Here is a 72089-nt window from a genome sequence, read left to right on the forward strand (position 1 = left end):
TTTTAGAAGTCACATCATCACCATTATGGAGATTTGTGACATTTCATTCAGACACAAAATTGGCAATGATGTTGTCAAGCTTCAAGGGGAAAACAAACTCAAGGATGATTCTTACATGGTAAGTGTTGGCTTATTGGGGCCTGACCCAGGTTCAAAAGTGTTTTAGCCAAACAAATCCCGCACTACCGGCCCTTTTGGTAACAGTCCGCAGAGTGCGGACTGAGGTCTCACCCGAGGTAGTATGGGAGGGTGCTGGAACCAGGTTTCCGCACCCTAGGGATGTCTTGATGAGGTCTGGAAAGGTCATGAATGGATCCTGTGTGCTCACACTGCTCCACGCAGTTGTCTGACCTTTGCGCAACTCTTGTACCGAGTGCAAAGTGGTGCGGTCTAGATCCTTTACCCTTACTATGTTATTATTATAGATCTGACTTAATTTAGGAGTCTTACTCAATCATTCAATATTTATAACCTGTGCATGCAAACATAATACTGTAAAGAGATGCAAAGATATAACAAAAGCATAAGCACACAGATTAGATGCACGATATTCCAGAATCAACTTATCTTTTATTAACCTTCTATTCAAATACAATCCAATTCCACCCTGTGCAATTAGCTGCAAGGGTCCGTGCACACAGCTGCGGACTCTACTAGGCCTCTGCGCACACAGTTGTAGAGCCTGTTTCTACCACTATGACCCAAGAATTAGACTTATAGACTCGGAGCAAATATCACATTTAAAAACCCATATCACTTACGATCAGAACCAAAAGCTGCCTTCTACACTTAGAGCCTCGCTCTATTTATACATTCCCATGGTCCGCAGAGCATGGGTAGGCCAATACCTTCTATATTAAATTAAAATATTTTAGGGTGGACTATCCTAGACTCTTGCGCTCCGTGCCTGCATTTTGCGGGGTATTTACATTACATTGTCCCACAGCTTGGTCTTTAAGCCCCAAAAACCCGCTATTGGGGGATTCGTTGCCCAACAGGCCCCCGACACAATCATCATGACTCGTCCTGAGTCACTCGGCTAGTGTGTTGATCTTTGTGCAAAGGCCATCTAGCAACCTCTACGCTTCACTTACGTCCGCAACACATTCTTCCACTGTCCATTGTACCCGTTGTGCACGTACCTTCGATGCTTCATCACCAGGTACAATTCCTTGCCTGAGTTTGTATACACCCTGCATCTGTGCCAGCTTTCCCTTGATCTTGGCTGTGGTCGTGAATGCTTCCTCGAGCCAAGGTTGGATGCATTCTTTAAGCACTACTTCTTTCTGACACACGGCATCCACCTGCGCCTTGAGAGCCTGGGCCTCCCTCATCTTGCCTAGTCACTGAGTAAGGGTGAGCGCCTGCGCAGTCCCTCGAACATTTTCGTAGGACTTCTACAATTCTCGTGCTTCTGTCTCTAGCCGTTGTAGCATGGGATCTTCCTGTAGTGAAGTGAGGGTGTAGAGTGACTGATCTAACAAGTCTGTGCAGGCCTGTATGGCGCACTCAATTGCTTCCAACCCTGAGTTAATGTCGTGGTTTCATTACTCTCTAACTTCCGGCAGTGTAGCAGGCCACACTTTCAGCCTCAGCTCTGCGATCTGCAGGTTGAGGTCCATCTGGATCTTTGTTGCTTCCTCTTGTGCCTGGCGAAATCCACTGGCTAGTTTGTGGATCCGGATAGCCATTGGTAAGTCTGCTACAATCTCTAGCTCGTGGACACGGCGACATGCTTCCTCGACGATTTTCTCCAATTGCTGAGCCTGTGCTATCGCTTCATCACATTGAAGGCCTAGCTGCTCGATGTTGATTCGCTGTTCACTAAGCACCTGGACTATGCGTCATTCCCTAGCACAAAGCTCTGTCATCGCTCCATCCTGTAGTTGGTATAATATTTCTCATAGCAGGGTATCCAATTTTAAACCAAGTACCTTGAGTCAGCTTATCGTAGCTCTGTCCTCCGTATTAGCCGCTGCTAGTGCTCCTTCCAGCAGTGTAACAATATTTTCCATTTTGGCCCGCAACAATTACTTGGTTGCTGATGTATCCATATCTGCAATTACCATTACTTGTTGCGGGGCCTGCACCTAAAGTCCGTAGAGTTGTGCCCTGAGCTCCCCCAACACATTCTGTTGCTCAGTCATTACCTCTTGGAGCGCGTCCCTGGTGACTTCACAAACTGTGTCGCCGATGTCGTATAGGTCACCCTTGGTCAATGTAATAGGCTCCCCATATAACTTGGAAGCCTTGGTCTTCTTTCGTGGCCCTGTTCATTCTATTCCATGCGGTCCTTTCAATTACGTTGAGGTGGTGCTTGGGTCTGTGCTTTCCATTGTCGCATCTATCCCTTGTCCTGTGGTTATGATCGGGTCTCTTTCGTCTTGTGTCAGAGCGGCCCCTCCTGCTACTGCCTTTTCTGCGGCAGCCTTCGCTACCTCCCAGGATGCCCGTACTTCTTCAGCTAGTTGTTCGTTTCACTTTTGTTATGCTAGAAGCTTGGCGGCAGCCTTCTATCTTTGAATCTCAGTTTCATCACGTGCCACCAAATCAAGTGCATACCATTCCAGTGGCCATGTGTCGAGCACCGTGAAAAAAACATCATCTATGATGATGAAGGGGAGTGTGGTCCACTTCTGTTCTAGATCCCTTCGCCCCCTAATATACACATTGTGCATATCTGCTTTAAAGTCTACAAATTTCTTCAGACTATCATATACCGAGGCAGATAGGTGCAGCCGTTTGTTGATCGATAGTCATATTCTCACCTCCATCAGTACCTAGAAGATCTTGGTTTCTCGGATTTGCATAGCATCCTTCGTCGCCCATAGCGACGCGTATTTTACTGCCTCTGTCCAGTCCTGGTCAAGGGGAGGAAACTGACTATCCTCTGGTAATTTGCCTGTAACCAACAGGATGGATAAGAGAAACCACGCATAGTGGAAGGTCTTACCCTGCTATTAGGCCTCCCTGAAGTTTGTCAGGAACTCATCGCAGAGGAACTACGCTTAGTTGAACTGTACCCCTTCTGCACATTGCTCGGCCAGTGCGATGACCGTTGCTGGTACCTCGTTGCCTCGACATTTTCTCATCACCTTTCCTGCCAACAACTGGGTAGCGACGCAGACCGCTTTGTTCTGGATGCTAGTAATAACGTACCCCCTCTGCCTTTTCTCTAACTTATATTTATTTTTCATAGCCTCCACAATTGCCAAGTCCCCACTTGTGCTAACTATTTTGGTAGGGTACCTTCCTGAACAGGGAAGCCGAGAAAGCAGTTGCTTGATGACAAATATCATGATTGGGGCCCGATGAAAGTGTGGGATTGATAGGAAGTGGAGTAGCTGAGCCTCCTCCACCCCATGGAGCCATGTCTATGGCTGCAGTCTTGTAACTGCCCCCTCTGTGCTCTGTTCCATCAGCTAGCTAGTTTCCAAATGAGGGAACTTCTCGCTATCTGTGAGGTCCCAGTCTTCAAACTTCATAGAGGGTACGCGACCCACAGCTAAAATTTCAATTAGAACTCCCATGGGGAGGAATGGGGTGTTGAGTGTGCTTTTAACGACATCCAAATCTTTAGGTACCATTACCCTCCCTTTTCGCGGAGGGACATTCTTGGGCAGCTTTGTTGTGGCGCATATTGGCTGGGTGTCTTCTTCCATCTCTTCCTCTGGTTCCATCTCGTTATAGACATTTTTGTGCCTTGTAGCTCCAAGCATGAAATGTCCATAAACCAAGGGATCCTAAGTCCCTAAAAGTGTTGTTCCGACCCCTAAAGGAACAAGGTCAACAAATTACAGCTTCTCCCAGAAGTTCTCCACCAGAAACTGCTCAGAATCAGTCAAATCAGGATCATTTCAGCTGCTCCATTGGCTAGCTGCGTTGCATAGCACCCAAATACACTAGCTAGGTGCGTTGCAATGCACCTAAATGTTGTTGGGAAAAGTATCCAATACGGAATGACCCTATCCCACTCTAAGGAGTGATAGTACCTCAGCAACAAACAAGACAAAACTATCTAAGTGTTATTCTTTATGAAATGTAAAGAGAGGAGAAGGAGTTAACTAACCGATGTCTTCCGCTAGTTTGTTGATCCAATATCACTCCTTGCTGCTTGCCCCCAGCTCCTTGCTCCTTCATTGGCCCAGCTACACCAAGTTCCTGCAAAATGGCAAGAGAGGGAAACTATAAGAAGCATACATTCATAACTAGTTTAAGGATTAGAATAAACTAAATATGCAAATACAACAAAACATCATTGAGATACATGCATATAGAAGAAACTCAAATGGCTTTATTGATGAAGAAGTAAAGTTCAGGAAGTGATACAACCATAAGAGGCCCAATCCAGCATCACCTTCCCAGCAGAAAGGAATCTCCTCTTCACCTCCTTCAAAGCAAATCACCCAATAGCTCTAAACTCAAACCAACAGCAATTCTTTGCATTCACAAAATTCCAGCCTCCAGATCTCATGGGGGAGAGATCCATATATAGATGTTTGGAGAGAGGATGAGTCAGCCTGAGATGTGACTAGTGTCCTCTCCCTCTTTCAGTTCTTGATTCCACTTGGAGGTTCTTGCTTCCACTTGGAGATTTGGAACCTCTTACTCATCACCAGTCGAATTCCTTGAGGCAAGTGTCATTTTGGAAGCTTCCTGGGCTCTGACACCTTGAGAAATGAGCTTGCCACTTGTCCCTTCTCGCTCAACGTAGGTAGCCAGTGTTGTAGTTGACATTCAGCGCAGGTAGCCAGTGTTGGTTTTGACATTCAGCGCAGACAGCTAGTGTAGCCACTGAAATGATCCTGAATTGACTTGGTTTTGATCAGTTTTTGGTGGAGAACTTCTCTGAATTGCTGTGGTTTATTGGCCTTTTTCCTCTAGGGGTAGGAACAACATGTTTAGGGACTTTGGATCCCTTAGATTATGGACATTTCATGCTCAATGCTGTAAGGCACAAAAATGTCTATAACAGTTGCCCCCTAAAGTATGAGGCCGTTTATCGGGTGAAATGCTTTATCAGGAGGATCCGAAGTTCATCCAATGCTGGGAGGAGACCTGTAATAAGATACAATACAATACATTATTTTTCATACTGCTTTCATGATCTAGCTGAGGCAGGCATTCCCATGCTCAGCTTTATAAATTCATTTTTCTGTACATAGAACAGACAATCGTCTGATGGTAGACTGATAATTTTGATGAAATTATCATCCTTTGAGTAGGATGATCATCTGCTGCACATGTCAATGTCTTTATTTCCTGAATATATATCACAGCCCGGATGGATGAAACTAGATCCGGGGTCTTCAATCTCGTCCGATCTTCACTCTAAGTACAAGTCTATCCACGTGAGAATTTTTTGAAGTCGAACGTGGAAAGACATCGCTTGATTACCAGTCAATGATGTAAACTGTTAACAAGCGCGAGAGGAATCACCGATAATGATGATGACCCTCAAGGTACTGCAATACAATTCACGTGGTGTGAATAAAGGACTTGGTGTCGAACACCACGCAATATCTTTCGGTCGAAGGTCATTGATGTATACCTGTCGCCGGAAGTGAGAAACTTTCCATTGTGGCATGCAAGCTTCAAAGTACTGAGGGGGGTGTTCCTAGATCAACTTCTTGGATAATGAGCTGATGTCGACAAGAAGTGATCCGTCAAAGGAGGGCCTTAATGAATCCCACATCAGTGACACGGAACGGAGCTAATGATTGTGATGGAGGTGAAAACGATCTGTGACATATGATTCAGGGTGGCGGTCATGAAAGGATGAAAGATGATGTATGGTAGTGGATGGGACACGGTTGACTCTTTCTGAACAACATCTCTTGAACATATGGCGACACTGATGCAATGGATCGGTAGCATTACCCCAAATATGGATGGTATGGCGAAACCATGGTGATGTGACCGGTGAATGAAACAACCCAACCTGATTGTGGTACGGAGGAAAAGTGTCATGTTCAAGAGCGACTTGCTACCATCAAAGTTTTGAGTTTCTCCCAATTTTTCCCCAGTCATTGCTGACCAGTACCTCTTTATTTTTGTCAAGCTTGAGGAGGATAACATATGCTTTTTCTATAACCTGCCCTTCGGGCAAGCCCATCGCTATGTTTTAACGAGCCTAGCGATAGGGAAACTCGTTCTCGTCTAAAGACAAGTTTGTCGCTATTTAATGTATTTAACGAGTCTAGCAACAAAGACAACTCTGTCCTTTTCATTTTTAGAGAGTCTGAAAAGGTACGTAAAGTTAACTCCAAAGGTCCTTTTTCGTCATCTAATCCCTTAAGTCCGAAAAAGTATAAAACAATACAGAAGGGATGAATCTTCGATAGTTTTAATGAGCCGAACTAAACAAGTGCTCGATCTTTTTGTGCAATAATCCCTCAGGTCCAAAAAGATTAAAATCTAGAGGAGGGATAGCTCTTCCGGTCGCTTTAACGAGCTGGAAGGCCAAAACTCGGCAAACCTTTCATATTTTACAAGTCAGATGAAAAGAGCTCAAAGAAGACTCGTATTTTGAGGAACAAGTGATAAATAGGGATAACAGCAGATTCCAGGTACAGGTTGGAATTTTCCAATCACGGCAGTGTCACAAGGATGGCTAGGTGAAATCACTCTTCGCAGCTATTCCTCAAAATAGGTAAACAATCAAATGGAGGTGAACGATTGACCAAATGAAAGGTGGAGGTGACAGTGCAAACACGACCAAGGCTTTTATGGTTGATGAATTTACGATCACAATGGTTATTTACCGGTTCATTTTTTCTGGATGAGCTTGAACTCTAGGGGAAAGCTTGCTCACAATTGCTTTTCTATTTTTTAACGAGCATAAATTCCGTGTTAAAATTGCTCGGATCTTGGGTTTATTTTTTAACGAGCATGAACTTTGCTAAAACTGCTCGATTATACCAGTCATAAGATAAGAATGTCTCCTTAAGATTCTATTTTTTACTGGAGCTTCATCTTTAAAGCTTTGCTCCATATCCTTTCTTTATGCAAGTTCGGCTACGACTAATCCTACGAGTTTAAAGGGTTAGACCTACAGGTTTAAAGGGAGGACTTAAAAATTTAAAAAATAAATAGCCGCCCTTGCTTGCACTCCAAAAGGTTTGCATGCCCCCAGGTATAAAATACAATTTCAAGGTTACCTCTCCGGCTTCTCACATTTGTTTTACTGAGGGAGGCTTACCTCTTTCAGGTTACCCAAAGATTGTCTCGTTCGCGGCTACGAATAAAACATTTCTTCGGCGATGTCTACCGAAATAGACAAAGGTGAATGACCCTGTTCCGTCAAACACATAACTTTGACAAAAGAATCTTGTTCCAGAACAACCCCTCTTCCTTTTCGGACGGGGTATGGACTAGTCATATTCTCCCGCGGAAACCTACCTTATACCCAAGGTTTTCTCTGCCCGAAGCAGACCAGGATGCATGCCCCCTGGGTTCCAGTCACATCTTTCCAAATCACTCGCACTCATCGGGAAGAAGGACTGGGGGTGGAGACATTTCTTGATTGAACAGACCATTTAGGGTTGGTATATGACTATTTGCGATGCGTGATCCCGGAAATGAAAGTTGGTCTACGAGCTTGACCATTCTTCCTTCGTGTGGAAAACACATTACTCTAAAGAGTGAGGAGACGATGGCTCCCATGCAATATATATAGTCTCGTCCAAGGAGTAGGTTATAATCCAAGGGTCCTTGAACGACCATCACGTTCATTTGAACGGCCTTCCCTTTCAATGTTATGGGCACATTGGGGAGGATCCCTAAAGGTCGACTGGTTCCTTTATCAAAGCCTGATAGATTTCTTATCTCAGGCAAAAGCGCTGGGGAACCCAGTGCTTTCCAAGCAATAGAGGAAAGGATACTCACAGATGCCCCTTCATCAATGATAGTGCCAGCCATTACCATTCTATATATTTGGACTATAATTCTGAATGGTATACTGGCTGGCAACCGGGGTCTGCCTAGTTGGTTCCAGTCAAAGGACACAACCAGGTTGCTTGGTGGTGGGACCGAATACACGGCCGGATATGACCCTGACGAAGTTCCTTCCTGCGATAAAGGAATGGGCACATTGCCCCCATGCTCGTCAGAGTCTGTGTTGATGAAAAGAATCTGGATGGTGTCATCCTTATTCTCTTCAGTGACGGTGTCATTTGAAGATGAATCCTCTGAAGGCAAAACCGGGTCAACTGCCGTTTCGACCTTTGGACTTTCGTCAGGTCTGGATTCAGTAGGTTCATTTTCAATGACTGACGCTTCAGCTGACCACTTGAGCGGGCCAACTGTGTTCTCAACTAATGAAGGACTTGGCACGAGTTTATTATATCCAGGAGGAAGTCGTAACGGTGAAACCGGACGATCTTCCAAAACTCTCTTTGCCTCGTCTAAGAAGGGACAACGGTGGATGGTGTGATCGCCTTCACACAGTCTGCAGGGGGATCTTTCTCCCCCTCTTTGTCTTGGACCTTCACTTTCCCTGGTTGACGGTAAGCATTCAACATGGCTATCAGAGGTTGATGCTCCCGAATTGTGCAAACGAGGAGACCAGTCCCTTAGTATCCGGGGAATACAGGGACAATCTCTATGGAAGTGGTCTCCTCTACATATGACACATGGCGATTTAGGCCCGGTCAGTGCTGTGTGTGGATTTTTGTCAGATGTCTTTTGCTTGCCCCCAGTCGCCTTTGGCTCCTTCTTCTTCTTCTCTCTCTTCTTCTTCTCCTTCTTCTCTTTGGGAGCTTGGCTTTTGCCGGCTCTACCTTGCGAGGAGGAAGGAGGAGAGGAAGAGTTATAGGAAGTAGAAGGCTGGTGGGCAGCTCTAGACTGATCTAACTGTTGACTCGACTGTTCAGGAACCGTGGTGTTCTGAACTACATTGGTTGAGAAGAGCCAGACTGGCAGGCCAATTGTCAGTCCTGGAAGTGACAATGTGGCCATGTGGGGCGCACCAACATCTCCCCAAGAGGAGAAGGGACTAGGATTTCCATCATGGGGAATTCCTTGGTTGGTGTGTTCCATTTTCTCAACCTAAAGATCAACGCAGGAATAGGAGGTGATTTTGTTCCGTTTAAAATAAATTTTTAACGACGCTTTAGACACAACTTGCTTTTTCACTTTTAAAGAGTCGAGAAAAAGCTAAAGATGACTCTAGTCTCCTTCGATGTTTTAACGAGCCCGAAGTGACAAATGCTCGGATGGACTTTTTCTGTTATAGAGTCTGAAAAAGGCCAAAAGGAACTGCTCTGGAGTTCTAGGTAGAAGGTGTGCCAAACTTTTCGCAAAACCGCAGAATACTTTTTAGGGTACGGGCGGTCGATCTTCCTGAATGCTGTGTTCAGTGCATTGCGATCAGTAGGGCGGCCGACACGGCTTCCTATGGATAAAGGCTTTATTCCTATAGGGGTCTCCCAATATATACGCGACGGTACGTGGGAGCACAAGTCCGTATTGATACTTATCGCTTCACCGTGGAGGAATCACCCAACCACTCAACGGTAAGATATCAGGTTTAACGACGCCGGAACACGTCTCTAGCCTAGACCTCTATGTGTGCGTTATGTTTCAAAGCGTTGTTATGTTCATTCAATTTATTTTAGGTTGATCTTGTTTAGAAGTTTGCCTTTATGGATCACCACGAGATGTATGGTACAACTCCTAAATGCAGTCTAAAGATGATAAGCAAGCTTTTTCTATCTTTTCAACATATGAAAATCCTAACTACTGAGGGAAAAGAAAGACATCATCTTTTCACACAGAGCATAGAGCACACAGTAATGCACTTTTTCCTAAATCAACATGCAAGCTGTCAAAATGCAAATGCACAAATGCAGGTATTTCTTTACTCTTCCTTAATATTGATGTTTATATAAAGAAAGCTATTGTATAACTTTGAATTCGATTTCAAGTGAAAACACAAACAAGTTCTTTGTCCAAAGTCACAAGACACCTTATGATTTACTTGTTTCGACACTAGAAATGCATAAATTCAAACCATATGACGAAAGTAAAAGCTAAATCAACTATGAACAACAAACAAACTTACTCCTAAGACCAAAATGACACTTATGACAGGTCTAGATCAAAGGGGCCACAGTAAGACTAGATTACTTTCGTAATGGGAAACTGCAAATGATGTAAGAAATACACAAAGAAAAAATACAGTTTCTTTATACAACTGAGGCGGAATAGAGGCAAAGAAAGGTGGTTTAAGATAGGTACATTGACTGATAACAGGCTGCAAAAACAGGGATAAAAACTGAGCAAAAGACATAGGGAACCAAAGCTGCACAAGGCAAGGACTGTTTCAGCACATGTCTAACACAGAGGTTTTGAAATTCAGCGTAGGTAGCCTTCACGGGACCTGCGTTGAAATGCAGAACCTCTTCACTGGGTCTGCGCTGAAGCAGAAACGAGAATTGTTTCTGGGTTTTGAGCTACGGTTTGCAGTTAAAATCACAGTTTTTGGCCAAATCAAAGCTAGCAATCAAGTACAACCTAAGGGATGATTCAAAGGAGGATGAAGATCTATCACTAAGAGCTGTTAGAGCACTTGTGGATCAGCTCTTTAGATCATAAACAGGCCCAGTGATTGGACTAGAGTAGCTGCCCTCTACTTTGCATTTGAAAGATCCAAATGCAGTTCGATTCGGTACTCTTTGAGTTTATGAATTGAATAGCAAAAACACAAACAAACCAACAAGATACGATCCCCAGTGGAGTCGCCAATTTGTTGTTGGGAAAAGTATCCAATACGGAATGACCCTATCCCACTCTAAGGAGTGATAGTACCTCAGCAACAAACAAGACAAAACTATCTAAGTGTTCTTCTTTATGAAATGTAAAGAGAGGAGAAGGAGTTAACTAACCGATGTCTTCCGCTAGTTTGTTGATCCAATCTCACTCCTTGCTACTTGCCCCCAGCTCCTTGCTCCTTCACTGGCCCAGCTACACCAAGTTCCTGCAAAATGGCAAGAGAGGGAAACTACAAGAAGCATACATTCATAACTAGTTTAAGGATTAGAATAAACTAAATATGCAAATACAACAAAACATCATTGAGATACATGCATATAGAAGAAACTCAAATGGCTTTATTGATGAAGAAGTAAAGTTCAGGAAGTGATACAACCATAAGAGGCCCAATCCAGCATCACCTTCCTAGCAGAAAGGAATCTCCTCTTCACCTCCTTTAAAGCAAATCACCCAATAGCTCTAAACTCAAACCAACAACAATTCTTTGCATTCACAAAATTCCAGCCTCCAGATCTCATGGGGGAGAGATCCATATATAGATGTTTGGAGAGAGGATAAGTCAGCCTGAGATGTGACTAGTGTCCTCTCCCTCTTTCAGTTCTTGATTCCACTTGGAGGTTCTTGCTTCCACTTGGAGATTTGGAACCTCTTACTCATCACCAGTCGAATTCCCTGAGGCAAGTGTCATTTTGGAAGCTTCCTGGGCTCTGACACCTTGAGAAATGAACTTGCCACTTGTCCCTTCTCGCTCAGCGTAGGTAGCCAGTGTTGTAGTTGACATTCAGCGCAGGTAGCCAGTGTTGGCTTTGACATTCAGCGCAGACAGCTAGTGTAGCCACTGAAATGATCCTGAATTGACTTGGTTTTGATCAGTTTTTGGTGGAGAACTTCTCTGAATTGCTGTGGTTTATTGGCCTTGTTCCTCTAGGGGTAGGAACAACATGTTTAGGGACTTTGGATCCCTTAGATTATGGACATTTCATGCTCAATTTTGTAAGGCACAAAAATGTCTATAACACTAAATGCACTATCAGGGTGCATTGAGCCGGAAATGACAAATGGCAGTGCCATTCCGCGAGGTGGAAAGACAATGGAAGCTTCCAAAATCTTCTCCAATGACACTTGCCTCACTGAGTTCGACCAAGGATGAGTAAGAGGCTCTCAGTCTCCAAGTGGAAGCAAGAACTGACAGAGAGAAGACACTAGTCAAATCATAAGCTGACTCATCTTCCTTGCATACATCTATATATGCATCCCTCATCCCAGAGATCCAGGGGCTGGAATTTCGTACATTGCAAAGAATTGTTGTTGGTTTTGAGATAGATATAAGAGTATTGGGTGATTTATGCTTTGTTGGAGGTGAAGAGGGGCTTCTTTGCTGGGAGGTTGATGCTGGATCATGAATCATCGGTTGTAACTCCTCCTGGATCTTCTTGTTATATCAATAAAACTATTTGAGTTTCTCCTACATGCTTGTGTATCATTGATGTTTGTTACATTTGTATGTTTAGCTTAAATCTGATCCTAAGCTATTTATGAATATAAATCCATGTCTTTGTGTAGTTTTCTTCTTTTGTGATCTTACAGGAACTTGGTGAAGCTAGACAAGTAAGGGAGCAGGTAGCTGGAAGCTGTCAAAGAGAAGAGAGATTGGATCAAAGGACTAGCGCAAGACACAGGTTGGTTCATCTTATTCCTCTTCGTTTATAGTTCATAAAGAAGAATACAAAAGTAGTTTTCTCTGTTTGTTTCTAAGGTCACTGTCACGCCTTAGTGGGATAGGGTCGTTCTGAATAGACACTTTTCCCATTAACAAAATGGCGACTCCGCTGGGGACCATTTCTAGTTAGTTTGTTTGTGTTTCTCTTGTTTTTTATTTCATAAACTTAGCAGTAGTAAATCGAACTGCATTTGCCATTAACAAATGCAAAGTAGACATCTGCTACTTCAATCCATTCACTGGATCTGTTTATGATTCGAACAGCTAATTCACAAATGATCTGATTGCCTTTTGTGACAGCCCTTAGACCTTCTTTAAATCTACCCTCTGATTGTACATTACTGATTGCTTTTACTCGGCCAAATACCAAAGACTAAACTGTAAACCGTGACCCAGAACCCGGATAGAATTCTCGTTTCTGCCCCAGTGCAGGTACTGTGAAGAGTTCCTGCATTTCAGCGCAGTTCCCGAGAGGGAAACCTGCGGTGCAATCCAGTTTCTCTGTGTAACAGGTGCGCTGATCAGCCTAGCCCTGTGCAGCTAAGGTTCTTTGCTTCATTTTTTAGTTTTATCTCTGATTTTTGTAGCCTGTGATCAGTGTATGTGTCTGTTTAAAAACCCTCTTTTCTTTGCCGTAATTCCGCCTCCTTTGTACAAAAAGATTGTAGATGTTTTTGTGTGTTTGTTACATCATTTACAATTTTCCATTGCAAAAGTAGAATAGTCATACTGTCGTCCTTTGATTTAGATCTGTCGCAAGTGTCGATTTTGATCTTAGGAGGAAGTTTATTTGCTGTTGACAGTCGATTATGCTTTTACTTTTGCCTTTGGTTTGAATTTGTGACTTTCTAGTGTCGAAACGAGTTTTTATTTCAAAGTCATAAGGTGTCGTAATCATCTCTACTTTTTGATTTCGAAAAGAAGCTTGTTTGTGTTTGTCACTTGAAAGAAAATTCAGATTTGTACATCAACTTTCTTTTTAGGCATCAATATTAAGAAAGTGAAAAACAAATACATACACATGTGCATTTGCATATTGACAGTCTGTTTGGCTTGATTTAGGAAAGTGCATTTATAGTGTGCTCTTTGCTCTTTGTGAAAAGATTGTGTCTTTCTTTTCCCCTTGTAGCTAGGATTTTCATTGCTGAAAAGAGATAAAAGTTTGTTTATCATCTTTAGATTGCATTTTAGGAATTACATCTACATCTCGTGGTGAACCCAAAAGGCAAACTTCATAAGAAATATCAACTTAAAATAAATTCAATGAATCTAACAACGCTTTGGAACTTAACGCACAAAATTTAGAGGTCTAGGCTAGAGACGTATTCCGGCATCGTAAAGCCTGGTAATTGTTGTCCTCACTGATGGTTGGGTGATTCCTCCACTTTGAGACAATAGGTGCCAGTACGGACTTGTGCTCCCACGTACCGTCGAGTATATATTGGGAGACCCCTATAGGCTTAAATCCTTTTATCCATAGGAAGCCGTGTCGGCAGCCCTACTGATCGCAATGCACCGAACACAGCATTCGGGAAGATTGACTGCCGTACCGTAAAAGGTATTCTGCAGTTTTGCAATTGGTTTGGTACTCCCTCTACCTAGATCTCCAGAGCAGTCCCTTTCGTTCCTTTTCAGACTCCTTAATGGAAAAGGTCCATCTGAGCACTTGTCACTTCAGGCTCATTAAAAATCGAAGGAGACTAGAGTCATCTTTTGTTTTTTCTCGACTCTTAAAAATTGAAAAAACAAGTTGTGTCAAAGCGTATAAAAAATTTATTTTAAACGGAATATTCATTACCCCCTTCCTACGTTGATCTTAGTTTGAGAAAATGGAGTCCACCAACCAAGGAATTCCCCTTGGTGGAAATCCTAGTCCCTTCTCCTCTTGGGGAGATGTTGGTGCACCCCATATGGCCACATTGACACTTCCAGGACTGACAATCGGCTTGCCAGTATGGCTCTTCTCAACCAATGTCGTTCAGAACACCACTATTCCTGAACAATCGAATCAGCAGTTAGACGAGTCCAGAGTTACCCACCAACCTTCTACTTCCTCTAATTCTTTGTCTCCTCCTTCCTCTTTGCTTGATGGGGCTGGCAAAGCCAAAAGTCAAGTTCCTAAGGAGAAGAAAGAAAAGAAGAAGAAAGAGAAGAAGAAGAAGGAGCCAAAGGCGAATGGGGGAAAACGAGTGTCGTCTAACGAAAATCCACACACTGCACCGACCAGGCCTAAATCACCATGTGTCATTTGCAAAGGAGACCACCTTCACAGAGATTGTCCTTGCATCCCCCAGATACTAAGGGACTGGTCTCCTCGTTTGCACAATCTGGTGTCATCAACCTCTGATGATCTTGTTGAAAGCACACCGTCAACTAGTGAAAGTGAAGCCCCAGGACAAAAAGGGAAAGCTAGATTTCCTTGTAAAGTGTGCGAAGGCAATCATGCCATCCACCGTTGTCCCTTCTTAGACGAAGCTAAAATAGTTTTGGATGATCGTCCGGTTTCACCGTTACGACTTCCTCCTGGATATAAAAAACTCTTGCCGAGTCCGTCGCTAGTTGAGAATCCAGCTGGCCCACACAGGTGGTCGGCTGAAGCACCTATCATTGAAGATAAACCATTTGGATCCATACCAGACGAAAGTCAAAAGGTCGAGGCGGTAGTTGACCCGGTCTTGCCTTCAGAGGTTTTATCTTCGGATGATACAGTCACTGAAGAGAACAAGGATGACACCGTCCAAATTCTCTTCATCAACACAGGCTCCGACGAACATGGGGGCAATCTACCCATTCCTTTACCGCAGGAAGGAAGTTCGTCAGAGCCATACCCGGCCGTCTACTCGGTCCCACCTCCAAGCAACCTAGTTGTCTCCTTCGACTGAAATCAACTAGACAGACCCCGCCTACCAGCAAGCATACCATTCCGAATTATCGTTCAAATAATAGAATGGTCATGGCTGGTACCATCATAGATGAAGGGGCTTCTGTGAGTATCCTTTCCTCTACTACTTGGAAAGCGCTTGGTTCGCCATCGCTTTTGCCTGAGATGAGAAATATGACAAGCTTTGATAAAGGAACCAGTCGACCTTTAGGGATCCTTCCCGATGTGCCCATAACATTGAGAGGGAAGACAGTTCGCATGAACGTAATGGTAGTTCAAGGACCCTTGGATTATAACCTACTCCTTGGACGAGACTATATTTATTGCATGAGATCCATCATCTCCTCACTCTTTAGAGTAATGTGTTTTCCGCACGAAGGAAGAGTGGTCAAGCTCGTGGACCAGCTTTCATTTCTCGGATCACGCATAGAAAATAGTCATATACCGTCCCTAAATGGTCTTTTCACGCAAGAAATGTCTCAATCCCCAGTCCGTCCTCCCGATGAGCGCGAGTAATTCGGAGGGATATGACTGAAACCCAGGGGGCATGCATCCTGGTCTACTTCAGCAGGAAAACTTCGGGTATAGGGTAGTTTTTTGCGAGAGAATATGACTAGTCTGTACCCCGTCCGTCGGTGGAAGAGGGGTTATTCTAGAATAAGATTCTCTTGTCAAAGTTATGTGAGTTGGCGGGCAGCGTCGCTCACCTTTGTTTATCTTGGTAGACATCGCTGAAGAAATGTTTCATTCGCAATGCGAATAAGACAATCTTTGGTAACCTGTAAGAGGTAGGCCTCTCCTGATAAAACAAATGTTTTGCCTGCAAATTGAGGGGTAACCTTGAAACCATATTTTATACCTGGGGGCATGCAAACCTTTTGGAGTGCAAGCGAGGGGCAGCTATTTATTTTTCAAATTTTTAGGACCTCTAACCCTTTAAACTCGTAGGATTAGTTGTCACCTAACTTACATAAAGAAAGGATGCGGGGAAAAAATCTAAAAATTGCCATTTTTATATGAGACATTCTTATCATATGACTGGATTAATCGAGCAGTTTTAGCACATAGTTCAAGCTTGTTAAAAAATAAACATAAGACATGAGCAAATGTTTCCACCCGCGTTTAAGCTCGTTAAAAAATGAACTATTCCCCGGTAAATAACCACCGTGAGTGTAGCTTTTCAGCCATTAAAGCCTTGGTCGTGTTTGCACCGTCACCTCCACTTGATTGTTTACCCATTTTGAGGAACAGCTGCAAAGAGTGATTTCACTAGCCATCCTTGTGACACTGCCGTGATTGGAAAATTCCAAACCTTACCTGGAATCAACTGCTACCCATTTTATCACTCGTTCCTCAAAAGACGAGTGTCCTTTAAGCTCTTTTCAACTGACTTGTAAAATATGAAAAGATTACCGAATTTTGGCCTTCCAGCTCGTTAAAGCGACGGGAAGTGCTATCCCTCTAGATTTTAATCTTTTTGGACCTGAGGGATTATTGCACAAAAAGATCGAGCGCTTGTTTTTTTCGGCTCGTTAAAACTATCGAAAATTCATCCCTTCTGTATTGTTTTATCATTTTTCGGACTTAAGGGATTAGATGACGAAAAAGGAATTTTGGAGTTACCTTTACGTACCTTTTCAGACTCTCTAAAAATGAAAAGGACCGAGTTATCTTTGTCGTTAAACTCGTTAAAAAGATTAATAGCGACAAACTTGTCTTTAGACGAGAACGAGTTTCACTATCGGTAGGCTCGTTAAAACATAGCGATGGGTTTGCTCGAAGGGAAAATTATAGAACAAGCATATGTTATCCTCCTCAAGCTTGCCAAAAATAAAGAGGTAGTGGTCAGCAATGACTGGGGAAAATTTGGGAAGAAAACTGAAAGAATCTTTATTGGTAGCAAGTCGCTCTTGAACATGACACTTCCACTCCGTGTCCGAATCGAGTTGGGTTGTTTCATTCACCGGTCACATCCCCATGGTCACGTCATACCATCCACATTTGGGGTAAATGCTACCAATCCATCACATAAGTGTCGCCGACATGTTCAAGAGAAGTCATCCAGGGAAGTCACCTGTGTCCCATCCACTACCATACATTATACTTCATTCTTTCATGACCGCCATCCTGAACCGTATATCATCAGATTGTTTTCACCTCCATCAAAATCATTTGCTCCGTTTCGTTTCATTGATGTGGGATTCATTAAGGCCCTCCTTTGACGGATACCTTCTTGTCGACATCAGCTCATTATCCAAGAAGTTGATCTAGGAACACCCCATTCAGTACTTTGAAGCTTGCATGCCTCAATGGCAAGTTTCTCACTTCCAGTGACAGGTATACATCAATGACCTTCGACCGAAAGATTTTGCGTGGTGTTCGACACCAAGTCCTTTATTCACACCACGTGAATTGTACTGCAGTACCTTGAGGGTCATCATCATTATCGGTGATTCCTCTCGCGCTTGTTAACAGTTTACATCATTGACTGGTAATCAAGCGATGTCTTTCCATGTTCGACTTCAAAACATTTCTCACATGGATCGACTTGTACCTCGAGTGAAGATCGGACGAAATTGAAGACCCCGGATCTAGTTTCATCCATCCGGGCTGCGATATATATTCAGGAAAATAAAGACATTGAAATGTACAGCATTGTAGCACAGATAATCATCCTACCAAAAGGATGATGGCTCTATTAGAATCATCAGTCTACCATCAGACGATTGTCTGTCCTATGTACATGAAAATGAATTTATAAAGCTGAGCATGGGAATGCCCGCCTCAGCTAGATCATGAAAAATAGTATGAAGATAATGTATTGTACTGTATCTTATTACAGGTCTCCTCCCAGCATTGAAAGAACTTTGGATCCTCCTAATAAAGCATTTCACCCGATAAACGGCCTCATACTTTAGGGGGCAACTGTTATAGACATTTTTGTGCCTTGCAGCTCCAAGCATGAAATGTCCATAAACCAAGGGATCAGAAGTCCCTAAAAGTGTTGTTCCGACCCCTAGAGGAACAAGGTCAACAAATTACAGCTTCTCCCAGAAGTTCTCCACCAGAAACTGCTCAGAATCAGTCAAATCAGGATCATTTCAGCTGCTCTACTGGCTAGCTGCGTTGCATAGCACCCAGATACACTAGCTAGGTGCGTTGCAACGCACCTAAATGAACTATCAGGGTGCGTTGAGCGGGAAATTACAAATGGCAGTGCCATTCCGCGAGGTGGAAAGACAATGGAAGCTTCCAGAATCTTCTCCAATGACACTTGCCTCACTGAGTTCGACCAAGGATGAGTAAGAGGCTCCCAGTCTCCAAGTGGAAGCAAGAACTGACAGAGAGAAGACACTAGTCAAACCATAAGCTGACTCATCTTCCTTGCATACATCTATATATGGATCCCTCATCCCAGAGATCCAGGGGCTAGAATTTCGTACATTGCAAAGAATTGCTGTTGGTTTTGAGATAGATATCAGAGTATTGGGTGATTTATGCTTTGTTGGAGGTGAAGAGGGGCTTCTTTCCTGGTAGGTTGATGCTGGATCAGGAATCATCGGTTGTAACTCCTTCTGGATCTTTTTGTTATATCAATAAAACTATTTGAGTTTCTCCTACATTCTTGTGTATCATTGATGTTTGTTACATTTGTATGTTTAGCTTAAATCTGATCCTAAGCTATTTATGAATATAAATCCATGTCTTTGTGTAGTTTTCTTCTTCTATGATCTTACAGGAACTTGGTGAAGCTGGACAAGTAAGGGAGCAGGTAGCTGTCAAAGAGAAGAGAGATTGGATCAAAGGACTAGCACAAGACACAGGTTGGTTCATCCTATTCCTCTTCGTTTATAGTTCATAAAGAAGAATACCAAAGTAGTTTTCTCTGTTTGTTTCTAAGGTCACTGTCACACCTTAGTGGGATAGGGTCGTTCTGAATAGACACTTTTCCCATTAACACATCTCTTCGACAAAGGTCGAAGGATCCTCTTCCTCATCATCGCTCTCAATATTAACTGTTTTGGCCTTCTCTTCCATCGACAGTTTTCCGAACCACAGATTTCACGGAGACATATGGATTGTTCTTGCTACCTATGGATCCTTTTTGGCCCTTAGTGTCCGGGGTGATTTTGGAATTTCCGGCACATCCTGCACTGGTGACATAGGGCTTGGTGTGGCGTTCTTGGCAGTCAACATTTCTCTTCTAAGGAGGTCCTGTGTCTCTTTCGGTAATGCTTCAAATACTGAACTCGCTGTCAAAGCCTCTAAAGCCATAAAGTCCATGCACAATAAATGACTTCTCAAGATGCTAAGGGTTGTTTGGCGGATGACCATCTAGGATTTATAGGCCTGCTGGAATTCAAATTTGAGCATTCCTGCCTTTCTTGGCTCATTAATGCAATATTGGTGGCAGATCCTTTCAAATCTAGTTCTGACCCCGTGTCTTAATTGTCTACCATCCGCTCCTCGTTGCCTTAAATTGGACATCTTGTCATGAACAGTGTTACCAATAGTCACTTTCCATCCCATCTGCGCGGTAGCACAATCCCCTATGCGCAACCATGATATGTGTGCCGTACTAATCTTATGCACAACGTCCGAGCCGTGCTGCTCCCATATAGACTCTTTTATAGTCTCGCGCTCTCTTCCAACTGCTTGGAGCACTGAGACTGTGCTTCTACGGATAGTCAGGTGGTGACGCTAATGGTGCGAGCCTTCTAGTCCCTACCCAATTTAGTCTATAGGCCTTCCTTAGTTACCCATGAGTCAATCAGCGCCTCGCGTTCTCCCTTATGGAGAGCGCTTCCTTGGTTGCTTCACCTGATAAGGTGCGGTCGCAACCATGGTAGTATAGCCAACAACTCCCAGCAACAATCTTCTAGTGCGGTGGTGGGGTTGCTCATGCGTGGCCCCGTCCTACTGTCGGCATGTAATGCTTGCAATATTTTCGTCTCTAGTTCTCTGATATCCTCGTCCATTAATATGCTTTTCTGATTTAGTTGCACCCGATCTTCTTCGAGTTCGCAAAGCTCAATATTCCCTTGCTAAATGGCTTCTTGAATCTGCGTATGTTCATCCAGCTGCATAATCTCTTCGCTCTGGTCCTTGCATGCTGTGGCAATTATAGGGGTGATTATGTGAGGATTCTTTCTCAAAACTATGGCCTTGACTCCGGTCGTCATCTTTGGAACCATTTCCGCGCCTCGGTTCCCGCACATGGCCCTATATTGGACCGCTGGCATGCGCAAGTACCAATCAGTTCATTCTGTTTAGTAAACTTTGTTCATGATGCCATGTAGCTTTGTGAAGGCGCTGACATGAAATTTTTGTGGCATGTGTCGCATTCCTTGATTTCTGACCCCTAGTCTGGGAGGTGCTTGCGCAACACACATCTGTGCCCATAGACACAAGTGGGCACACAACCCGCTACGTTCTAGCTGCCCGACTCATGTTCATTGAAAGGGACTTCTAAGTTGTAAGCGCATCCGTCTTCTACCTTCACACCAGTTCCTCATAGTCTTCTGATGTATATTCCCACATTGTGTGGGTGTCACGTGCAACGTCCGTTCTAGCGCACCGCACTGCTTCTGTTCCGGTACTACACTTTCACATTTGTCTAAGAATTCACCTTCTCGGAATTCCCTTTCATATGTTGGCAGTTCCCTTGCTTTGGTCATCACTCGCCATAGTGATCTAATCATCATGTTTCAATTTAGCGTTGTTACTTCGTGCAACTAATTCTGCCAGTGCTCTACTTCTTCATCTGAATCCGAAGTACGGGAATTTTCGCGCTCCCATGAGATTCTCCCATCTGCTGTCGGGTTCACCCTATCTTGGTCTTGTGCCATTATCTGGTAAATGCAATCTAGCTCATCGTCACTATCAGCGTCGTGCACAGGTTCAGTGTAACGCGCTCCTTCGGTTGGATCTAGTAGAACTACCACGGGTAGGGACTTTTTCTCAAAAATCATCTTCTTCTTCTTCAAGTTGATGACTCCATTCATATCCATGGCCCAACCTATTCCTACCAACGCGGGGTAAGGGTTGTTTTCATCAAAAATATCTATTACCTCAAAGTCCGTCTACGTGCTCGCACCTTCGATATCTAATGTTACCCCTTATAACCTTCCCATGGGCAAGATCTTTTGTCGGTTCACCATCCGTAATTGAATCGGGGACCACTGTAACACGGGCCTGCCCATGCATTCCCATGTCTATTTAGGTAACATATTCGCATTCGAACCTAGGTCCAGGATTACCTGATCCATTTCATATTCTCCAATCTGCACTGTCAATCACATTTCCCTCCCGGTGTGCAACACATGCTTCCCCAGTTTCTGAACTACGTGCGGTTCACCTGACCCTGCACACCTAGTGATCAGCTCTTGTAGTCCTTTAACTACCTTATTGTCACGCAACAGCTTCATGCATGTCTCTAAAAAGGTAGTTAGCATAGAAGGATCCATCCATGTCTCTGGTTGATCCTTACTACCTGAAGTAGAGGCCTCCGCAAAGCTCTTCTTAGCTTCCATAAACGTCTCCTTTTCCTGTTCCAAGTCAAATTCAGGTTCCTTTGTAGGAGCCTTGTGAACCCATGTATTTTCCTCGGGCTGCTTCCCCTTATCTTCTCCTGTGGTTGCACCACTTTTGAGCATCATGTTCACATTAGGGTCTTCGTTGCACAGTTCAACCCTCATAATTTGGATATTTTGAGTTAGAGTAGGCTGTAGTACCCCTTTCTCGTGCATCTGTGCGATCAACATAGGACAATCTACCATTTTATGATCAAACTGCTCATAGTACGAACAAGATATTCTCGTTGGGTTGGTACAATCATGAGCGTAGTGCCCTGGTCCTCCATAATTGTAACAGATTAGCTGTCTACGGCCCCTTCCTGGCCCCATTCCTCCTCGTCCTCGACCTCACCCTTGAAAACCCCCGCACAACATCGCTGCAGCTGGGTGAAGGCCTCACATTTCCATCTGCATTCTATATGCTGGGGTCCGCTCCATCATTAACTCGTAGCTTCGACAAGTACGCTCATCGTGGCACACCGATCTACAAAAATTGAAAAACGACTGCTAGGGGGTCTGTGTATATTTCTAAAACAGATGACAGTTGTCCGTCGTGTGATTTCCCCCCACCTAACAGATCGCGCACCAGAGCGTGGGTGATACACTTGGCCCTGCCTGTGCCTCTGGTCTTAACAACATTGGTCCCCCTCCTGCCAAATAGTTCACGAATACTGGGAAGTGATCCTTATTGTGGCCCTGGCCTTTACATTTTATGCACCACACTTCTTCGCGCTCTTCTGGCCTCGGCACCCTATCCTGCTTCAAACTATGCATATCCAAGCATAGGTTTTGTAGTTGTGCATGGATCTGTTGGACTCCCGACCTAGAATCCTGTATCGGAGTTTCATGCAACCTCATCACCATTTCCAATGCTTCTACTTGCATTGAAAGCTTCTGCTGTGACAGCACCATCCTCAGGTGTGGTGTCAAAGGCTCCAAAAACCACGCATGATGCTACGCATCTATTAGCGTCATATTAGCCTCGCAGATCATACTTTTCAGCCTCTGATCTAGATCCTAGGTTGCTTCACCTCGAAGCATTGTGATTTCTTTAAACCCAATGATTGACTGAGTCTCTGATTTTGGCCGGCTAAACTCTATGTTCAGTGCAGTCTGGATTTATGCTATTCCTGCATTTGGGTGGTTGTTCGAGTGCTTGATATACCACGTCAACGTGTGATCTTGCAGTGCACTCACCAATGTGGCCTTCTTGATGTTATCTTCTGTAACCCCATGTGCTTCCCACACTTCTCTTACTATGAAACAAAACTTATCTAGATCCTCATTCCCTACTCCTCTAAATATGGGTAGCTTGATTGTGCTCGCCATGCTGAACTACGAGTTGGGTGGAGGTGGGGTGGTTGAAGATGGAGGTGAAGTAGGTGAAGTGGGTGATGGCGTAAGTGGAGGTGATAACTATGGAATGCGCTACCTTATCAGACTAACCACACTCCTTGGAGAAGCCCGAGCTTGTTCTTCCTCGCTTTCCCACAAAGGTGAAATTAAGAGATATTTCCTAATCCTTCGATACCTTGGTAGATCTTTCCACTCCACATTGCTCCAAACATTAATGTATTAGCATAACCCGTTTTCACATAACAACATCTTAATCCAAGTATTCATAGATTTGATGTACCTACCTCGAGGTCCCTTGAGAAAATGTCGCTCTGCTTCGCTATAGCTCACGATTTTGTCTATCATGAACTCAGTGATAAACCCTCCTATTATCTGGTCGAGCCAATGGTCCATGGCCCACACAATCTTATCTTATGATGCCTCTAGTTTGCGCACTAACTCCAGAGTCCACACTATTGGTTGATCGAGCTTGTACCTTCCCTGGCTATCGGCTAACCTTGTGATCTAATCATATAGTTCAAAAGAGAACGATGCGAAGAAGATCTTGCGGATTCCATATATACGTAGCGATCCAGCCACCTCTTCTTAGATATCTGTGGAGTTTTTTTTCTTGAACCACAAATTCATGAAGCTTCTGATCTAACCACTCTTTAATTTCCTTCTTCGTATGGTTCAAGTGTTATAACATCAGACATCCCTTAGGTAGATCCCGGTCCTGACAACGAAACCATTTGTTGGCTTATTAGGGCCTGACCCAGGCTCAAAAGTGTTTTAGCCAAACAAATCCTACATTACTAGCCCTTTCAGCAACAATCCGTGGAGCATGGACTGAAGTCTCACCTGAGGTAGTATGGGAGGGTGCTGGAACTAGTTTTCCGCAGCCTAGGGATGTCTTGATGAGGTCTGGAAAGGTCACGAACGGATCCTGCACGCTCACACTGCTCCGTGCAGTTGTCTGACCTTCGCACAACTCTTGTACTGAGTGCAAAGAGGCATGGTCTAGATCCTTTACTCTTACTGTGTTATTATTATAGATCTTACTTAATTTAGGAGTCTTACTCAATCATTCAATATTTATAACCATTGTGCGCAAACATAATACTGTAAAGAGATGCAAGGATATAACAGAAACATAAACACGATGCACGATATTCTAGAATCTACTTATCTTTTATTAACCTTCTATTCTAGTACAATCCAATTCCACCCTGCGCACTCAGTTGTAGGCGTCCATGCACACAGCTGCGAACTCTACCAGGCCTCTGCGCACACAGCTGCAGAGTCTCTTTCTACCACTACGACCCAAAACTCGGACTTACAGACTTGGAGCAAATATCACATTTAAAAACCCATATCACTTACGATTAGAACCAAAAGTTGCCTTCTACACTTAGAGCCTCGCTCTATTTATACATTCCCATGGTCCGCAGACCATGGGTAGGCCAACACCTTCTATATTAAATTACAATATTTTAAGGCGGACTACCCTAGACTCTCGCACTCCGTGCCCACATTTTGTAGGGTTTTTACATCACATTGTCCTAAAACTTGGGATTTAAGCCCCAAAAACTTGTTATGGGGGGATCTGCTACCCAACAATAAGATGTTGAAAATGTATATTTGATTAATGTTAAAAAATTCATTTATGTACAAGTTAATTGAACTTTTACTATTTCATGTTACAAGCAAAAGTCAAATCTTCTTAACTTTGAAGATCAACCATTTATAAATGATTGTGAGTTCATTCATATTGATAGTTGGGAAAAAGATGATAGCTATATGTCTATGATTTTTAATCGGGTAGATGGAAAAAGTCATAGCCAAGTACTGGCTTATGATGTTGTTGTGAAAAAACTAACATATGAAGACAAAGAAGCAAAAGGAGAGATTGTTAACATTTATAAAAAATCACAGTTATTGATTAATTATCTTATAGACATATGTTCAAATGAAGGAGATTGGGTTCTGGATTTATTTTCTGGCTTAGGTAAGTTTTATTATATGGAATTGAATTTCAATATCTTCTTTCTTAAATTATATGTCATTATACTAGTTTACTTGATTATTTATTTTGTTCTTGATAATTAGGTACAACACTAGCATGTTGCCTGCAAAAAGGAAGAAATTTCATTGCCATTGAAAAAGATCCAGTACAGTGCAATTTTATTCAACGAAGAATTAATGTTCTTCAATTTCTTCCAGATGCAATGCAAGAAATTGGGTTGAAGAAAGGAGATTTTAGTGAATCACGTGTGGCAAAAAGGCAAAGGAACCTCAACCACCATTACATGGAATGATTGGAAAGGCATACGTTGCGAGACTTACAGACATCAAAGATCCATTAGAAGAGGAAAATGAGAAAAATGAAGCAGAAAATATTGTGGAAGAAGACAATGATGAAACTCTAGAGGATGAAGAGTTTGGATTACGTGATATTGTTGATTAAATTTAAGTTATGCTTGGAAATCAGGATCATTTTTTGTAACTATTAATTAGTTATACTTGTAATGTTTTGACGTTGACATTTTATGAGAAGAATAAGCATTCAATTAATGTTATTATGTGTTCAATATTTGTATTATGTTATTTTCACATTAATTTTTATGTTAATCATTATTTTTTGAAAAAAAATAGTCATTATTATTATTTTTTTGACATGAAATTCATAAAACAAAACGATTATTTAACCATTTTTTGTATAAAAATTGTGATTTTGACATGTGATTTCTAGCAAAAAATTATCAAAATGTGTATTTTTTTAGTTATATTTATGCTAAAAATGGTTATTTTTATGTCAATTGTTAAAAATTATTGTTTTTTAGAGACAATTATTTGATATGCATTGAAAAATTAATTGATGATGTATAAATATGTAGAATATCAAAACTTTAAAATATCGACCTTCTTCTTTAAATATGCAAAACAATAAAACCTCACTACAAAAAAAAAAATTAAAATAAAAACAAGAAAATATGAAGAAGAGAACCACTTCAAAAATTGTTAAATTTAGAAAATAATTATTTACATTTCATACATTAGAAAATTTAAAGTAAAAAAATAGGTCTTTTAAAAAAGGGCCTGATGCAGAATCACCACTTTTTTAAATCAGCATACAAATCACCAACATTCTAAAGAGTAATGTACATAAAAAAATTAAAGTGCTAAATACTATGCTAAAAAACAAATATGTGTATTTTGCATCGCCCCTTTCCAAAATCGGGTCACTTTTTTGCTACCTCTACGAAACGGGTAATTGCATCAGTTCCTGTTTCAAAGTTTACATTGTTCAAATCATCTGTAAACTATCGTGGATATTCCACTCGACAGTTCGTCACAACATATATGATAATATTATATTGGAAATCTGAGATTCTACATTATTACAGTTTTATTTCATTTCTCGATCTGTAAAATTAACTGTATTTAGTGCATTTATGTAAAAGTAAATCAAGAATATAAGTAGAGAACGAAAAAATAACCTCTCACACACATAATACACAAGATATGCTCTCCGGGAAACCCTTTCGGGAGAAAACCAAGCTATAAGGTGAGGTCGATTCGCTCTCTTTCTTTGTCTCGAAATATGGCTGAAGATACAAAGAAGTAATGTCTATGGCCCATGGCCTACTACAATGCACAGATCCTCCCTATGTGGTATACCTCCTATCTCTCCTGGCTATCTTTTCTCAACTATGGAACACAATGCTCTTCAACTAATGGAATGCCTCTTCCTCCCACTGGCCTGGTTATAGCACAGCTTGATAGCCTACTAGTGGTTAAGTTTGACTACATCAAATCTTAACTAGATTTACAAAATAAACTCTTCTAGTGTCTTTTACATCAAAAACATATTTCTAGCCCCTTTTCCATGAATAATGGGGGATGACACAACATCCTCCCGAACTATTGGTGTGAAAACAAGAAGGTCAATTTCTGAGTGGCATAACTTTTTCATACGGACTCTGATTGACGTTATTCATGTGTTGTTGGAAATATCTCTATGTGTAGAATAGCATGATAAATTTCTACTCTTTATCGGAAAAATTTTACCCCATCAAAATGTAATTTGATGCCTCAAAATTCTCCTAGAAGGTTTCAGACCTCGTTCCGCCAAACTAGGTCCCGCCAGTAAAAAACGTCCCATGAGCTAACTCCTCCACTTTTCCCACTCCAAATTCATTAAGATGGATGAAAAACAATATAATGATCTAATTCGGATCACACATCCCCATTTTGGGAGGCTTTTGGTGTCCAAAATATTTTACTAAATGAGGTGAGGAAAGTTTTCCTCCACCTTCTCCACCTTCTCCCTGGTGTACCATTTAGCTTTTCCTGGAAGTTGTCCCTTCAACTGAATCTGCCAAAGCTCATGTTGCCCTTTTTTTGTAGTTCTGGACCTCTTCTGCAAAATTGTATCTTCTGTCAACTATGCGAGAACTTCTGGTGCCAAATCCTCCACACATGGTAGGACCTGCTCCTCTTCCTGATCTAGCATGGAAGGTGGTGAGCTCCAGTATTGTAGCAATAATGCTACAACTCCTGGGGCTTCCTGTCTCTAATTTTATCAACCCGGTAGTTCGTACAAACTTGGAAGCGACGGTGCTGTATGCACAAGTACTAGCTCTTGTCGCAGTTATCACTTGGTCAGCTAGCACAAGTCCGCTAGGGCTCAAGCCAACTTCTATATGCTCTCAGAAGAAGCTTGCTAAATGATGGACGAAAGCTATCTCAAAGAAAACTAATCTACTTGGCAAAAATGAACTGAAAGCAAACCAAAGCATGGAAACCCTAGGAAACCCTAATCTGACTAGTTTAACCTCTATGATGCAATAGTGAGAGTGCAGATGTCTAAGAATGATGCCGTTACCTCTAGTTATATGAAATACATGAACTCAAACTACTTTCATGAAAAAGGACATTGTTTTTATGTTTTTGCTTGAATGGTTGGAGTGATTGTGATTTTGTTCTTATTAGGGTTTGGTTGTGCAGAGGTGGTGCAGAAGGAAGGAAAGCTTGGGAAAGGTCAGGGAGGCTAGGAGAGGTCCCCAGGGATCCTTAGCATCTGTCCATAGAGGTTCCTCATGTTCAGATGCTCAGCAACCGAGTGTGTGGGCTCCTACAGGATGTCTGCAGGGGATCCTACAGGAAACTCAGGAATTTCTACAGGAAGTCTATTAATTTCTACAAGATGTCCTACCGTGGGAGTTTTGGGTGATGGTGAAGTGATGGAATGGTATGGGGGAATATGTAGGATGGAGATGAAGCTGGTGATGGCTCAGGAGTAGAGGAATAGGATGGAGAACGAGTGCATGAAGTTGGTTGGTGGATGGAAGGCTAGAACAACGAAAGGTCAAGAAAATGAAGTTACGTGGGGAATGGAGGTGTTGGGAGATAACCGAGCTAAACAGAGGTCAAGGATGTGGCTTTGGGCATGGTCAAGATGAAGAAGAAGGAAATGGAATGATGAGGAGCAGTGTAAATAAAACAAATTGCTTATGACTGTCACCAAAAATGAGAATTCATTAAGCTATTCTACCTGTGATAGGAACTCAACGAACAGCAATGTAAATCGTGGAGAGAAGTGTGCATGAAGCTGTGATGAAGGTGTATGGTTCAAGAGTGAAGTGCATGGAAAGATCTATCATGACAGTGACTGTGTTGCAGCGTGCATAAAGGTAAAAGACTGCGTTTTTTTGGTGGTTGGTGTAGACTGCACCCCAAGCTCCAAACAGAGATGGCAATAGAGGCTCTCTCAACCTTTTTCTTGGAGCTCCAATGAGTTATCAACCTCCTATTCTAGCTAAACAACTGAAAGCAATTTAACCATAAATTAAACTCACTCAATCTCATAAAAACTAAATCAGCAGACTGTAATTTCGAATTGCATGTTAAAGCAAAGAAACAAAGTGCTGGAACCAAAAGGCAAATAACATTACAAAACAGAGGAGATCTATTGCTCTCAGGTTGGGCCCTAACCTGAGAGCTATAGCTCCCTTAAAAGCTCAGAACTAGATCCAAATCTGCTTGCCTTTATTCATATTCAAAAATCTAATGTCATGCCAAAACTGGCTTACACAAAAACAAACACCGAGCTTGTAACTCGTGCACAACAATTACAATAGTAATCCCAAGGTTCAAAAAGCTTCTAACATAGGCTACGGCCTGCATATTTATACACAATGATGATCAGGCTGGCTTCCTTCATTCGTGGGGCTTGGCTGTCCAACTGAAGTCAAACTGCTGTAAAACTGCTGATCCTGTAGAACGTGTTGGCTGCCTTTGAGCTCGGTGGGGAGAGCTGTTGGAGCTCGGAGTTAAGGTGATAATTACGAGGGAAGTCATTTAAGGCCGTAGACAACCTCCCTATAAACCTGCAATGTCACCTTTGCTGTCTCCTTGTCTCCATTTACGTGGTCTTTTGCTCTCTTTAATGCCAAAAACCTGAAATCACCATGTATTAGCCACACAAATATAATGCCTGCCCTTCTTCCTACAAACACACGAATATACTAAGAAATGAATGCATAAGTAGTAAAAGATGAATGGTTGAGCAAGTAAAGTAGGCCAAAATGAGCCCAAATTGTACCAAAAATTGGGGCTCATCATCACCCCCCAGCTAAACCATTTGCTCATCCTTGAGCAACCCTGCTCCTGCTCCTTGTCCTTGGCCGAGGACTAGGGACCGGAACATGCTCTTCCTTTCCTGTTTTTGATGGCCCTGCCTTCTCTGCCCCTGGTGGTGACGAGGGTGGAACTTCTTCCCTCTTTCCCGTTTCTTTGAGCCGGGCTTCGGAAGGCGATTGGCCTATCTTTCGTGTCCAGGAGGTGACTTTCGGGCTTCCCTTCTCGGGGGTGGCCGGTGTTTTAGAGGGAGATTTCTCACTGGGTGAAGTAGGGACACTCCCTAAAGTGGTTTGGCTGCTGGGTGGAGGCTGCGACTTGCCCGTTTTCATTCTCTGACTTCTCCTGGCTTCGAAAGGTAGAGGGATCTCCCTCTCTCTCTTCTCCTTTGGCTTTGCAGGTGTGCTGAGGGCAGCCAGCGCAGCTGCTGCCTCCTTTTCGAGAATGCCAGCCTTTCCTTCCTTGCTTTTTACTCTCCCAGTGCTCCTTGTGGAAGGCCCCTTCCTTTCTGATTTCGGGCTTCCTGTAGAAGACCCTGCTTTATCCACTTTCGGCCCTCCTGTAGAAGACCCTTTCTTTACTAATTTTGGGCTTCCTGTAGAAGACCCGGTCTTGACCAATGTCGGGCTTCCTGTGGAAGACCCCTTCTCTGTTTTTGGGCTTCCTGTAGAAGCCTGCGTCTCTATTTTTGGGCTTCCTGTAGAAGCCTGTTGCTGCTTTCCTGTAGGCGCTGTTCTTGGGCTTCCTGTAGAAGCCTGCTTCTGTTTTCCTGTAGGGACTGCTTTTGGGCTTCCTGTAGAAGCCTGTTTCTGCGTTCCTGTAGACACGGATGTCACCACCTTTTCTTGCTTAGCTGCATGGATTTTGCTTTTTGCTTTGGTTGCAGGTGCTGATGAGGTACTTGGGCTGACGTGGACCACCTCAGCTTTGTCCGTCCTGCTCTTCAACCTCTTTTCTCTTGCTGACAGGATGGGTGTGCCCTCTTTTGCTTTGTCATCCTTTTCCTCATGCTTCTTCTTTTGTTCTTTCTTCTGCACTGTAGTCGGGATCTTCTGGCCTTTCCCTCTCTTACCCTCGGCTACTGCTTCTTCTTCCTCACTGCTAGAGGAACCCGTTTCTTCAATCAACATTTTTATGTCTCCCTCTCTTGTCAAATTCCTGAATGATTCCCATGAGAGGGGAACCTTATATGAATGGAGCGCATCCTCCACAAGAAGCTTGATCAACCCATGGTGGGCTACTTGATCTGGTATGCCGTCTTTGAGCTTTGTAGCGCACTCAATCAAGGACTGTAGCAGGAAATAAGGAATGCTCAGTCTCTGCTCTACAGGAAGATCAATCCGGTGTCTTAATTCAGTGAGCAGCCGAAAGTGATATGCATACACGATGCTATAACGACCTTCACAGGTTATATACTTCATGATTTGCAAGCTGACTTCGTTCCATGGTGGCAACAAACTTGTCCTTCGCACCCCATTTTTGTCCTCCGAGAATTCCTCCTCAGGTGGGAAGAACTCTTTCTTGGCCTGCTGGCTCAGCTTCCGTTCTTCTTTATCCCACGGCAGACCCAGTGGAAGTTCAGTGATTCTACTGATAGATTGCGGGGTGAGCTTGAGGCTTAGGCCCCTGAAATTCACTGTGGCCAGCGTCTTGGATTTCGGCCTCAGGGCCTGCAAGAATTCCTCGGCCACTTCATCATCGTAACCCTGCAGCTTATCACAAAATGATATCCATTGTGCTCGTGTGAAGAGCTCCACCACTTCCTGATTTCTCCTTAATTTGTCTGAATCAGTGGGTTCTCGTCTAATAAACCCACCCGGCATGATGGCACAGTTTTCTTAACCGGAGGTGGTGATTGTGGAAGAGAGTTTAGTTTCTGAGACAGAGTGTAGAGTAATGCACATAACCCACAAAATTTTATGACTGAGGAACTTAACACAGTCTAATTACTCAACATCCTGTAGAATGACAGTATAGGCACAGCAGACAACAATTTCACCACTTTCCTATGACCAGACGGTGAACGACAATTCTGCCACCTTTAATAACCAGTTGCATGAAGAGTCCAGGGTTACCTCTTTAATTGGCCACCTTTTTACTTGAGGCACCCGCTTTCCTGTAGAAAACTGTGTTCCTGTAGGATGACAACGTTCCTGTAGAATGCAGCGTTCCTGTAGAATGCAGCGCGCGATTTTCGGGAGAGACTGCAGTCGGTCTGCGCCTTGGGTGTGCTTCTCAATCGCTCTGATAGCCAAAGGCTCGGCGTATCACACTGCAGAAGGATCAGGATCGCCGCTCGAGTTCAAACTGGTGGTTGATACATGCATGAATGCAATCTAGCCGATTAGATTTTGAATTCGGCGGAACTCGTGGCGCGGGGGTGAGCTGTCCCCGCCGGACCGTTGGGTGACGTCGTCCCCATCATTCAACTGTGCGTTCACTTGCTGCCGCATCAATTCCCGCGGATCTGCCGCCGCCTTTTTCTGTTAGTCGTTCTTTCCCCGACGGGATTTCTCACGTGCATGCTGCCCATACTTTTTGTCTTGGCCGCCACTCACACATCCAACTAGACCATTCACTGACTGACGTGGCCGGCCAAATGGCCACACCGTCACTCAACCCATTCACCTTTACGCTTAGCAATCAATCAAAGTAACATTCATGCAGTCTGATGGAAGGAAGGGTTGAGACACTTACCTGCGTGGCTGCACACGATGTTTCGGCTCTTTGGGATGCTGATGAGTCGATTTACCTGCTGCTGGCGAACTTACACAGTCCCGGAGGTCTATGTTCACGAGCTGCCGATGATGGATGGCATGCTTTGGTTGCATGCGCCCACGTTTCACTTCATATGGCCTGCGCGGTGAATGGTATCCACTCTAGCAGGCTTAACTGTTACAGGACTCCCTCGGGATGTCTTGGAACAGTTCTTCCTCCTTGGGTGCATGCTGCACGACGATGGATGGCCTCACGATCACGCTCCCGGAGCTTCTGGACGACTGTGATGAATAAGATGTGAGATCTCCAGCGTTTGTTTCATTGACAGTTTGCTTTTTCTTGAGAACTCATCGATCTGCTTTGCTGATGCAGGTACTTTGTTGCATGTCGACAAGGATGGTGGAACAAGATAACAGCAATGTGCATGGTTGACAACGGTGGCGTGCATGCGTCCAAACCCATCCTTAGCCGCTAGATCTCTTCATGAAATGCATTCTGGGCCATTTTGAGCTTCTACAGGAAGTTTCCTGTAGAAATACAGAGCTTCCTGTAGAAAGGCGGCTCTTCCTGTAGAAAGTCTGCACCTTCCTGTAGAAAATCCGCATCTTCCTGTAGAAAATCTGTGTCTTCCTGTAGAAGACTCAAGCTGTAATGAAAGTGCACATACCTTGGAGAAAATGAGCATTCTTGGAGGAGGTGCTGGTGAGGTGTCCTGGCTGCATGATAAGGACCCTTGGCTTTGAGTTGAGAGGCTTCCTCTCCTCCATAGAACACCTGCAATCTGCATGCAACTTTCACATGATAAACTTGCTGATCTTGTTTTTTCTCTTTTTTCTTTTGTTTTTTTTTTTTTTGAAAGATAGCAGGGGCGCCTCATTGAGGTTTTCACCCTTGCCACCTGCCTTAAGCGCCTCAAAGAGGTTTTCACTCAAGGATCTTTATCTCTTTTTTTTTTTTTTTTTTGAAAGACAATAGGGGCGCCTCAATGAGGTTTTCACCCCTACCACCTGCCCTGGGCGCCTCAGAAAGGTTTTCACCCAAGGATCTTTATTATTTATTTATTTATTTTTTTTGGATTCTTCAGGGTATGCCCAAAGCAGAGGCAAAACCCTTCTCTATGACCAATACTGCCTTCTCCATAGTTTTGATGAACTCTTGTCTTGAGGGAGGCTTCCTGTAGATCTTCAATCGATGCCCATTGACAAGCATGGGGATGGCTTCCTCATCAATGGTCCGAATAAGAACAGATCCATTGTCATGACATTTTTCCACTGAATATGGCCCGAGCCATCTGGTTCTCAGCTTCCCCTTGAAATCTTTGTATCTGGAGTCATACAACAAAGCCCAATCTCCCGGCTGAAATTGCTTGTCATGGAGATGTTGGTCATGCCACACCTTTCTCTGAAGTTGAACCACTTCTGAGTGAAGGAGGGCCTGCATGCGGTGCTCATCCAGTCCATTCAGCTGCAATAGCCTTTCTTGTTGTGCATGGCTGAGATCTAGATCCAGCTGAGCTGCCATCCTCAAAGTGTTGTATTCGAACTCAATGGACAGCAAAGCTTTCTTCCCATAGATCAGCTTATAAGGTGTGAAGTCAGTGGTGGTCTTCCAAGTGGTGTTGTAAGCCCATGTGGCTTCAACTAGGCGATCTGCCCAGTCCTTTCTGCTACCGCTCACCACCTTAGTCAAGATCCCTTCTAATGCTCTATTGGTGACTTCCACCTGCCCATTTGCTTGAGGATGATAGGGGGTGGAAGTCCTATGCTTGATCTTGTGATGAGCTAGTAGATCTTCAACTAGGTTGGAGGTGAACTGGCTCCCTTGGTCGGTGACCATCTCTCTTGGATAGCCAAACTTATAGAAGATGTTTTCTCTTAAGAACTCGGCCACCTTTTCTTCTGTTGCTGCTTTGATTGCTTTGGTCTCTACCCACTTTGTCAGGTAGTCGGTGCACACAATGATGTAAGACCTTTGCCTCGAAGGAGGGTTGATTGGGCCCACAAAGTCCATACCCCACTTCTCAAATGGCTCAAGAGTCACTTGAGGTTGGAGAGGCATCTCATCCCTTTGGGTCGGTTTCCCCATTCTTTGGCATTGGTCACACTGGCTGACATATCTTCTGACATCTTGATGTAGTGTGGGCCAATAGTAGCCTGCCTGCAGGATTTTGAAGGCAGTTCTCTTTGCTGCAAAATGTCCTCCACAAGGCCCATCATGACAAGTGAGGAGGATGTCAAAGACTTCCTCCTCCCTTACAAAATGCCTTAAGATCTGATCGGGGCCAAGCTTGAACAGATTGCCCCCGATCTAGGTAAATGAGGCACTTTTTCTGATGATTCTGCTCTTCTCTCTCGAAGAGAGATGCAGAGGGAACTGTGCTGAAACAAGGTAGTTTGCTATATTAGTAAACCATGGAGAGAGTACTGAGATAGCAAACAGATGTTCATCGGGCATCTGATCATCCACTGTTCCATCCTCACCTGCAGACAAATCCAATCTAGATAAAAAGTCAGCAACAACATTTTCTCTACCTGGTTTGTCAACAATGGTCAAATCAAACTGCTGCAATAAAAGTAACCATCTAATAATACGAGCATTCACATCTGGTTTATTCATTAAATATCTGATTGCAACATGGTCAGTATGTACAAATGTTTGATAGCCAGTGATATAATGTCGGAACTTGTTCAGTGCATGGACCATAGCTAAGAATTCTTTCTCGGTTACAGTGTAATTAAGCTCAGCTTTGGACAAGTTTTTGCTAACAAAGTAAATGGCATATGGAAGTTTTTGCTCAACTTGTCCTAAGGCTGCACCTATGGCTTTGTTCGAGGCATCAGTGTGGATGTGGAAAGGTAGGGCCCAGTTTGGACCTCTCAGGATTGGGGCTGACACCAACTTGTCTTTTAATTCATTCAAACTCTTCTGACAATCGTCAGTCCAATTAAACTCCACATCTTTTGCCAACAGGCCAAACAATGGCGAGGCTAGCTTGCTGAAGTCTTTAATGAATCTCCGGTAATATCCTGCTAATCCCAAGAAACTCCTAACATCCCTTACCTTTTGTGGAGGTGGAACCTTCTTGATTAGAGCAATTTTGTTAGGATCCACCTGTAACCCTTGGCAAGAGATGGTATGGCCTAGCACGGTCCCTTCAGTCATTAGGAATTCACATTTTTCAGGACTAAGGGACAAGTTCATCTCGATACATTTGGTTAGGACTTTTCCCAGATTGGACAATGCTTCCTGGAAGTTGGCCCCATAAGGAGTAAAGTCATCCATGTAGATTTCCACTGCATCATGGACCAGCTCCGAGAAGATGCTTAAGACAGCTCTCTGGAAGGTAGCAGGAGCATTGCATAGCCCAAAGGGAAGGACACGGTAGGCAAAGGTACCCCAAGGACAAGTGAAGGTGGTCTTATCTTGGTCTTCCGGGCTGATTTGAATCTGGTTGTACCCGCTAAATCCATCCAGGAAAGAGAAGAACTTCTTTCCTGCCAGTCCATCCAACACTTGATCTATGAAAGGTAGAGGGAAATGGTCTTTCTTGGTAGCTTTGTTCAGTTCTCGGTAGTCCACACAGATTCTCCATTTCCCATTTTTCTTGGGAACCAAGACCAGAGGGGACACCCATTCACTATCTGAGATGGGGTAGATGAATCCGGCATCCAACAGTTTTTGCAATTCTTCCTTGACAATGTCCTTAAGGGTTGGATTCATTCTCCTCTGGGGTTGCCTAACCGGTTGACAATCCTCTTTGATGTATATGTGATGGGTACAGACCGAGGGATGGACTCCTTTCATCTCCTTATAGCTCCAAGCAAAAGCATCTAGGTGGCTGGCCAACAGGCTACACAACTCCTTTTCCTGGGAAGGAGATAGGGAGGAGCTGATCTTTAATGCTCTCTCAGGACCGAACTCCACATTCTTGACTCTGGGAGTGACAGGGTTGGTTGTACAGAGATCCACTAAGGTGCTAGCTTGGGCATCCTCCACCAGTTTCTCTAAGGACAGTGCACTGGAAGGTGGATTCTGGATCAAAGTCTCAATCAAGTCATCCTCGGTTGGAGGGTCTCTTCTAGTGGTATCTAGGGTGCACAGAGGTGCTGAGTACACCTCATCTTACTCTCCTTCTTCTAACCAAAGGGGTAAGTCATGCTCTAAGGAGGGTTGGGCAGGAGGGTATAGGACTAGCTGCTTGGACGTGGGACCATTTTTGATGGTCATGTTTCCTGCACGACAACTTATGTAAGCATCTGCAGTAGCTAACCAAGGCCTTCCCAAAATGAGAGGATATCCAGTAAGCTTTGCCTTTGGTTGCAGAACCAGGAAGTCTGCAGGGTATTCCCAGGAGTCAATAGAGACCAAGACATCCTCCACAATCCCTTCGGGAGTCACGGTGGAGCGATCTGCTAGTTGCAGTACTGTCAAGGTATTCCTCAAGGAATCCTGAAGATTGAGTTTGAGCATGGTATCCCTGGTCATCACATTAATGGCGGCCCCCAGATCAATCAAGGTGTGAGGTATGATGGTGCCATTGATGTGGACATCTACTACAGGACTTCCGGGATCTAGATACTTTGGGCAGATGATTTGTCCTAACATAAGGTCAGACAGTTGTCCTATGACATTGATGGTTGAGGCATCTTTCTTTCGCCTGCCTGGGTGTTTGAAGCACTTTTCCTTAACCAGTTTGTTGTATATTGGCACATCCTTGATGGCTTGGAGAAGTGGTATTTTCACACACAACTGCTTGAGCTCTCCCAGAAGCTCATCCTCCTCTGGGTTGGGTTGTGTGGTGGCTGTTAGTCTCTCAGGAAAGGGTGGAATAGCCTTTGGTCCACTTTCCTGTTTATCTTCCTCATCCTCTGGGGGAGGAGGTTGGCGATCTGGAAGGGTCTTTCCAGATCGAAGATTGATCTCCTGGATCTCCACAGCATAGGTAGGACATGATGTTTCCCCAGTGTATACCTGCTGGGCCTGTCTATTGTTGGGGTTCGGGTTCGGTTGAGCAGGCATTTGAGGTTGTCTTGGAGGAGCAGGAGGTAAAGGCTGAGGTTGAACTGGTGGTGGAGGAAAAATGGCAGGAGGAGTGTTGTATTGGGGCCTCCACCCCGACTGAGGTGCACTCCACTGAGGCTGTGACTGGGCATGTGAATGATATGAGTGAGAAGTGGGTTGAGTAGGGTACTGAGGTGGATAAGACCATGGAGGAGGCATGGACCAGGAAGGATGGGCAGGGGGACCCTAGGAAGGCATAGGAGTCAATTGGTTGGGACTGTAATAAGCTTGAGGTGCCCCTTGCATTCCCTGTTGATAAGGTCTAGATCCTTGTGGCCTCCTTTGGTTGATGAAATAGAGAGGTTCAGTGGGGGCTTCTGTCCCTTGGTACATGGCTTTAAACCCAGGTAAGGTTGGACACTGATTTGTCGGATGGTCCTCCTCACAAACGAAACACACTTCAACCGAATGCAATGGGCATTCGTTCTTAGGGTGTCTTCTTGTGCACCTAGGGCAGAAGACAGCCAAGGCTCTCTCCGCTTCTTCTTTCTTCTGCTGGATCCTGAATGTGTCTAGCTGCATGGAAATGGTCTGTCTCACCTCACTCTTAAGATCTTCTAATTGGTTTGTAAACTCATGTTTGGAGAAAGGGACACCAGTGGAGAGGAGATTTCCTCTACCTCGTTTCCTAGCTGCCCTGGAGTGATTTCTAAACACAGTCTTGATGTCCTCATAAGGCAGTTGGTAAATGTCCCCCCCAGCTAACATGTGAAGGGTATCTAAGAGGTCTTCAGGGACTCCTCGGAGCAGAACCAACTTGAGGGATTCAGGATCAAGTGTGCACCTGGCCCGCTTATAGCTAAGTTGGAACCTCTCCTCATAATCCTCTAAGGACTCATCATTTCCCATGGTCATCCGAAAGATTTCTCCCTTGGTTTCCTTGGACCTACAGTAATCCCTGTACTTGGTATTGAAGGCTTGCTGCATCTGAGCCCAAGTAGTGATACTATTCCCAGGTAACCCCATGAACCAGCGTAATGCTGCATCCTTAAGAGTTGAAGGGAAGAGTTTCAGCTTTTGCTCATCTTCAGTATAGTCATAGGTTCTACAAAGGACAGCAAACTCAAACAAGAAGGTATCCGGATCTTCAGTGGTCAGTCCATGGAAGTGAGGCAAGGCGGAGGGGCTAATGTTCTTCATTTTCATCTCTCCATTGGTCTCTCGGATGGGGAAGGCACCTTCTATTCTCTCATCTTCTCTTCTATTGTCAGCCATAGCTTCAGATGGAGTGGTCTCTAACTCTTCTTCTTCTATAGGATCTTCGTATATCTCAGGATGTTCACCTATAGGTTCCTCTAGGTCACTATCACCAAAGAAGAGAGAAGGGTGACTCAGTGATGTGGTGGGGGTGTTGGGTAGCAATTTGCCTGATTTATCTCGGTTCCTACGAGGCATGAAATGGAAAAGACTTTTCTTTTTTTTTTGATTGCTTTTGCTTTTTTTCTTTGGTACCTGCAAAACTGAAACAGAGTGATCTACAACTAACTGTCTTACTGAAACGAAAATGCGGAATTGAAATGGAAGCAGGAAAGAACTAGTCTACTTTGCTCAAATGAAATTGCGGAATTGAAAGGCTAATCTATGAAAGCAGGAAATGCTAATCTATGAAAGCAGGAAATGCTAATCTATGAAAGCAGGAAATGCTAATCTATGAAAGCAGGAAATACTAATCTATGAAAGCAGGAAATACTAATCTATGAAAGCAGGAAATGCTAATCTATGAAAGCAGGAAATACTAATCTATGAAAGCAGGAAATGTCTATGCTACTTTTGCAGAATGGAAATGAAATAAACTACTGAGCAGAAGGCAAGAGTAAGAAAATAGAAGAAAAGCAACAATTACTAATACTCTGACGCTTCCCCGGCAACGACGCCAAAAATATGGTGAGCTCCAGTATTGTAGCAATAATGCTACAACTCCTGGGGCTTCCTGTCTCTAATTTTATCAACCCGGTAGTTCGTACAAACTTGGAAGCGACGGTGCTGTATGCACAAGTACTAGCTCTTGTCGCAGCTATCACTTGGTCAGCTGGCACAAGTCCGCTAGGGCTCAAGCCAACTTCTATATGCTCTCAGAAGAAGCTTGCTAAATGATGGACAAAAGCTATCTCAAAGAAAACTAATCTACTTGGCAAAAATGAACTGAAAGCAAACCAAAGCATGGAAACCCTAGGAAACCCTAATCTGACTAGTTTAACCTCTATGATGCAATAGTGAGAGTTCAGATGTCTAAGAATGATGTTTTTACCTCTAGTTATATGAAATGCATGAACTCAAACTACTTTCATGAAAAAGGACATTGTTTTTATGTTTTTGCTTGAATGGTTGGAGTGATTGTGATTTTGTTCTTATTAGGGTTTGGTTGTGCAGAGGTGGTGCAGAAGGAAGGAAAGCTTGGGAAAGGTCAGGGAGGCTAGGAGAGGTCCCTAGGGATCCTTAGCATCCGTCCATAGAGGTTCCTCACATTCAGATGCTCAGCAACTGAGTGTGTGGGCTCCTACAGGATGTCTGCAGGGGATCCTACAGGAAACTCAGGAATTTCTACAGGAAGTCTATTAATTTCTACAGGATGTCCTACCGTGGGAGTTTTGGGTGATGGTGAAGTGATGGAATGGTATGGGGGGATATGTAGGATGGAGATGAAGCTGGTGATGGCTCAGGAGTAGAGAAATAGGATGGAGAACGAGTGCATGAAGTTGGTTGGTGGATGGAAGGCTAGAACAACGAAAGGTCAAGAAAATGAAGTTACGTGGGGAATGGAGATGTTGGGAGATAACCGAGCTAAACAGAGGTCAAGGATGTGGCTTTGGGCGTGGTCAAGATGAAGAAGAAGGAAATGGAATGATGAGGAGCAGTGTAAATAAAACAAATTGCTTATGACTGTCACCAAAAACGAGAATTCATTAACCTATGCTACCTGTGCTATGAACTCAACGAACAACAATGTAAATCGTGAAGAGAAGTGTGCATGAAGCTGTGATGAAGGCGTATGGTTCAAGAGTGAAGTGCATGGAAAGATCTATCATGACAGTGACTGTGTTGCAGCGTGCATAAAGGTAAAAGACTGCGTTTTTTTGGTGGTTGGTGTAGACTGCACCCCAATCTCCAAACAGAGATGGCAGTGGAGGCTCTCTCAACCTTTTTCTTGGAGCTCCAATGAGTTATCAACCTCCTATTCTAGCTAAACAACTGAAAGCAATTTAACCATAAATTAAACTCACTCAATCTCATAAAAACTAAATCAGCAGACTGTAATTTCGAATTGCATGTTAAAGCAAAGAAACAAAGTGCTGGAACCAAAAGGAAAATAACATTACAAAATAGAGGAGATCTATTGCTCTCAGGTTGGGCCCTAACCTGAGAGCTATAGCTCCCTTAAAATCTTAGAACTAGATCCAAATCTGCTTGCCTTTATTCATATTCAAAAATCTAATGTCATGCCAAAACTGGCTTACACAAAAACAAACACCGAGCTTGTAACTCGTGCACAGCAATTACAATAGTAATCCCAAGGTTCAAAAAGCTTCTAACATAGGCTACGGCCTGCATATTTATACACAATGATGATCAGGCTGGCTTCCTTCATTCGTGGGGCTTGGCTGTCCAACTGAAGTCAAACTGCTGTAAAATTGCTGATCCTGTAGAACGTGTTGGCTGCCTTTGAGCTCGGTGGGGAGAGCTGTTGGAGCACAGAGTTAAGGTGATAATTACGAGGGAAGTCATTTAAGGCCGTAGACAACCTCCCTATAAACCTGCAATGTCACCTTTGCTGTCTCCTTGTCTCCATTTACGTGGTCTTTTGCTCTCTTTAATGCCAAAAAGCTGAAATCACCATGTATTAGCCACACAAATATAATGCCTGCCCTTCTTCCTACAAACACACGAATATACTAAGAAATGAATGCATAAGTAGTAAAAGATGAATGGTTGAGCAAGTAAAGTAGGCCAAAATGAGCCCAAATTGTACCAAAAATTGGGGCTCATCAGAAGGCTCATAGATTTTTAAATTATCTACATTTACAACTGAGTAAATTAAAATATACGGTGGTAAAATATGTCGATAGGCATTATCACCCACATTTTCCAATATATCAAAGGGACCATGCCTTATAGCCTTTATTTTCTTACCAGGCCCCTACAACCTTGTTGGGACAGGGTCCACTGGGGTCAATTTTCCAAATAGTTTTTATTATTGTAAAGTTTCTGCATTTTGAGGAGCGGAGCGTGAAGTTTGTTAGGAGTCAAAGGGGCTTTAGGGAGGTCAAAGCCTCCTTATAGCCTTTATTTTCTTACCAGGCCCCTACAACCTTGTTGGGACAGGGTCCACTGGTGTCAATTTTCCAAATAGTTTTTATTATTGTAAAGTTTCTGCATTTTGAGGAGCGGAGCGTGAAGTTTGTTAGGAGTCAAAGGGGCTTTAGGGAGGTCAAAGCCTCTTATTCCTTGAGAAGTTAAGTTGTTTTATGACCTTCCCATGGTTCACGAACCATGGTATTGTAAAAGAATATGATATAAAAAGAAGTCATAGAGAGTCATACCATATATCTAAGAATGAATTAGTATGTAAGTGATCTAAGTCAGAATAGTCTATGTTTTATACTTAGGCAAAGGGGAAGGCTCTTGCAGCTATGTACATGGAGACATTGGTATGTCTATAGCTGAGTGCACAAGCCCCTACAGCTATGTGCGCAGGGAAGAAGGAGTTTGTAATAGAAGGTTTGGACATAATAAAGACTATTTTGGATAAGTATTTATGCACATGTGCGTTTATGTTTACTTCTGAATTTACTGTGTATTCACTCTATTTACTGCAATTTATTATGAAACACACTTAATAGATGCATGAAAGTGGTAGATCCAATCAATTACATGGTGTTGTGAATGTTTAGAACACTTAGAGAAGAGTTTAGATATTTTATTTGTAAGTTACTATAATTTCTGCGTTTCAAGGGTTAGGGTTCACGAAGGTTGGAATAAAGCTCTAGAAGTAATAGAACCACATAACAAAGACCTCTTGGTGTAGAATCCTAGTTCTGTCATCCCCCAATACTGCCTCAAGTGAGACTGCAACTTGCGCTATGCGGGTTGTTGCCGAAAGGGCCAGTAGTGTAGGGTTTTGCGGGTTAGCACAACTAACTCTGAACTTGGGTCTAAGCCCCCTCAAGCCAACAAATTGTTTCAGATGCCGGGACTGGGATGTATCTGAGGATTATGTGATTAGAAATAAGTGGATACTGACTAAGAAATAGATCGAGAAGTGGATAGATCAAAATCTCCATGAGTTTGTAGCCAAGGAAAATAGGAACCCACACCTGTCTAAGGAAGAGTGGTTGAATAGATATTTGTATACAGAAGCACACGAAAATTTATTCTACTCCTTTCCATGTGAATTATATGAATGGTTGTCTAAATTGGCGAATAGTCAAGGTGTGTGGAAGTTGGATAATCCTATTGTGTGGAATACATAATTAGTGAGGTTCTTGGAAGCTTTAGAAAACAAGATCGCGAGGGTTGTCGATTATTGGATCGATAACATCTTGGGTGGGTTCATTATTGAGTTTGCAATCGACACATTTGTTAGCTATAGTGAAGTTGAACACCACTTTTTCAAAGGACCAAGAGGTAAGTACCTGAAGTCCCTGAAAACTTGGATTAAAACAATTGTATGAGAAAAAGTGTTATGCCATTGAATTGATGTTTAAAAGAGACTTGACAAGAACTACGGGAAGTGGAAAGACATTCAGAAGAGATCTAGAGTTAGGTGTTGAGTACAGTCCTCTGTTTGGAGCATCTGATAGTGATGAAGAAAGTAGTATTCTAAAAAATCCTCGAGGTGTGTTGTAGACGGTAAATCAAGGTATCTCGGGAATACCAAATCCATCCACTCCACCTCCACTATCACCTTCGCCTCACTCACCTACACCTACACCTCTGCCTCCACTATTCAATATGGCGAACACTATGAAGATGCCCATATTCAGGGGTTTGGGGATAGAAGTCCCTGAATAATTTTAGTTTGTAGTAGATGTTGTGTGGAAGTCATAGTAGACAACATATGATGACCTGAAGAAAGCATAGTTGGTCACAACATTGCAAGATAGAGCATTGAGCTGGTATATCAAGTATTGTTCGAGTCATCCAGTTGATATGCTAAATGATATGATGGATGCACTGAATAGTGAATTCAAGAAGCCTAAGTCGCAAAGTCGGTAATAGAAGTCAAAGAGATCCACTAGAAGGTAAATGAACCTGCATGGGATTTCAATAAGAGGTTGAAATGTTTGTTGCAGTAGGCTAATAAGCAGATCATAGATTACCAACACAAGTACTATTATATTGCTTCACTATTACTCCATTCCAGATTGTCACTATCACAACAGAAGATTGCAATGTGGGATGAGGCACTAGAGCTTGCTATGAAATTGGAAGCCTCACCAATTCAGGATACAAATTTGGGAGCACAACAGATTTAGTTATAGTTGGCTAGCCTGCATATGGAATTGTAGAGCCTCAAGAAGGGAAACAAAGTCTAGAATGAGGTCTGCATAGAAGTATGTTGTTTAAAATGCAAAGGCCTTGGTCATGACGAGGATCATTACCTAGTGTATCAAAATTATCTAGTTGGTGGAGGTCTTACTACCCTAAAGCCTGAAAATACCGTTGGGCTAAGTACGTGTGTGGTACCATGGTGCACTATTTGTCATATTAAGGGAAAAACATATGACAAACAATTTCCATTTGTTGCATAAGTTTGTGCAGACCCCGAAACAGTTGTTTAGTAATTTCTCTAAGTCTATGGGCCATGACGAGCGTAATTACCAAAGTTATGAATTGATGATGGACATAACACCAACATATATAGTACATATGGAGGCACATCCTTAGGATCAAGGTGCAAATGCAGCACATGGAGGATTCCAAGGACGAGGAAGAGGATGAGGAGGAGGAGCTAGAAGAGATTGTGGCCAAATCATTTGTTACAATTGTGGAGAACTAGGTCACTTCGCATGGGACTGTCAAAATCCAATGCACCCCTCATGCCAATATTGTTCACAGTTTGAGCATGTCATAGAAGATTGTCCCATGATCATCATGAAGATACAAGAAACAAAGACCCAGACTTAGCAGCCCACTCAAAACATCCATATGATGAGATCATAACCGCGTGAAGATGGACTCAGTGTTAATATTTTTAAGTGGAGTATTATAGCTACCGAGGAGGATGAAGGGAATCAACCACGGGAAAATGTATGGATTTGCAAGGCTACTGACAAGGAGGATGGATTCGATGTGAATAAAGTAAAGCAAACATTTATGGAGGCAAAGAGGAGCTTCGTGGATGCAAGAGCTTCTACATCAAGGACTCAAAGTACACACAAGGAGAAGCCCGAAGGAATCAATATTGCGCAAGAAAAAGATCCATCATTGTTGGCATCTTTCTTACAGACCTGCATGAAGCTCCTGAGGGACCAAAAAGTAGTAGATGGCCTGCAAGAGTTGATAGATAACTACACTAGCAAGGATAAGCCACTACCAAAATAGTGCACGGTGCATAAGGTGGACAAAGGTAAGAAAAGCATTGGTTGCGAAATGAGATTGACTGCCCAGATTGGAGACTTCGAAATGGACCAAGAAATCCTTGATTTGGGGTCTGATGCAAATGTTTTACCGAAGCAAACCTAGGAAAGAATGGGAAGGCCAACACTACAATGGTCCTCGATCCAGCTGATAATGGTGAATCAACAAAAGATTATTCCCATGGGGCGCCTACATGGGGTGACAGTAGATATTAAAGGGGAACGCGCTAAAGCTGATTTTGAAGTGATTGAAATAGTGGGCGATAGTAACCCATACCCAATGTTGCTTGGCGTTGATTGGGAATTTGATATGAACGTAGTCATCAAACTTAGGAAGCACAATATGACATTTGAAAAGAAGGAACTAAGGGTTATTGTTCCATTGGATCCGTCCGAGGGTGTGCAATATATTGAACTAGTCTATGATTATTATGAGGAGAATGATATTGAGAAAATCTATAAGCTGACTACATGGGATGAATATTAGATAAACCCTATGATGGATGGGTGAATTACTTGGGAGAAGGACAACTCTTGCAATTCTGATTCAAATGAGGAGCTTGAACACTAGCAGAACCAGTTGCATGAGGTATCGTTGTTGTGATGGAACAGGACTACTAAGTCACTCTGATGTATATCCATTGAGGTACACAACATACCGTATTATGATGGTTTAGAAGATGTCAATTTATTTCTAGATAAATTTGAAAGGGATGTACCGGAGGAACATCGGTTCCAGGCATTAGACATCACAGTGAGACCTGCATGCTAGATGGTGGGGTACACGTAAGAAAGACTTTTCAGATTGGAAGCAATATCGACAGATGATGAAGCTATGGTTTGGGTATGCCAATACCCGCCTTACGAAGAAATATATAGGAAAGGATGATCCACGCAAGCATCTAGCTCGATGGACGAAAGCATGGGGAGAAGGACCATAGTCAAAATATTCTGCCACACTTTGGGTATGATTTTGATGAATGGGTATCTCCAAATAGAGTTATGACATGGAACCACCGAATGGGATGTTTTGAAGGAAAGGTTTTTGCTAACGTTCAGTTTTGAGGATGGATTTGAGTGTATTGACGAAGTGTTACAAGAGATCAAAGCTGCAATATTTAGAATGATGGAAGAACCTATTGCGTGGGTACAACCAGATTGGAGTATGAAGCTATGCCATGCGCTCGAATGCTACAATGTGAACATTGAGGAAGGCGAAGAAGATCCTAGGAAAATCAATATTCTTTAGTCAAAAGGAAATTGGAAAGTCGTAGGGCCTAAGGCGCAAGCCCTTGATATCTCAAAGCCCTTGAAGACTAAGCAAGTCAATATTGGATTGGAAACACAACCGAAGTTCACAAACATAGGTGACTATTTGGATGAAGACACAGTGGGAAAAGTCATGGAGTTATTGCGGGAATATCAGGACTTGGTTCCCACAAAGTTCTCTGATCTAAATGGGACAGTAGGTGGTATGGGTGTCATGAAGATCATTCTAAAGCCAAATGCAAACCTAGTGAAGTAGCTCCCCTACCAGTTGAATCCTAGGTACAAGGAAAAAGTGTGCGAAGAGTTAGATAAGATGCTTGTCGCTGAAATTATTGAATCTGTCGAAGAATCAAGCTCAGTTAGTCCTATGGTGGTTCAAGAGAAGAAGACAAAGGATGAAATTCAGATCTACATAGATTTAAGGAAATTGAATGATGCTTGTGTCCATGATCCATTTCCTACGCCATTCAAAGATGAAGTATTGGAGAATGTTGGCGGTCAGGAAGACTACTCGTTTACAGATGGGTTCTCAGGATATCATCAGATCAAGATTGTGCTCGAGGATAGGAGTAAGACCACCTTCACTACTTGTTACGCAGTAATTTGTCACTGTCTCCCTGTCAGTATCTCTACTGTGTCTGGGTTTCAAGATAATCAAGCCCATGCTCTCTCAGCTGGCAAAATGACCCACTTTGCCAAAGTTTGTTTCATCAGCGCAACTGTTATTAAAATGTCCGCGCTGACTGGTGCTTACAGTGTAATTGACGCGCTGCCAGCGCGGAAGCACACGTGTTTTCCGCGCTGGTCGAATTTCATGAGCCAGCGCACACTCTGTTTGTATTAAGCCGCGCTGACACGGACCTGTCTATTATAGCCTTGCGATGTCAGCGCTCCAGACCAGTTATGCACCCGCGCTGATCCTGTTTGGGCGAATTTGTTCTAACAGCCAACCTTCCAGATGACTCCAGACCTGGTTGTTGGCCTTGTGAGTATCGCCCTCCCTTCTATGGCATGTCTGTTCGTCATTTGACCCACCTTCCTTGGAGTTGAGCTCATCCTCTTGCCCTCCATGGAGGCTCCTCTTCTTATTTAAACCTCTACCATTGCCATGAGCAGCTAGTTTGGATTGTGTGGAGTTTATAGAGCTTGGATTGCTGCTAGTGTGCATTTGATAGGTAGTTGGTGTGACAAGTGTGGGATTGTTGTAAAGCTTGAGGAAGGTTGTAAAGTGTGACTTGTGTGAGAGAGAGTTTGTCTTGGGAAATCTATCTCCAAAGGTGAATGCTTAAGAGACTTGCTGGCTGGACCCTCTTGAGAAGGATTCGACGTCAGAACATTTGGTTGTACTCTTCTCTGTTATTGATCATTAATAATAGATGACTACTATTATGGTTCCATTCTCATTTGTCCTTATGATGGTTAATGTGAATTACATCCTTTCTGACTGATGTATAATTGCTTTTATTAGATTTCACGCTTGTATTTGTATCTCTCTTCGTGTGTGCAGGTATCCATTCACCAGGATCGTGAAGGATTGTGACCAGCCAAAGCGAAGGAGCGAGGACAGGGCTTCTTCATCAAACATAAGCGTTGGAATTCAAGTAGGTCTTCTTTGCCTACCTTTTATTTGCAATTAGGAACTTGCGTAGTAGCATTGTGTGATTGTTACTAGACCCGTTCTGGGCTAGTAGGGATCGTCTCTGTCCGCAGAGAGGATTTACCTCCGTAACAATTTGGCGACTCCACTGGGGAGCCAGCCTTTGTCCCTTTTCATTCATTCTTGTTTTGAGTTTGTTTGATTGCTCTCTCTTTGAAGTTTGGGGATTAGTCTGCTGTTTTTGAATTTCCTGGGTCAATCTGGGAAGTGTTTTAATTGTTTAAAGAACCCTTGCCCTGGTTTGGGAGCTTTTTATTTGATTCTGCTTGTTTTTTAGCCTCAGCGCGTTTTTAATTGAAACAGTTGCGCTGGCATCGCTTGCCTGTTTCTTGAGTCTCGCGGTCATCGCGCTTTCTCATTGAACAGTCGCGACGGTTCTGAAATCGAACCAGCGCGGATAACCCGTGTCCTTCCGCGCTGACAGCGCATTGTTGCTACGCGTGGTCTCTTATCAGCGCACAGTTGCTGAGCACCACCCGCGCTGACACCTGTAGAATTGAATTTTTTCAATTCTTCCTCCTGGGCTTGTTAGTTTGGCTATTCCTTGTTCTTCTCACCTGGTTTATCACTTGTTTTTCATTGTTTGAATATTGGAGAACTTGCTTTAGGGAGTCTTGTTGGACAAACCTTGTTTTTGTGTCTCGTGACCTGGTTTTACCATCCTGTTTTCACTGGATTGGCTTTGTTTAGTTGCTTGTTCACAAAGATCCGTTTGTTGCTTGACTTTACTTTTGCGGGAACTTTCCTTCTTGCTTGGTTTTTATTCCACCTTGTTAGGCTTAGATCACATAGCCTTTTCAAGCTTTTTGTTTTCCTTTGATTTGGAGAACTGTTGTAGGGTTTTGGATTTTTGTCGTGATTTGCATTGAGTGATTTTACTTTTGTTTGCTCAGTGTTGCTGTCTCTCAAAATTCATTTTAAAGTGCATAGTGCCATTGGAAAAAAAATCAAACTAGTATCTTTTGCGTTCAATAGTTAATGGGAAAAAGAGCATTTCATTGATTTGTGTTCTCAAAAGAAAAAGTTTTATTTCGTTGCCATTAGCTGCATTAGGTTGCTTGTTTGATTGTGTTCATTTTTGTTTGATTGAAAGCTCTTAACCTTCTCATAGTTAGAATTCATCGAACGAAATGATGTCCTTTGGCATGTAGTTTGCATCTAGGTAATTGTGAGAGATCATATGGTAGGACCTGAAACCGAAACTTAACTCAAGATCAACCATAAAATAAACTGAATGAACATAAAAATGCATTGGAACATAACGCTCATATTGTAGAGGTCTAGGCTAGAGACGTGCTCCGGCGTCGTTAAACCTAGTCACTGTTGTTTCACATTACGGTTGGGTGATTCCTCCTCTTGTGACTCGATAGTGGTCTAGCACGGATTTGAGCTCCCACGTACCGTCGCGTATATAGGGGAGACCCCACTAGGTTATCGACCTTGATCCCTAGGAAGCTGAGTCTGCCGCCTTGCGAACCGTAACGCACCGAACACAACATTCGGGAAGATTGACTGCAGTACGTAAAGTCCTTGGTTCTCATATGATTGCCAAGGTGTATAAGCGGTTTTACGGATTGCCTGGTAAACCCTTTGCCTAGAAGTCTCCAGAGTAGTCACTTTTGATCCTTTTCGGACTCCCTAAATGAAAAGGTGCCAGTGAGCGTCTTGTCACTTCGTGCTCATTAAATATTCGAAGGAGACTAGAGTCATCTTTTGTCCTTTTCTTGACTCTTAAAACATGAAAAGGTCAAGTTGTGTCTGTGCGTCTTAAAATTCATTTGGCTACGATAACATTACCTGATTAGATCTTGTGTGCGTTAGTTTTGAGTAGGGTTTTTATCGTTAGTTTCCCTTAGGTCTTGTTTGGGGTTTTGTCATCCTGGCTGACCCGTCTACTCCTGTTTCAAGTGATCAAGGTTCTCCATCTTCTTCCCCTCCTGAGGTACCAGTTGTAAGCGATACTCTTCCGATTCTCCCGAGTATCCAGCCTATCAACTCTCGTGCCCCGGGCGACGAAGATTACGAAGAAGATTGGAACCCTATCTGGGAGCCTGACGAGGACGATATTCCAGCTACCCCAACAAGTGTCTCGTCTCCGATGTCGACTTCCCCCATGGATGAGACATCTTCCAGCACAGGCGAGACGCCTGTGGTGTCGAATGTTGACAATCCCATCCCAGCTACTTCTCCACTCCCCCCACGATATCAGTCGATGAGGGAAAGAATAGCTGCCAGGATGCCTACTACGACTATATGGGATCCTCAAATCGCGGCCACCACAGAGCCTTTTATTTCGCGACCCCTTCAAACACCCGTTACCTCAGTTCCCACAAATCCAACCGTTTGTGTAGCGTATTCGACTCCGGTCGTCAGTGCCGTAACAGCGTCATCATCAAACTCTGGTGCTAGCCCTCCTCACGGTCAAGTGAGTAGTGGCCAGCCGGAACTCTCGCCTAGAGTCATCCACCCTGCACAAAGTGCTCCACCCTCTTCTGGTGCGTTTCCAGGAGCAGGGCCTTATGATGCCCATGGGCAACCTGTTGATCCAAATGCGCAAGGTCCACTCTTTTATTATGATTCTACTGGACAATATCTCCAGTATACCCAAACCTTGCCGCTTGAACCTTTCATTGAGGTTTCAACACCGTTATCCATTGCTTGGGACTCTAGTTCCCATTCTTTTCATGGAGGCCAAGCAATTCCTGGGCAGTTTCAAGGACCGCCGTATCAAGGCCAGCCACCTTATGTGCAAGCCCCTCAAGGGCAACCACTTTATGGCCAGTCTTACCCAGGACAATCTGGGGGCCCACAAGGACAACCCTACCCGGGACAACCTTTGGCCGCCGGTGGTCCGTCATTTACCTATCAGAGTCAGCCTTCTGGTTATCCGGGGCAACCCGGTATCCAGCAAGGTTACCCTTCTGGACAACCAGGACAGCCTTACATTCAACAAGGCCAACCTGGTTTCCAGCAGGGTTATCCCTCTGGACCAGCTGGACAAACTTCTATTCCACAAGCTCAACCAGCAGTTCAGCAGGGATATCCCTCTGGGCAAGGGGGGCAACCCTACGTACAGCAGGGCCAACCCTCTGCTCAGTCTATGCATCCTCCTGGGCAAGGGGGGCAACCCTACGTGCAGCAGGGCCAACCCACTGCTCAGTCTGGTCATCCTTCCGGGCAAACGGGCCAGCCTACTGTTCCACAGCAAGGCCAACCCAGTGCCCGCCCTAATCCTCCTTCTGGACAAGCTGGCCAGCCTCAGGGTCAACCAGCCGTCCAGCCGGCTCGACCATCTGCTCCGCAAGGACAACCCTTGGTTGCCCAAGGACAACCTGGCACCCAGCAAGTACGTCCTTCTGGGCAAACAGGTTCGTCCCAAACCCAATCAGGCCAACCTTCTGGCCAGATGGTCCTAGCCCAACCCGTTCAAGGACATCTCTCTGGGCCCCAAACTCAAATGGGTTATCAAATGCAAGGTGGGCCACGGCCCCAACCTTCTTACCAGACGCAGCCTCTTTATCAGGCTCAGTATGGGGCTCAGCAAACCTATGGCTACCAGCAACCCCAGGGGCAAACGCAGTTTACCCCGTATCAAAATTACCAACAACTGCAGGTCACTCCTTACCAAAATTATCAGTATGCCGCACCTGCAGGACAAGTTGCTAATCCATGGGGTGCTGGGGGGCAGACCCAGGGTCAACTGTCCGCATATGGACAAAATCCATATGGACAAAATCCGTACGGACAGAACCCCTACGGGCAAAGTCCCTATAGGCCAGGTCCCTTCGGACCAGGTCCATCCGGACAAAGCCCATGGGGGCAACCACCACCTGGTTGGAACCCTGGTGCTCCTTCTGTCCCACAGCCACAAATGTCCTTTAACCCTCAGTTGCCATTTTTAGCGACGTTGGAACTTCCTGACGTGTCCAAGCTGACAAATGATCCAATTCTTCATAATCCGTATTGGCCACCTGTTCCAACTAAAATACCTGGTGATTGTCCGAAGTTTGATGGCAAGGCAGGTGAAGATCCTCAAGCTCATGTAATGACTTATCACCTTTGGTGCTCATCGAACTCATGGCTTGATGACTCTATCCGGCTTCGCCTCTTTCAAAGAACTCTCACCGGCTCAGCCGCTAAATGGTATATCGAGCTTAATCGCGGAACATTTCAAGACTTCAACTCGTTGGCTATGGCGTTCCTTACTCATTTTCAGTTACCCATTCGGTACGAGACTGGGACTCATCTTCTCACGTCTCTCAAGCAGGATACGGCAACGCATATATCCGATCACATCCATGAATGGAGAAGGCGTCGTCGGTTGATCAAATTCTGGATACCTGATCAACTCCTCACCGATTGGTTCACGACTTCCTTTGTCCCCGCGATCGCGCGAGACATCGCTATGGGAGCCTGTGTAACTGAAGAGCAAGCTATTGCGCGAGCTCAGTACCTTGACTTAGTGTACTCTCAGTCAGGTACTCTTTATGATTATTTGCCAGATGCCCCGAGGCCTGGACAGACCAAAACTCCACCAAAACCATCTGTTGATGGAGTCATTGGTTCTGTGAATTCGTCGTCAAAGAAATCCTCCGCGAACCCTGGGAAGCAAAAACAGAATGCTTCTAATGGAAATGCTCCTCAGGGCCAATCGAATTCTGGAAGTACCTCAGAGGTTAACGCCGTTCAGTCCACCGCGGCGGACAAATCCTCGAAAGGGAAAGGGAAGGGGAAAGGAAAAGCTAAAAATAAGACTGAACAACCTAAGCAGGACTCCTCTAAAAATTCATCTGAAGAAGGAGCTAAGCGAAAACCTAAGTATCCTTGTCTCATCTGTGACGAGGATCACTACACCAAAGACTGCCCCAGGCGGTCTGAGGTTAGTCGGTTATTGAAAGGTGCTCCTGGGCCTCCTGCTGTGTTGAAAGAGCCTTTCCCTTCTCAACAGACTCAAATGGTGGCCGACCCATCTCAACCCTCTTCCTCGTTCGGTTCTCAAGTCTTCATGGCTGGCACGATCCCCATCCATGTTTCCACTCGAGTGAAAGATTATCCATCTCATGCCGGGAAAGAGCCGGAGGTTCCCTCCAGTGCTCCTTCGTCCAGTTCTGGTCCTCTCCATATCGAAAGACCCAGCACTGAGACGATCCCCCGACCCCCTCCCAAAGGTGTACTCCGGAAGTCATCCTATAACCCTAATGCTCGTGCTGCTCAGCACTATAGCATTGTTGAGGACTTAGCTCAGGCTCCGTCTGCTATGTCCACGTTAGAAGTCCTCCAGAGCTGCCCCTCACAGAGGAAGTCCTTGCTATCAGCTATTGGTGGCATCGACCCGGCAGATTCAGATTTGATTTCTTTTGATCTCGAGGGTTTTACACAGAGACTGCCTCACCAAGTAGCTTTCCTTATACAGGTCATCATCAATAGCAAAACGATTCATCGTACAGTTATTGATGAAGGTGCCTCAACCTGCATCATGTCTGTTGCTTGCTGGAAGGCTATTGGTTCCCCTACCCTGAGTCAGTCTCCCACGACGCTAGAAGCCTTCGACGGAAGAGAATCCCGTCCTTATGGTATTCTCCAACGTTTGCCCATTTCTTTAGAAGGTAAGACGGTAGAAGTAGAGGTGGAAGTTGTCGACGCCAATCTTACTTACAACCTCCTCCTCGGACGCAGCTGGACATACGCCATGCAAGCCGTGGCTTCCTCCCTGTTCCGTGTCATTCGTTTCCCTCACCAAGGGAAGATTGTCACGGTGGACCAGCTCTCTTTCTTCGCCTCTTCTTCTGAAGGTAATGTGCCATTTGTGGAGCATACCTCTAAGTCGTTAGAGAGTGTGGGAGCCGGACTTTTCAAAGATCCTGCTTTAATGGGAGTCTTTCCCCTCCCACCTCCGAATCTCGCCCCTATAAATATGATCTCTGTACGTTCTGATCCATGGGTCCTTCCTCCCCCGAATCAGGAAGACTCCTGGGGCGATATGATGCCGTTGAGTCCTGCCGAGCTCAACTACGTCGAGATTGTCGCTGCATCGGCTCCACCCCCTGAACCTGCTCTTCCGAGCAGTGTTCTCGATTCATATGGTCATGTCCCTTGGCTTGGAGAAGATGATACTTCGGACCCATTGAAGGAAACTTTTCCCTCTGATGAAGCTATCATAGAGACCATGTCTCTTGAAGAGCCTCCTTGGTCAGATCACCACCATCGCTCTTCATTTCTCCCTCCCCACCAAGGCATGATCACGTGTCTCGAGCGGTTTGCTCCATGTCTCCCATCCACGCCCCTGCAGACACCTATCCAGATATATCAAGTATCTTCTGAGGGCAACATGGGAAATATCACGCAAACCCAGCCTATCGACATCTCTGTCAAACCAGGGATCGTCGAGCATATCCATATCGGAGTCACTTGCACTCCAGAGGAAGTTCAACTCTACACTGATCTATTTCGCGAATTTCATGATGTTTTTGCGTGGTCCTACGAAGAGATGCCCGGCATCGACCCTAGTATTGTGGTGCACGAGATACCTACATATCCCGGGGCCAAGCCTGTTCGTCAGCGCCTACGCCCTGTGCACCCCCGAAAGGCCGCCGCCATCAAAGCAGAAGTCGAAAAGCTTCTCAAGGCCGGTTTTATTTACCCCATTCCACTGACGGATTGGGTCTCTAATATAGTCCCTGTGAACAAAAAGCAGGGCACTATCCGAGTTTGTGTCGATTACCGCGATATCAATCGGGCTTGTCCTAAGGATAACTTCCCTACACCCTTCATCGATCAGCTTATTGATGACTGTGCGGGAAGCGAGATTTACTCGTTCATGGACGGCTTCTCTGGATATAACCAGATCAACATTGCACCCACTGATCAACACAAGACGGCTTTTATCTGTCCTTGGGGCACTTTTGCCTACAAGAAGCTACCTTTCGGTCTAAAAAATGCCGGCGCTACCTTCCAACGTGCGATGTCATATGCCTTTCATGATATTCGAAACATCGTACAGCCCTACCTGGATGACCTTCCAGCTCATTCAGCAAAGCGTCAGGACCATCCATCACATCTTCGCGCGATTTTTCTCCGCTGTAGACACTACCGTATCAGGCTCAACCCTCATAAGTGTGTCTTCTGCGTGGAGTCTGGCCGACTACTCGGGTTCATCGTCTCCCGAGAAGGTATCCGTTTGGATCCTCTCAAAGTCGAGGCCATCCTGAATCTTCCTCCCCCTGCTTCTTTGCAGCAATTGCAGAGCTTGCAGGGAAAAGCAAATTTTCTTAGACGGTTCATCCCGAATTATGCTGAGGTGGCTAAGGGTTTCACACGATTGTTGAAGCGAGACACACCCTTCCATTGGGATGCCATCGCTCAGGAGTCTTTCGAGCAACTCAAGCATCTTCTTGTCTCTGCTCCATTGTTAAGACCTCCGAACTACCATCGTGATTACACTCTCTATCTGGCTGCCGCCGATACCACCATCGGCATGGTTCTGGTGCAGGACGATGATGATGGCACTGAACACGTTATTTATTACCTTAGTCGCAACCTCTTGGATACGGAGACTCGTTATGCTTATGTTGAGAAGTTGGCATTGGCCGCCGTGTGCGCCGTCCAACGTTTCCGTCACTATATCCTGTTGCGCACTACGACCGTGATTTCCGACTGCAACCCTATGACGTACATCTTGTCGCGTCAGCTGCTGGGGGGCAAATACTCGAAGTGGATTGTCATCCTCCAAGAGTTTGACTTGGAATTTACTGCTGCCAAGTCTAAGAAGTCTCTGGTCTTCGCTGAATTGCTTTGTTCTTTGCCATCCTCTTCTGCACCCCCTGCTCCTGAAGAGCATATTCCGGACGAAACATTGTTTCTAATCAGCACCCTCGACCCTTGGTATGGGGACATCATCGTATATTTGTAGACGTCTTCCTTCCATCCCAATGTATCGAAAGACGCTCGACGAAGGATTCGTCATCAATCCCAACCCTATCGCATCATTGGCGATACCCTATACCGCCTCGGCGCCGACTCTGTTCTCCGCCGATGCTTGACTCTCGAGGAAGCTGAGCGAGTGTTGAATGATTGCCACTCCGGTGCTTGTGGCGGTCATATGTCTGGGTATGCTACTGCTCAGAAGATCCTCCGCGCTGGTTATTTCTGGCCTTCCATATTCAAAGATTGTATCCTTGCCGTTCGCGCATGCCATGAATGTCAGATCTACCACCGGAAGATGCGTGCTCCCCCTGCACCACTGCACCCTGTTGTTACCGTAGGTCCATTTGCCAAATGGGGCATCGATTATACCTCCTGTAACCCTCGCTCGGCCGGGGGGCATGGGTTTATCATCGTTGCCGTGGATTATTTCACTAAATGGGCCGAAGCGATGCCTACACTAACCGAAGACGGTCACACAGCGGCGCAGTTTTTGTTTAATCATGTCATTACTCGGTTCGGGGTCCCTCAAGCCATCGTCACTGATCACGGAAAACATTTTCGTAATCATATGATGACGGAATTGACAACCCAGCTAGGCTTGCGTCAGGATAGTTCGACACCGTACTATCCCCAATCCAACGGTCAAGTGGAAGCTGTGAACAAAGTTTTGATCACAATGCTTCAACGCACCGTCAACACACACAAGTCTAATTGGCACCTGATGTTATTCCCTGCCTTGTGGGCCTACCGGACCTCTGTGAAGGACGCCACCGGTTTCACCCCTTTTCAGTTGGTTTATGGACTGGAGGCCACCCTTCCTGTTGAGTGTGAGATTCCTTCGTTGAAGTTAGCTGTCGAGTTGCTTCCCAACACCACTCCGGTGGAGGAACGGCTTCTTTATCTAGAACGGTTAGACGAGACCCGTCGTTTAGCTTCTCTGGCTATCGAAGCGCAAAAGAAGAGAGTCAAGGCTCACTTTGACCATAATATTCAACCTCGTTCCTTTGTTGAGGGAGATCTAGTACTGCTCTATGATCAAGCTAAGGATAAGCTGGGGGCAGGAAAACTCGAATCCATGTGGCTAGGCCCCTATATTGTGAAGAGAGTTTTACAGAAGGGGGCATACGAGCTGATTGACTATGAAGGAAACCCTCTTGACAAGCCCCGCAACGGGCTTTATTTGAAGAAATATTATGCATGATCTCGTACACCTAGTTTGTACATACGTGTGTTTTTAGCAGGTGTGTGTGATGATTGTATGATTTCGTGTTTTGCTTTGGTGTGAAGGCGTGCTTGCCTCTCATTGTGTTTTCTGCTTCTTGTGCAGATGTCTAGTGCACCTTATGTTGGTTTCGCTGATGGTGCTTCCCGTAGCACTTGCAATTTGTCGTCTGCGGCGTGGGCGATCTATGATCCTCACGGAGAGTTGTTGGATCTCCAAGGTGTGTGCTTGGGACGTACCACTAACAATGTTGCCGAGTACAGTGCTGTGATTGAGTTATTAGCTGAGGCAATTGATCTCGGCGTCCGTACATTGGTGGTGAACCTGGACTCCCAGCTTGTCGTCCATCAGCTCAACGGGCGTTATTCCGTCAGAGACCAACGCATCCTAAGGTTGTATCTACGTGTAAGATTGTTAGAAAGGAATTTTGATTACATCACATATCAACACATTCCGAGACGATTAAACACGTTAACTGATGCATTGGCAAACCATGTATTAGATAGACATTTGCGAAATAGATAAACATCATACAAGAAGACATAGAAAGCATAATAAGACCATAGGCATATGTAAATAAATCTTTTTCCAAGCATAGTTTGCATGCGTGCTGTGTGTGCTTTTAAGCTTGCATTTAAAAAATTAAAATACATGGGTCGTGTGTTGTGCAACTGATACATAAGATCACATTTGTATTAGACATTTGCATAAGCATATAAAAACATCATCACATGTAAAAGATCCATCCAAAAACAGTATATATATATATATATATATATATATATATATATATATATATATATATATATATATATATATATATATCGTGTGGCGCACTAGGCGCTCAAAAATAAAGTGTACATGTCTAACATAAAGCCGAAGTTCTCAGTACATCTGAGACGAGTGTCTCTCAAAAAACAACAGTGGAAATAAATCCTAGGTGACTACTGTGGTGGGTTATGCTCTCTGTAGCATACGCATGCCCGTGCCACCCGCCTCAAAAGGCGGTGCATCCTAGGTTCCACCCCCACTGTGTGGATCTGGTGAGCTATGGGGACCTCCTCGACCCCCTGGTAATCTGGCACCCCCACCAGTAAACCCTCGAGGTTATGAGATATAGTCTCCGTTGTGTCGACTCCTGGAGGAGCCAGGGCCAGGGCTCCTACACCTTGCCCCTCTCTCCGTGCCTTTGGGGCTAGACCAATGGGTCTCACAGGTCCCACATCTACACACCATGACATTCATCAAGACATGTACATGAAAAATCAAAAACATTAAAAAATATTAAAAAGAGATCAAGTGTCATACCTCCATCATCCCAATGCTCTCCCGCGGGCAGTGGCATGTCGGGATCGCCGCGGAAGTCCATACCGGGATATGGCCAGTCCTCTATGAAAATGACCTGCCGATCCAGCCACTCTAAAAAATACACCCCCCAAGCCACTGGGCGGCCACCACCTCCACGCGGCATGACACGGCCCCATCGAGTGGCCCTCGTCTCCCGGGGACCTTTGGGTAAATCCACGACCATGCTCTGTAACTGTAGGGCCGGCACCCGCTCCAGCATGAGCGGAAGTAGGAGCGACCCATAAGCAAACTGCTTCGACTCTCTGCGTCGGCAGTTGCTTAGTTGCCTCTTCATGCTAGTCGTCACTCCTGCTGCCTAGTTAAAAATGGTGGGCTGTAAACACTGAAGAGCCAGTAGTAGATGGGTCTTTGAGGCCTCATGATTGGCCAAAGAGCCCGCTGCCCGTGTCACCATAAAGAGTATGGTGTGAAGAACCATGTCATCCACCGTCGGAATACCAACCTTCCCACTCCGTGTTTTGACAGCCCGTGGGCACACTCGAGCCATGAGCTGGTCAAGGGACTCACCGCTGGGCCGTTGCCCCTCCAGGATGGGCATCTGGCCCCGGCGTGACAATCCAGTCAAAAAATAGATATCCGTGGAATCAAACTCAATGTCCCGGCCACGGATTGTGAATTTCTCGTCAACTGGGTTCCAAGCTTTGATTAAGAGCTCGAGAAGATCAGGTTGCGCCCTCAGGCGCGGAGTGAGGAAGAATTTTAAGAAACCGCATGCCTGCATTGCATTTCAGCATTCCGCAATAGCATAAGCGGTTATATCCTCGTCATCGTGAGCTCTCTCTTGCCAAACGAAGGCCATTATGTCCTGCAAAACCATGAAAAAACATTAGAGCGCTAATCGTTGGAGTTTGTACGTTCATTTTATTAAAAACAAAATTTTACGGCGTCAGCGCGGCTGTTTTTAAAACAGTCGCGCTGATCATGGCGCCTCGTTGTTTTTTCCTTGGGTCAGCGCGGAAGAACACGAGTTCTCTGCGTTGACCCGAGAGGTGGTGTGTGTAAATTTAAATCGATCAGCGCGGACCCAAGCGGGAAATCCGTGCTGACCGAGAGCGCATCAACGCCCAAACAATTTGCCCAAAGGGCCACTTCCCACCATGGAATTGCTCTCAGAAGGACTCAAATTAAAGCGCAGGGGGAGGAGAAACTACTTGGAACAAGCTGCCGGATGAATGGTGTCCGCACGGGCTGGAAATTGCTCCGTCAACCTTGCAGCTCCACAACGTTCTTCACAACTCAAAATGGTAACAATGGTAAAAAATGACTTTCACCCCCCTATTTATGGTAAAAATTCATAATTAACCATAGTTTCTTATCAATGTGGGTTTGTCATATTTTTTGCCATGGATTTAGCACTGATGTCGCTATATTATGCTTTTACACATGTTTCACTATGTTTTTAAACATGTCGAATAGGTTTATGCGGGTGGTGTTCTTGTGCAGGTTCTAGTAACCCGCGTGGTCATGACGATTCTATGTCCACTTGGTCCCAAAAAATGTCGTCTTTAAGCTCTTTTCTGACATAAAGCAAGAAAACATGGCCGAGCTTCCTTTCGGCTCGTTAAAAGGAATGGGAGGCGGTCACTTTTAAAGCTCTTTTTTAGACTGTTTAACTTAAAAAGATTGCCGAGTGTTTGTCATTTCGCACTCATTATTGGTTCCAAAACGACGTACTTCCGACCGCTTTTTTACTTTTTCGAGTCGAAGTTACTATTTACGAAAAGTACTCCTTGATCATAATGGTCGGGTGGTTCTTTCGAGTATTGTTTTATACTTTTTCGGGCTCGAGAGACACAACTCTACGAAAAAGGACCCCCCTGGAGTTTTCTTTTTCGTTGTCTTTTCAGACTCTCTAAACAAGAAAAGACGTCGAGTTCTTCCTTTGTCAGACTTGTTAAAACTTAATGACATCGGGCATTGTCGAAATGACACTCTCCAAGCATATGCTATCCCCGTCAAGCTTGTCATCCAAAATTAATCGGAGTACCTGCCAGAAATGGTGGGGAAAATGGAACTATAATAATTGTCGTGTCGGCAGTATGTCGCTCTTGAACATGGCACTGGTCTGCATTCGTGTCTGGGTGGGGATTTCTCATCTTGTTTCACATTAGCCTCCGTGGGTTTGGGTTATCCTGTTTTGACCGCTCATCTGCTCATTGCCTTGTCACCATGACCTCTGCTCATTTGATGTCAAATACTGCCAACTCCACTGTCGTGCCGCCGATATGTTCAAGAGAAGTTGACCTCTGCAATAGTGCAACCTTCGCTTATGTCTCACACAAAATATTTTTTCTCTGTCTCGTGTCGATGATGTGGGAAACATTATGGCCCACCTTCGATCAAGGTCACTTCCTGTCGACTTCAGCTCATTATCCAGGAAGGTGACTTAGAGACTCCCTTCAGGTGCCTTGGAGCCTGCATGCCTCAATGGCAGGTTCCTCGTGTTCGACGTGAGGTTTACATCATTGGCCTCCGATCGAATGATTCTGCGGGTGTTCGACACCAGCTCATTGATTCACACGCCGCGGATTGTACCTATAGTACCTTGAGGGCCATTGTCATTATTGGTGGTACCTCTCGCGTCTGTTAACAGTTTTCATCATTGACTGGTAATCAGACGATGTCCACGCATGTTCGACTTCAGCTCATGTATTCACATGCTTGGACTTGTACTTTGTTCGGGTCGAGATGGAGCGCAAGACCCTGGATCCCTGTCTATTACGATCCAGGTTGCGATTTTGTGGATGTTTATGATCATTACATGACTCATTGATGGATGGCTGCGCCCATACCTGAGTCTTCATGGATGGCTGCGACCATACCTTATTATCATCATGGTCTTCTTAGCTGGGTGGCTGCGTCCATACCACAGACCTTCTTCGCATGTCTTTTGGATGGCTGCGCCCATGCCTAGACTGCATGTACTTGATTATCGGAGATATTCGATCCTTCCTAGTGGTATTCCAGTTCAGCGAGTTTTGTAAAGCATTTCACCCCTCCCACTCTCTCGGGTTTCACGCTTTAGGGGGCAATCTGTTACGCAGTAATTTGTCACTGTCTCCCTGTCAGTCTCTCTACTATGTCTGGGTTTCAAAATAATCAAGCCCATGCTCTCTCAGTTGGCCAAATGACCCACTTTGCCAAAGTTTGTTTCATCAGCGCGACTGTTATTAAAATATCCGCGCTGACTGGCGGCTTACAGTGTAACTGATGCGCTGCCAGCGCGGAAGCACACGTGTTTTCCGCGCTGGTCGAATTTCATGAGCCAGCGCACACTCTGTTTGTATTAAGCCGCGCTGACACAGACCTGTCTATTATAGCCTTGCGATGTCAGCACTCCAGAGCAGTTATGCACCCGCGCTGATCCTGTTCGGGCGAATTTGTTCTAACAGCCAACCTTCCAGATGACTCCATACCTGGTTGTTGGCCTTGTGAGTATCACCCTCCCTTCTATGGCATGTCTATTCGTCATTTGACCCACCTTCCTTGGAGTTGAGCTCATCCTCTTGCCCTCCATGGAGGCTCCTCTTCTTATTTAAACCTCTACCATTGCCATGAGCAGCTAGTTTAGAATGTGTGGAGTTTATAGAGCTTGGATTGCTGCTAGTGTGCATTTGGTAGGTAGTTGGTTTGACAAGTGTGGGATTGTTGTAAAGCTTGAGGAAGGTTGTAAAGTGTGACTTATGTGAGAGAGAGTTTGTCTTGGGAAATCTATCTCCAAAGGTGAATACTTAAGAGACTTGCTAGCTGGACCCTCTTGAGAAGGATTCGACGTCAGAACATTTGGTTGTACTCTTCTCTGTTATTGATCATTAATAATAGATGACTACTATTATGGTTCCATTCTCATTTGTCCTTATGATGGTTAATGTGAATTACATCCTTTCTGACTGATGTATAATTGCTTTTATTAGATTTCATGCTTGTATTTGTATCTCTCTTCGTGTGTGCAGGTATCCATTCACCAGGATCGTGAAGGATTGTGACCAGCCAAAGCGAAGGAGCGAGGACAGGGCTTCTTCATCAAACATAAGCGTTGGAATTCAAGTAGGTCTTCTTTGCCTACCTTTTATTTGCAATTAGGAACTTGCGTAGTAGCATTGTGTGATTGTTACTAGACCCGTTCTGGGCTAGTAGGGATCGTCTCTGTCCGCAGAGAGGATTTACCTCTGTAACACTACTGAATGTGGCTATTTTCAGTATACAGTTATGCCTTTGAGACTTAAAAATTCCCCTGTAATCTTCTCTAGGGTGGTAGTTGCAACTTTCAAATAATTTATTCACAAGTTTTTCTAGGTTTACTTCAATGATTGGATAATGTTTGGGTTACTAAAGAGACATGTTTCCAGTCTTTACCTCATGTTGGATACTTGTTGAAAGTATCAGATATCCCTTAATCTAAAGAAATGCATATTCTGCGTACCGTGTGGGATACTTTTAGGCCATGTTGTATGCAAGTAGGGGTTGATGGTAGACCCTGCTAAAATTGTAGGTATTATCATTTTGTAGCCTCCGAAGAATGTCAAACATCTACGTGAAACGTTGGGACATACAGGATATTATAGGAAGTTTATCAAAGCATATGCATAGATCACTGCGCCCATGGAAAAATTGCTGAAAAAGGATGCGATATTTTGTTGGGATAATGATTTCCAGGAGAGTTTGGATGTCTTGAAGGAAAAGATGGACACTCTGCATATTCTAGTGTTCCCCAACTAGAAGAAGGAGTTCCACGTACATGTAGATTCATCCTGCATAGCACTAGGAGTTGTGCTAACCCAGTGAGGCGAAGGTGATATCGACCATCTGATAGCGTTTGCGAGTAGGAAGTTTCGAAGGAAAAAAAAGAATTATTCAACCATAGAGTGCGAAGGATTAGCAATGGTGTATGCACTCCAGAATTTCAGGCACTATTTGTTGGGTGCGCACTTCAAAATGTACATAGACCATTTTTCTTTGAAGTACTTGGTCAACAAGCCTGTGTTGGGGGGGGGGGGAATTTGTAGATGGCTGCTGCTTTTTCAAGAATATGACTTTGAAGTAATTGTGAAGCCAGGGCGATTGAACGTTGGACCAGATCACCTCTTGCGGATTGAGAATGCTAACGAACCTAAAAATTTGGAGGAAGGGCTTCTTGATGCGTAGCTCTTTGTTGTATGTGTCGTAGATGACCATTTTGCAGACATAATCCAATTCTTGTCTATGGGTACAACTCCTGAAGGGTATACGGCACAAGAAAAGAAATAATTGGTGGTCCGGGCTACAGATTTCTCCATTATCGTAGGAAACTTATATAAAATGGGATCTGATGAAAAATTTCATAGGTATGTCCCGGAGAATGAATGAAAAAGTATCCTCATTGAAGTGAAAGGAGGGGTTGCATGAGGACATTATGCAGGAAGAGAAATTTCGTAGAAGATCCTACGAGTAGGGCTATGGTGGTCGACTGTGCATAAGGATTCCAAGGATTATTGCAGAGCATGTGATGTCTGTCAGAGAACAGGGAGGCTTTTGCGAAGAGATGAATTTCCTTTGAATCCACAAGTGTCGTTATAGGCATTTGATAAGTGGGAAATAGACTTCATGGGACCAATTCAGCCACTAGGAAAGAAGACAAGAGCCTGATACATCATTACAGCGACCAAATATTTAACCAGGTGGGCTGAGGAACATCTTGTGAAGGATTGTAGCATAGCCACAACTGCGAAGTTCATTTTTGAATACATTTTACCTCGGTTTGGCTACCCTAAAATCTTGATGAGGGATAGGGGTTTTCACTTCTTGAACGAAACAATTACAGCTTTTGTTTAATAATTTCAGATGTATCATGAGAAAAGTACGCCATATCATCCTCAAGCAAATGGCACAGTGGAAGCCTTTAAAAAAATCTTGGAGAACGCCTTAACAAATATCTGCAATGTGAAGTGGAATGATTGGGATGTGTGCATACTAGCTGTTCTATGGGCTATAAAACTAATTGCAAAAATTTGACTAGACAAATGTTGTTTAGACTGGTTTATGGACAAGAAGTTGTAATGTCAATGGAGTACATCATGCCAAGTTTGTGTATTGTTGCAGTAAGAGACATGGTTGATCGAGATACCATGGAAGAATGCCTCGCATAGCTAGTTGAGTTGGAGGAAGATCGCTTCTTGGCAGACTTTCATCAGTAGGTACAGAAGGATCACGAAAAGGCATGGCATGATCTCCATATTAAATACCGAACCATTAAGAATGGAGATTTGGTATTGCTATATGATAGTAAGTTCACGAATTTTCCGAAAAATTTCCAAATGCATTCGTTGGGGCCATATATTGTTAAGGAGATTACTGATGGAGGTGCAATTCAATTCACGAAGCTGAATGGGGAGCTATTTCCAGGAAAGTTCAATGGGAGTCGGTTAAAGTTGTACAGGGGTTATCCCGCCCCTATGCAATGATTATATGTATGTGGGATAACCTTATTACTCCCAACAGTTGCAAGAGAGTACGAGACTATAACCTACACTACCAGTAGGATAGTTTGGCGAAGTGGATGTGTTGTGGGACGAATCGAGGGAAGGGGCAGAGGAGAGTTGTGCCGAAGGAGCTCTACTAGCATGGTGGGTCTAGCACAACTTGGCCAAAAAGTGACCATTGGAAGCACTGTAGACGATTGGATGGCGATTTTTCCATTAAAAGGAGTGAGGGGAGAGTATTTAAGTAACATATCTTTAGAAATATACTAGCATAAGCACATTAATGATAGGTATCTGGAGGAAATGGATGGATTTGAATTAAAATTACACTATAAATACAACATCCCGCTCAACATTCAAACACTTTGCTTCTTGATAATTCATCTTCAGCTTATCTACTTCAATTTGCACCAAAATTACTGTTGTATGTCTGCAGAAGAGTGGGAAGTACTCCAAGAGAAGATCTTACAACTAGGATTAGCGAATTTAATGGATTGGAAATGTGAACAATTCTTGGAGAGAATGACAGTAACTCGACCTGAGCCAGAACAACCTGCACCTACTACTATGCCTACTATAGTGCCTAGGTCGTCAAGGCCTAAGCCATCCATGGCAAGAGATAAGAAGCAGAAGAAGCCCCAGCAGGAACTGGTGCAACAATCGCCATGGAAAAATCCAATGGAGGTCTGACAGAAGGGAAAGATGGATATATATAGGCAGTTGATGGAGCCGCTAGACCTAGATAAGGAAGAGCTAACCAAGGGTATTGAGGAGATTGATGCAAAAGAGGCTGAGCCAATAACTCATCTACTGTCATATATACTACCAAGAAAACCCATGGCTAAAGTTCCTAAAGATGCGGATTCATCAAAGTTCATGGTCTCCACACCTTTGCTACTGGAGAATGTGAGGTTTGAGGGAAATCTGATATCCTAGATACCATACTTAAAAATGGAGGATTGGGACCTGGGGGACCATGCGAAGTTCCCGTAGTTGTAGTTGAACAAGTACCTGAAGAAGGTATATTATGAAGAATCGTTGGTCACGCAGCTTGTGCCGACGAAATGGGTGGCCGAAGTTGGGTGTGCGGGGTTACTAAACATGTTGTGGGTGCCGCATTTTAGTCGCAGCGCCATTAATACAATTTACGTGTGATAATTGTTGATGTTGGTGCATGATGGGTGCTTGTGGTTAGGAGGGCCCATTCTGATTACTAATATCTTGATTCACATAATTACATTATTGCCTTACCAAGGAGTGGACCCTGCGAGTGCATTTGTGGGAAAATCACAGGAGAAAAACTTGGTGGACCAAATGAAGAGAAATTTCATCTTAGTAAAGAAGTTGTGCGATTATTCAATTCATTCCATCTTTGGTGGCATGGTGTAGTTTGCTGAAAAAATTTTGGCCAGCAAAATCATGAGAAGTGTCGCATCGATGAAGTGCCAGTGCCAGTAGTATCTTTGGCTATGTATTGCACTAAAGGAGTCCAATACAATTGGGCTTAATATTTATGTCACAAATTTTTAGAGGATTAGAGAGAGGCCCAAGATGACGACAAGACGTTCCACTACGCATACCTTCTGTTGTTGATCACATTGGTGGCATGGAAGATGCCCAAAGAAGGTTAGTTCCCTCAGCATGATCTAGATCTACCTGAGGCCATGAAGTTTGCCTCGTTGTGGGCAACTAAGGATGCTGAGTGTGCTATGGAGACGAAGATATTTTTGGTCTTGTTTGAATCAGAGCTGAGGATGGTGATTAACCAGAGGCCAAGGTTATCACCAAGTTTGCACACACAGTACGTCAATGTTGCTGATTTCAAGGCATATTTTCATAATATGCACATCTGTGTGAAGAAAGATGCCATGGCACATGTCACAAGTTTTCGTACTTAGTCACCGAGGAGAATATTCTGGGGGTCGTCAGTAAATGGATGAGTGACTAGATCACCCACTTTGATGCTGACATGGGAACTAGTAAGGTTGCTGAAGGAGAAGCAACACAAACCACAACAACGATAACAACAACAAAAGAGAAGAAGAAGGAAGCACAAAAGGCTTCCACAAAATAGAAGGTCATGGCAAAAGAAAAGGCCACACAGTGGAAAGAAGCTGCTGCAAAGGAGAAAGAAGCAACAAAAGAAAAGGTCTCTGCCAAAGAGAGTGACGCGCCAAAGGAGAAAACAACCACTATGTCGTAGGCCACTATTGACCTCGATGAGTTAGAAACAGAGTGCACCAATGTCGAGGGTGAGACAAAGGATGAAGAGGAAGGAGGTGTAGGCAAGGAGTCCCCCTTCATCATCAAAATGAGGTAGAAGAGGAGTTCTACAAGGCTGCACAAGAAGCAGAAGTCAGACAAATCAGTGAGTATGGCACCTTTGGTCCTCATGGAGGGGAACCTAGATGAGATCAATGATGTGGTCTGCAATGCCACAAAGAATATCTGGAATGACATCGAAGACCGGTATCATCAAATCTTAGATAAGGTACAATAGGGCCTGAGGGAATTGTAGGTCCAGACCAGCGTTATTCAAGTGAGCGTGGGACAGGTGAACCTCAAGAAATCGAGCCTGAAACAAGTGAGCAGGTCAGCCTTAGCAGTAGAACTCACCATGGATCTCCACACAGTGTAGTTACTAGAGGGGTCACTACAGGTTGAGGCATCGGCAGACAATACATGTCTCTTACACATGAAGGATTTTAGTGTGAACCTGGCAGCGCTTCCTATTCAAAAATTGCATGAGCTGCATCAAGGGGTATCAAATGAGCTCAAAGTTTGGGAACAATGTGCAATGTTGATCATCAATGAAGTCAAAACCAGCAATCAGCAAATGTTTGAGGAAAAGGCGCAATCCCTCAAGGAAAGGGAGGAAGTGATGGTGCAAAGTCAGCAGCTAGAAGCAGCAATAGCGTGAGCCTATAGTGAGCTTCTCAAGCTCCAGATTCTTGCAGATGCAGCCTATACAAAGAAGATTAAGAAGATAGCTACCGCAGTAAAGGAGTTGAAAGAGGAAATTGGGAATGTTCAATTTGAGTTGCAGCTGTAGATCTCTGAGCTCCAACTTAAGTTGAAGCCAACCACTCCTCCAGAATTCAGAGAGAAGTGTGAGGTCACTATCAAAGAAGAGATGGCTACATTAGAAGTCGTAGTCAAGGGCTACACCAAGTTGTTTAAGCAAGCCATGGAACTGTGGACCTCACTACAGGAGGATCCAACTCTGTCGAATATTGAAGTAGATATCCAAGAAAAGCAAAGGGAGTTTGACGAGATTAGGTCTACAGCTCAAACCTTAGCACTAATGCAAAGGTTCACCAGATTATAGGAGGGAAAGATCATCCAGAGTGAGATCGATGAGTTTCATCAAAAGGAATACATCATATCTTCAAGGACACAGTCCTCGGCTGATGAAGCAAGTCAGTTGACACTATCAATAAAGAGCAAGTTGAAGGCCATGCAATAGACACAGAGAACCATGGGCCTTACAGTCAAAGGTCAAGAAGAAGTCTATCAGATCACTATGCAGGGAACAACTAATCTACAAGTGTTGAAGATAGAATTCAATGAGCTGCAGGTGAAGATCGAGGTGCCACCATTAGAGTGACTTGAGGACAAGTCACGACTTTGTGTTGGGGGCTTGTTGGGACAGGGTCCCCTAGGGTCAATTTTGCAAATAGTTTTTATTATTGTAAAGTATCCACATTTTTAGGAGCGCAGCGTGAAGGTTGTTAGGAGTCAAAGGTGCTTTAGGGAGGTCAAATCCCCTTAGTTTGTTAGAAGTTAAGTTGTTTTATGATCCTCCCATGGTTCTCAGACCATGGTATTGTAAAGTAAGATGATATAAAAAGGATTCATAAAGAGTCATAGGATATACCTAAGAATGAATCTGTAAGTAAGTGATTTAAGTCAAAAGAGTCCGTTTTCTATACTTAGGAAAAGGAGAAGGCTCCTGCAGCTGTGTGCGCATGAAAGGAGTCTGTAATAGAAGATATGGACATAATAAAGACTATTTTAGAACAATATTTGTCCATCTGTGCATTTATGTTTACTTCTGAATTTACTATGTATTCACTCGGTTTACTGCAACTTATTATGAAACATGGTTAATAGATGTGTTATCACAAAATCAAGCACTGAAAGGCTGCTGATCAGGTAGACTCTGTGTAACTATTTCAAACCAGACTTTTCACTAAGGCTTAGCCTCCTTAGCCTGAGAGGGCTCTCTCAAAAGGTTATTGATTTGACTATTGATAAGATGGCTAACTCTTGCAAAGTGAATTTAACAAATATGTTGGCTGGACAGACATTACAAAGACTTCCATTGGGCTTATGGAGTTAATCATCCTTCAGTAAACTATAACACTACTCATACATAGAAGTCAGGGCATGTAATGTTTAAATACTCAAAACACATCTCATAGAAACCTAAGCTTACAAATACACATAGGAAATCAGAGCAGCAAAGTGAATTCTGAGTGATTGTGTATTTATACAACTGTAAAAACATTAAGGATAAAGAAAACCACATGTATTGAGCATTTGAAACATTGTATGAATCCTGAGAAGAAAAGCAGTCACTTGTATTACTGAAAATGAGTTTTTTACACAAGCCAAAACAATACTCTGTTTTCTCAAATATCCAACCCTCATTACATAGATGATCCAGCTATATATAGAAACATAATTATAACTACTTAGAGCTTCCTCCTCCAGCATGAGGGGAGCTCGATGACTGCCACTAATGACCCCTATCGGCTTATTGAACTGACTCATTAAATACAATAAGTGCTAAACTGGAGTTTAAAGAGTCCTAATTTAACTATAACTCTAACTCTATCTTCCTCGTAGAATGATTCCTTCTTGTTCTTTGACACCTGTCTCCTTTTAGTTTGGCTGAGATGGCTGAGATGAGTATTCAATGTTCCATGCTAGCTTTGGATGCTGAATGCTTTGATGGTTCAGTGATGTTAGGAGAAATCCCCTGTTTTTCGGTTCCAGTCTTCCACCACTTATTCGAAAATGCAGCAGCATGTCTTCAGCTCTTTAATATCCCAAAAATGTATAGCACCACCATGTTTCCAGATGTGTTGGAGGCTTCATTGATGGACAGGTGTACAAGCCAAGACTCCTCGTATGCAACTCCTTCCAAACCCTAATGACCTGTAATAAAGTGACTTTATAATAAAAACTTTAAACTTGAGTCAAAACATTTCACTTTTACAAAAGGTACACCTGTCATCATTTGAATGGCTGTGATAGCTTCATTTGGTCTCCTATATGTCCCTTAGGTGTTTCCTTTGAAAATTTCCGATAATCTTATCAAACTGTTTGTCTGCGTTTAAAAACAACACCTACAGCAGTTTCGTAGCGCGCTACGAAACTGCTGAATTTGCTAAAACCAGCTTGTATTTGCCCTAAGGTAGTTACTGCTTAGACCTTTAATGGTTAAAACTCCTTTACATATGGCAGGGATCTAGATGTCCTCAAAATAATGAAACTAAGCAAAATTTTACAAAACTTAGAACAACACCTTTCTTTGAACATCAACATCATTTAGCAGCTAATTGACCTAGCTGTGCCTTCAAGTCTGCAACCTCCTTCCTCATGGCTTTGTTTTCAGCTCTTAAATGCATGTTTATTTTCCTGATGAATTTGGCCTGTTTGAGAGCTGGAACTGTCCATGTGTAAACATCAGCTACTGAATCCACCTGGCTTACTAGGTTTTTACTTCCTTTCAAAACAGCTTTTCGATAATTTGCATACCTGACTGCAGACTCCCTAGTGGCATTCTTCACCTTAGCAATTTCATTTTTTGCTGCCTCCAACTGGTTCTTTATGGCTATAATATTACCTCCTTAGGAAATAATGACTGTTCTATTTTTGTCTTTTTGCTTGATTTTCTCTGCCTCCTCTGTTCTGGACAATTCCTCAGCTACCTCTGTTCTAGGCAATTTTTCAACTTCCTCTGTTCTAGGCAGTTTCTCAGCTTCCCTTACTTGTTTTCTTGTAATAGGTCTTCTTGGTTTGAAGATAAATTCATCACCTGGTTCATCAAACCTCAGTCTTTTTGAAGCCCTAGATTTCTTGGTGCTTTCTGGTGATGATTGTGTCAAATCAATGTGCACTGGTTCAATATGCACCGGTTCAACCTGCTCAAACTCAATGGCCTCAAGCAAATCACTCAAGCTGGCCTTAGATATCGGGCTTTCCTCAACAGCCAATGCTTTGCCTTTTTCTTTGCTTATTTGACTCCTTGTCCTAACTCTTGACACTGTTTCAGATCCACTTGGTCCAGGTACAGTTTTCTTATGCTGAGCTTCTTCTTTTGCTGATGGCTGAGGTTGTTCTTTAATGATCAGTGGCTTTACTGATTTTCTTAACTGTGACTTGATCTTCTTTTTACCTTTTGCCTCCTTTTGAAGCTCAGCTATTGTGGGTTCTTTAACTGATTGTTCTTTTTCTCTAACTGGCTGTGGAGTAAGACCTGTTTTACTTTGGAAACCAGCCATGAAGATGAAGGAGTTCCAGTCTCTACCTATTTTCTGAAGACCATCCAAAACTAACAATTTAACCAAACCATGGTGAAATAAAGATGTTTCACAGTCATCCTTCCTTAATTGCACTTTGTCACACATTTTGCTTAGACTGCGAAACAAGTAAAAGGGAATATCTATGGATGCTTTACCAGTAAAATGTAACAGCAACTTGAAGTGATAAGAGTAGACCTTATTGTATCTCCCCTCACAGGTTAAGTACTTCTGAATACAGGTGAGAAGAAGGGCATAGTGCTCCTTAACATAGTTTCTAGGCACTGCTTTTGTTAGGTCTTCATTCACATATGCCTCTTTTAGAAACTCTTTGCATGGATTCATATCGAATTTAAAATTCTTAAACCACTCTTGCCCCC

The sequence above is a fragment of the Pinus tabuliformis genome, chromosome J, assembly GCF_031772625.1.
Source record: "Pinus tabuliformis cultivar Carrire ecotype Pingquan chromosome J, CPIR1, whole genome shotgun sequence".
In the NCBI taxonomy this organism is placed as follows: Eukaryota; Viridiplantae; Streptophyta; class Pinopsida; order Pinales; family Pinaceae; genus Pinus; species Pinus tabuliformis.